Source organism: Lathyrus oleraceus, chromosome 1 (assembly GCF_024323335.1).
Source record: "Lathyrus oleraceus cultivar Zhongwan6 chromosome 1, CAAS_Psat_ZW6_1.0, whole genome shotgun sequence".
Classification (NCBI taxonomy): Eukaryota; Viridiplantae; Streptophyta; class Magnoliopsida; order Fabales; family Fabaceae; genus Lathyrus; species Lathyrus oleraceus.
In genome coordinates this window covers 335,463,692-335,535,780 of record NC_066579.1, presented here as the reverse complement: position 1 = coordinate 335,535,780, position 72,089 = coordinate 335,463,692, and the positions used below count along the sequence as shown (strand labels likewise).

Genomic DNA, 72,089 nt, shown 5'->3' with positions numbered 1-72,089 from the left:
CATTCTCAACGAACTCGTTTCTCAAACACACTTAGATACTTGGAGTAATTTGTGAGTATTTGTACAACGATTGAACACCCGGAAATCCTATACACTAAGACCCCTATTTATGCTAAGTCGAAAATAACCGCTACCAACGGTCTTTTCTCCAGAAAATGACACGTTTTGCTTGCATACCTTCACTTCTCCATAGCTTTACACGCATCATTTTAGATAAATGGATAAGGGCAAAAGACAGTTATCATCCTTATTCAAAATTTAAAACCTTTCGTAGGACGCAACCTCGGTATTTCTTCCGTCGAAGTTGCAGTCTAAACTCATAAATATTTCTAAGTCCTAAAACCAGTATTTCCCTCTTATACAAAGGAAATCTTTGACTAAGATCTCCCAAAATACTTTCTGTCAAAGTCAAAACATCTTAAAAATATTTCTTTTGCCCATCATACTTAATCCAACATTGGCGTCGAAATATCAACTAACACTATGCTAGTTGCAGTCGCGAGGAACTTGAGTTCGAACACATCAAGTTCAATCCTAAAGGTTCTATTCTGAGACATATAAGCCTTCAAAATTAACATGTTACTCGAGTCTGTCACTCTCATCATTCTATATTCGAGCAATAGTTTGTAATTCCTGATCATCTTACCTATATTTAGCATATTACTCTTCATGCCAGGTATGTACAACATATTGGAAATTACAAAGTGCTTACCATCCTTTCTCATGATCAGAACATCATCGATACCTTTAGAAGATACGGTATTGTCATTTAAAAACTTTACCTTGTTCTTCAACGAGGGACTGATGTTGATAAACCAAGCTTTTCTTTCACTCATGTGTGACGAACAACCTGAGTCAAGATACCACTGATCTTTGAATCTTTCTTCTTCTTTTGTTGTGACCATTAGCATCATTTTGTCTTCTTCTGCAAGCTTTGCATCATTTTATTGATCTTTCTTGCCTCCTCGACATTGACTTGCATAATGGTCATACTTTTGACAATTATAACATTGAATATGACTTTTATCAGGTTTTCTTCCATCGCATACTCCTCTACCTGCACCACCACCTATGTGACTGCCTTGGTTAGAAGATTGTCTCTGATTTAATGAACTACCTTCTTGATGGTTTCCTCTGTCTCTGCCTTCATTCTATTTTCCTTTGCCTTTCTTTTGTCATATGAGCCTGCAGAGTCACGTCATTATTCGACTTGCTTGCAGTTCTTTCAGTCATTCTTTGTTTCTGAGATTCAAGTGTCCCTTGAAGCTCTTTTTTTGTCATACTTGACAAATCATTCAATACTTCTATGGCTACTACCACATGATCAAACTTTGGATGTAACGATCTTAAATCTTTGACACTGCATATTTTAATATCAACACTTCTCCACATGTTTTGATTTGATTCACCGCTTTCGTTACTCTAGTGAAGAAATCAGTCACATTTTCATTGTCTTTCATCTGAAGCAATTCATACATTCTTTTGTGAGTTTGTAACCTCACTTCCTTCACTTTCTCGATCACATTTTCATTGTCTTCCAAATGATTTCTTCAAGATGTCCCATGCTTCCTTCACTGAGTCTACATCACTAACTTTCTCAAAGTTGTCTAGATCAAAACATTTATGGATTATAAATAGAGCTTTATAACCTTTCTTCTTCAAATCTTTATGTGTTGCCTTTTGTTCGTCTGTAGCATTCTCTCCAATTGGTGTTACTTCATCCTTCACAAGATCCCAAAGGTCTTAACAACAAAAAACAACTTTCATCTGTTTACATCAATTCTCATCATTCTTATTAAAGATTGGAAGATTCGCTGTAAAATTCTTTTTCGGATGATTCATTATGATTTAATGTGTTTCAAAGATCACACAACCAGTGCTCTAGATATCAGATGTTGGAAAAACTCCAATCTTAAAGTTAACATAATCAATTTTGATGAACAAGAATCAATTTTTCTGATTGATCACGCCTCTTGTTCTTCACCATTTACTTAGGTAAAACAATCACTCTTTGGTTGTAAGATGATTATACACTACACAAAGAATTGAAAGAAGAAAACAAGACAATTGGAATGATAGAAAAGAGAAATTCTGGAAAAAGAATAAGAAGATTGTATTGTTGTGCAAACTGCACTCAAAGTGTTTGTTACAGTGTATTAATCACAATTGTGATTCTTGAAACTACACAATGCTACTACAAAACTTATTTTAAATGAAATAGAGTTCCTTTGTATTTAGAGATGAGATTACTTGCACACCAAGTGATCTCTAACTAACTAACAAAACAAAATAAATGTTAAGTTTGACTCTCTTAAGGTTAACTCCTTCGACAACTAAATGTTTCGACTACATGCTTTGTCAAGCTCTATTTGACTTTCTGTCAAATACAGTTAATACAGACTTTGTTCGACTCATGTCGCACTATAATTGACACAAAGAATTGCATATTTAACAAACATTTTACCGACACTCTCATTGTGGCCGATACCAAAAGAGTATCGATACCAATATCGATGACCGCAATTAGTGTTGAACACCTCTATCGATTAAAATCGCAAAAACCTTTATGGGACCTCCGAACTTTTTCCGCCTACAAAGAGTGCTTTTTTAGTTTAGAACAACACCGATAGTACTGTAGGAAAGCTTTATTTTTAAATTATGATCCGCAAAAACAATTGTTGGCATGTTAGATCCCATGATATTTTCACTTTGCATTCCTTTAGAAGCTCAGAGTAGTAGCCTCAAAAGTATCTCATGTCCAACACAACCACCGCAAAAAATCAATCCCTGTGGCCAAAACATCAACAATTCTTGAGATCTTTGATACTCCAATTGCGAGCACACAAACAACAAGTGTCTGCGATTTACAGCAGTTTTAAAAACCACATCTCAGCCATCACTGCAAATTAAAATCATGTTTGGCAAACACAGTTAATCTCAAGACTCGGAATACACAACCCAACTAGTACCACCCGCAGTCTTCACTCCTTTCTCTTTCATTTCCCTTATCATTCTATCAGCCTCCTCCTGTCTCCCAACACTAGCATAAATCTTAGCCAACAGAACATAATTCGCAGCATTATCCGGCTCAATCTCAGCCAAAGCTCTGGCGGCAATCTCAGCCAACCCCAACTCTCCATAATTCCTACAAGCACCGAGTAGAGCACCCCATGCCTTAGCAGTCACCTTCACAGGCATCCCTTTAATAACCTCATAAGCTTCATACAATCTCCCTGCCCTACTCAAAACATCAACCAAACAAGAATAATGCTCGCTATTCGGCTCAACGCCATAATCCCTATGCATCCTCATAAAACAACCCAACGCCTCATCATCCAACCCAGCATGACTGCAAGCTTTCAAAACACCAAGAAAAGCAATCCCATCCGGCTTCACACCCGAAACCTCCATTTCTCGAAAAATCTCCAATGCTTCCCTAGCTTCACCATGCAATGCACAAGCAGATATTAAACTACTCCAAACAACTACGTCTTTATCGCATACCCTCATCCCCGAAAAAACTAATCGCGAATTCATTAAACAACCGCATCTACCGTAAGCTTCAATCAACCCACTACTCATTTGAGGATCCGAATCAATATCATTCCTTATCCCATAACCATGTATCTCTTTAATCAAGTTCAAAGCCGCGGTCAAAACAGACGCGCGAAGAAGAGCGAGAAGTGTGATCAAACTCGGCTTCAGTTTCAACTCAATCATCTTTCGGTAGAACTTCACGGCTTGAAACGAAGCATTGTTTTGATTCGACAATGATAAGGCGGCGATAATTGGGTTGAAAGTGGATTCATTTGGAGGCACATTCATGATGTTAAAGAGTTTAATAGCAGATGAAATATGTTGTGAACGGGAGTATAGTGCGATAATGGAGTTCCAAACGATGACATTTGGTTGAGGAGTTTCGTCGAACAGTTTACGTGCGGAGTTGAGGGAGAGACAGTGGCCGTAGAAGTTGATGAGGGAGGAGGAGAGGAAGTGGTTGGAGGTGAGGAACGAGGTTTTGATGAGGTGAGAGTGGATGGAGGTGGCGAGGAGAGGGAGGTGGAGGGTGGTGCAGGATTTGAGGACGAGGGTGAAGACGTGTGGGTCGAGGGAGATGGGTAAGGTGGTGTGCATGTGGTGGAAGATTGATAGAGCTTGTTTGTGGCGGGATTGGTTTACGTGGGATGTTATGAGTTTTGTCATGGAGAGGAGGCGTTGGTGGTTGGATGAATAGAAGGAGGAGGAAGAAGAGGATGCCATCACTTGGACTTGGACAAAGATGTCTGAGACTAGTTTTGTACTTATTTTGATAGAGGCTCACAATTTGAAGGAATGGCTAATAGATTTAGTGAAATACATATTGTTAAATGAGTATATCATGTTAGGGTATGCTATGCGGTTTGGGGGTGATGGTTCATAATCACGAGGGACCAATTGTTTCCTTAGTTTAGTTTTAGGGAAGGCAATTTGATTCATCTTTCATGGGCACCCGTAAAATTATCTAAGACGGGAGTAAGGTAAAAATCCGCAAAAATGGGTATGGACATGGACTCAGGTAATTATCCACGAAAATAAGCGGATACGAGTTCGGGTATAGGCACCTTGGTACCCACCCCGCCACATACCCGCACAATATATATTTATGTATTTTTATTTATATTTGCATATTTTAATTTATATTATTATAGAAAAATGTATGTCAATCAATTTTAAAAAGTATATCAATGTTAAAGCATTATATATTTAATATAATTGTTTGTTCATTTTAACAATAAATTGTTTGAAAACTTTTTAATGTTTTTAAAAATATAAAACTATATGATATTTAATAATTGATCTATTTATTTTTAATAAGAATGCGGGTAACGGGTACGGGTATGGGTACTTAGATACCCATAGGGCACGGGTACGGGTACTAACTTTGACGCCCAATCGGAAATGAGCTCGGGTACGAATTTTTTTTTAAATTGCGGGTATGGGGATGGGTACTATAGTACCCTGTCCAAACCCTACCCAATGTCATCCCTACTTAATTTAAAAGGTTGAGATGGAATTAAAAAAAGTAATGAATATGATAAAAAATTATTTTTAATTAGGTGACAAAGATGATTAGGATATTTTAATATTTTTTAACTAAATTAATACTTAATAATATTTTTAACTAAATTAATATTTAATAATATTTTTGACAGAGACAAAAATGATGAAAGCTAGTGAGATAGTGAAAAGAATAATTGATGCATGGAATGTGATATAAATTCTTCTAACGGAAGAATTATATATCGATGTTCTTATACATTTCAGAAAGGTGTGTGAGGAATATTTAAATTTGTTGAAACATGTTGAAAGTACAATTTTGGACCAGGTGAAGGAGAAGATTATTTGTACTTGCATCGATCAGGTTAGACACCTTGGAAATACAATAACTAACTAAGTTGAGTTTGTCCATGCTACAATGAAAAATTGGTTAGAAAATTGTAAGGTTGATTTGTGTAGAGATTGGTGACAGCATCACAGTGTTGGAACACAGATTCAAAGACAACAATCTATTTTGAATATGTTGACAAACTTTTTCTGGATTCTCCAACTCCAAAATCTCAAAAAAAAATGGGTATTTCTCAAAGAAGTTCGTATTAGAAAACCACCTCCTTCACCGCCTTTACCAAAAATTCAATTCATCGACGAGATGTCAACTTTTATGCACAAATTCATTGGAGGGGGTGTCAATGTTGAGGGCGACGGTAAATACGATTTTCGAGTTGTTTGTGCTTTGCTCGGTAAAGGAGATGAGGATCATCCATTTTTCCGTATTCCACTTATCAAATAGTTGAAGGCCCATAAAGAATCATACACAATTATACGGAAAAAAAGAAAAGCAATTCATGAATCTCTTGTTCCTTGCATTAGTGGACCGATATCGGAGAAAAAACAAACATGCTTCCCTAAAATGAGTCATCTTATAACAAGTGTGTATGATAGGGTGTGTATTGATCTGATAAGATTAGGTTTCTCAAAAATATTTTTCCATTACGCATTGCACCACTTCAAAATCCAAAAGATCATATTATGTGTATTGGATGACTTTAAAAAACGCGACACTTTATTTGAGTTTATTATAAATCAGGATGTCTTATACCACCGACATCACCAGAGTGGACAACTCATTTAACAAAGGAAGCTGAAACTTGCCCGCATCATTTTTTAAATAGATGCAAGAATTCACCAAGTTGAGGAAGAGTGAATGAGAAACAAATAAACCATAGTCAAAGGCGGTATCACCCATAGATTTAGACGGTGATGCATATTTCGATTCATTTTAATTTTTATTCAACGATGAATTTATATGGTTAAACATATTTTGCAAGTAATCTTGAATTAATATTAATATGTCAAATATATATTTTTTCAAAGTTTTAAATACATGTTTAAAGTATCCAAAATATTTCTCCATTTTTCATTCTAAAACAGGTTTTGTTTCTGATATGTGTTGGGTGGTTCTAAAAAATGTATCTCTGAAGTATCAGAATATGGTGGTGCCGAAAATGTATATCCGCAACATCCTCTAATACAAGATAGAATTTACAAGGTTCATAAGGGCCTAGAACTTGTATAAATACGGGACTCTCATCTCATGTTTTATACCAAATCACACTACACGATAATGGATATCAAATCACATGTGCATATGATCACTTCAACGCGCGCGAAGCTCTCTATTAAATTTAAGTTCAATGAATATACCCATCTTATAGATCTGAAATTCATACTCATGAATCTCGTACAATATTTCGACAATTGAAAAATTGTAAAGTTTGAATAACATTTACTCTCAATTGACAATAAATAGAAGATTCAGTTCAACAAACCTTAGCTAAATTAGAAGCACAATTTAAGACAGCCATGTCACTAGACATAGTGTATGTTATGCTTCTTATTATTCTGTCACTCCGGGAAACATTCAAGAATGACTAGCATCAACATTTCTTCTACACAAGTTCTCTTTTTATTTCCAAACCACCTCTAAATTTTTATTCAATTTATCTTATGGGTCATGCAAGTAAAAAGAACAATATTCCATCATAACTTAAATATAAGCAAAAAGAAGTTACATATATCCATACCACATTTTGACAGAAACATGTAATTTTTTGTTTGTATTTAAGTATGGAGTATCATAGTGAAACAATTTCTTTATGCATATTAATTTATCAAAATAATACAAAGCACTAACATGATATCCATATATATTCAATGACAAGAAAATATGAATTTATTTAGAGTTTTCTGCATTTGTTTGGGTGTTGTTGTCTCCGGGAGACGCCGTAAAACTACGTCTTTCCTCAGTGGTTGCAGTGATGACTGGCATCCACACATCAGCTGTACAGCTTAACAGAGACCGCACCTGAGGATCAGCAGCCATGGTGGATGATATCATCTCATCAACATCGTCCAATTTTGCTGATAATCTATCCAACTCCTTAGCTATTTCCAACTGTGAATGCAAAACAAATAGTTAAAAATAGAAAGGAAGAGAATGCTATTTCATTCCATGAGATAGATGTAGAGAACTGTTTATTAAGTCATGGCTAAACTATAGCGAAACCCACCTCGTCAAGCTGTTTCGTCGACTTTGAAGGAACTTTTGTGACCTCTAATCCAAGAGTTTCAATTTTAGAACGCAGCTCAACTTCTTCTTGATTTGTAAGTGATTCTACCTACAGAGTTTACCATTAGATATGCGTGAATATATACAGCAATAATTGGCAATAGATATGGTAAAATCCAGAGAAACTGCATTTGTAGTTGTTCGATATTTTCTGTCTGAATGCCTAAATTTGATTTATTTACAGAATCAAGGGCATCAAGATAAACAAAGTGGTTAAATCTTTTCCTGTTGACAAGAACAGTGGAAGTGTGGAACCTGGAAATAAGAAAGATTATATAAAGCATGTAATCTAGAATTATAGTTAAATGAAATAATGGGTAGAATGCTAGGCATGTCTTCTTCTCAGCTGGAAAACATTAATCCGGCTCTACCTTAGGCCTTTAACATAAGAAACTCAGTTAACTCTACAGCAGTGGTGTCCATGGCAGATGGTGGTCCATGGTGGAGAGCCAAAACCCCTCCATACTGGGCGCTAGGATTATGGTAGGAAAACCCGCAATATCGGCCAATATTTACCATTGTGGCGAGTCCGAAAACTGCCACGTATACCTAGCATAGCGCCGCAGTTACGGATATTTGATAACACAACACTGCTCTACAGAAAACAATTTGAGCAATTTACAGTACGGATTCTTAATGGAGAATCCAAAATCCCCCCTAGTTTCAACGGAGAAGATGTGGATTTTTTATTATATGCAAGAAGATAGATAAAGGTTTCGGTTAGAAAAGAAGACTAATGAAGGATAACTGATAATAAGGCATAAAGATAGGCTACTAAAAAAACATTTTGTCAAAGTCATTGATTGAATATGCAGAGAGTCGAAACTAATCTGTCAATCCGAATCGAACAAACACTGCACCAAGACGGGAAAACAAAATAACGCCGGAATAAGATGACGACGAACACGATTCGCACTAAGACAACGAAATCACAAAGAAAAAAAACTAAATATATGTGAAATCAGTTATTTGAATGAAACTGAAAGAAAAAGAATTTAGATGGGTGATTTTGGATCAAAAATTAACCCTAAAACCACCTATCTTTAGTGGATGAAGAAAAAGAGAAAATTAGGATTGAATACAGAAGGGAGGCGGCTGCTTGCTAAATAAAAAAATTTCATAAAACATATAAAGTGAATTCTAGTTCTACTAGAAAACAAAACATTCATTGTTGTTGTACGATATTCTCATACATCTCCAAACTTTATAAAAACAGGACTCATATTAATCAATCAATAAAAAAAGTTAAGAGAAAGATATGCATACTCTATTGTGGTCCTAAAGTAATAATAACTAAAAGATTAACAACAACTTCATGATAAAGCATGCAACGATCTAATGCAAAAACATGTAAAATGATATTGCAAGGTGTAGAAAACTGTATTTGACCTTTAGAAAGTATTATACTGCATGATAGCACAGGGAAGAACTATAGTGATTCACTACATAGCCAAATTATTGGATATTAGAAATGGAGCCATTTCAAATACAAAGGAATGCTGCTAACAAAGGAGGGGTAAACAAAGAAAAAGTTCTCTACAGGGAAAAGATAAATGCACAACGAAAACTTATAATGGCATCTTACCACTAGTTGGCTCGTAACTCACATCAATACATGCCAAGTTTTTGTTTCTAATTTTTTCTTATGGGGCCATGCAAAGGATTGACATCTTCAACCTTTCACCGAGAGAGAGCGTTAGCAATTGATTGTCCAAATATTCATCTTACCGCCTTAATTTATCTTACAAATGTATACCACTAATAACTTGTCCATAATTGATTCTAACTGAAGCTAAGATTTGTAGCTTTTAAATTCAAACGTGAATTTTACCCTAAATTTGTTTCAGCTCACTTTTAACTAAATGTATCTAAATATAAATCACTCTACATTCAACTTATTTTTAACTAGAATCAATTCTACAAAATCAATTCACTCAGAATCAATTCCATCATTATTGTTCTATTTTGTTATACAGCTTTCTAATTCCTAACAGATTCAGGTCTGCTTGAAATCGAAATAAGACTCACATATCTCTAACTAAGATAGTTATAACCGTGTAATTTCAATTTCAAACAAAAAAAAAGCATCAATTACACAGGAAAATTACAATTTACAATCCAGTGTCAAAAAAACAAAACTGAATTTAATCATGAAATCATAACAACACAATTGCAACACGAAAACAGTTAATATAATTCAAATACAGATCTCGGAATAACAATTAACAACATGATTAAAAATTAAAATCAGAAACAAGATAATCAAAATTGAACACGAGATTCAGAAAACAAGAATCGAGAAAGTGAAATTAACCTCGAGAAGGAGATTGGAGAGGAGCTGAAAGAGCTGAGCGTCGGGTTTCCCTTCTTCTGCCATGGGGTTTCTGCAATCGCCTTCAATGAATATTTATTTATTATTTCCAAAATGCAACGACGCTGATGAGGCACTTCGTGTTCCCCTGTTACGTCCGATGAAGATTTAACAGTTCAGAATTTAAAGTATATTTTCAATATTTTTATATTTACGCGACAACTTTAAAATCTGAACCCTGTAATACAGATTAAGCCAAGATGTGTATAATCAATCGTAAGGTTGAGACTGCACGTGATTTGGATCTCTTCTATGTTGGCTTTTGCTACGACTTCTAATATAGGGGGCATTTTGTTTTGACTTTTTTTTTTAATGATTTTTATAAGATAATATTATTTTAATATAAAAAAGTTTTATAAAAAAAAATTTAATAAAAGTTTTAAATAAAAATTTGCTTTGAATAGTTATTTTTAAATTGTTATTTTCAGTATTTCTTATATCAAAATTTTAAAAAATCATTTAATTTTGAAACTAATTCAAATAGTTTTTCATAAAAATCATTTTTGAAATAGAACTTTTTAAAAAACATTTTGATTTTGACTATACTTTGATCTTCAATAATGTAGGTTTATGTTATAGTATATCAAAATTAGTCTTTTAATTTATAAAAACTAAATTTAGAAAAATTTGTAATATTTTTAAAAAATAAAATCTATTTTTAAAAATACAAAAAAATATCATTTTTTAAAGCTAAAACAAACGGCCCCTATGAGAATCTATTTTAATTAATCATCTCAACATAACTTAATATAATCCATATATGCGAATACTCATCTAAATCTGTTTTGAATTTAACAAAAAAAAATATTTATTTTAATTGGGTTTGAGTTTGATTTTAGATATTTTCCGATTCCAAAATATGAAAATGGATTGGATTTCAGAAACACTAATATTCATCCGAATTCGTGTCGTTTGTTTCATTTTTGTATTATATTATTTTGTTTTGATAATTTAGAATTTTAAATATGTAGTTAATATTTTGATATTTTGATTTATATATTTTATTATGATAATGTTTTGATATTTTGATTCATATATTTTATTATGATAATGTAATTTGATTTTGAAAAAAAAATATTTTTATTATAATAATTGATTTTAATCGATGTCTGATGGATAGAGCTGTTAAAATGGGCTACCCGATCCTTAACAGGTTGGTCCGGGCGGATCTTGAACTTTTCAGGGTGGGTCAAAAAAGATCTATTGTAATATGGGCTCGAAAATTATCTTTTATAAATACTATAATGTGTTTTTAAATACAACACATGTTTTAATTGTATAAAATAATACTCGAATATTTAACATAAGAAAAATTAATAGAATATCAGAAAAAAAATGTTGATTATAATAATGAATAAAATTTTAAAAGAGAAAAATTTAGTAAAATAGAGATAAAATTTAGTTAGGTTTGAAGAATCAACGTGTTATTTTGGAATAAGACAATAAATATTAATATAACTTTTTAAAAATTTATAACTATACGAGTTTAAGAGGCTACCCACGGTCCATACGGGCTATCCCTAATGGATATCGATTTTTTTATAGTCGGGCTAAAAAAGCCCTGAAAAATATAAACTTTAATTTTAAGGTTCAAACCCTATGATTTTTCGGGCCCGGCGTGCGGGTCCATATGGACTATTCCATTTCGACAGTTCTGTCAGTGGGACAAGATACTCAAACTCAACTCAAATCCGTTTGGGACGAGTTTGCGTTCTAATTTTTCATTTCCGTTGACAATCAAGCGAAAAATGGAGATTAATTGGAGATTCGAAATTGAGTTTGAGAAGATGAAAATCATCCACGATTCGCCGATTGTCATGGCTAATTCAAGATATATATATATATATATATATATATATATATATATATATATATATATATATATATATATATATATATATATATATATATTGCAAGCATAATAACATTTTGTCTTGTTTTAAGTAATTTCGTATTGTTATAAACTATTCTATTTATTATCTCTTGTGTTTGTTAATTTTTTTTGTTAGCATTTCAGAACTCTGTTTATGCGAGGAAAGTTACCGAAAAACTAGAAAGAGAAAACAACTCAGAAACTGAATAGAAAAACTAGAAAGAGAAAACAACTAGCCAAGCAAAGAAACCACCGTGAATAAACTTCTAATTCTACTTCTTCAACAACTCGTCTTATTGAAGAAGCTATGGGTGAACCAATTTCTATAAGATGGTCTTGTGTCAACAACCCAAGAATAAATACCCATATTGTTAGACTCGCACAAAATGCGAGAAACCCATAAATGAAGACCGGATTGCTACAAATCTTGTCTGTGAATCCTTTTATCGAACTTGACCATGAAGATCCATATACTCACCTTACCAAGTTCTATGAGATTGTCGATACACTTGGAGCTCCAGAAGCAGAAGAAGAACAGATGTTCATGAGATTGTTTCCTCATTTATTGATTGGGAAAGCAAAAGAGTGGTATCTTGATCAACAAACTCAGACTATGACATATTGGAATGTACTTGAGGAAAAATGTCTTGATATGTTCTTTCCACACAACAAATTTATGGAGGCCAAAACCAAAATTGATGTATTTTCTCAAGGTTCAAGTGACTCTCTTTGTGAAGCATGGAAGCGTTATAAGTCAATGTTAAGAAGATGTCATAACCATGATTTTGATGATCTTACTCAATTTAATATCTTCCGCAGTGGACTTCAACCGCAATCAAAACTTATTTTGTATGCAACTGTAGATGGTTAGTGGACTTCAACCGCAATCCAAACTTATTTTGTATGCAACTGCAGATGGCTCTTTAATGTCTAAAAGTGAAGAAGATGTAGTAGCTATTATTGATCGAATGACATTCAATGATCACCAATTTTAACATGATAAAGGTCCTTTACAAAAGAAAGTTGGAATTATAGAATTGGGAACAAATTATGTAATCTTGGCACAAAAGAAATTTTTATCTCAACAAGTGGGGGAACTTACAAAGCAGATGTCAAAGCTTCCACAACAACTCAAGGAGATTCATGAAGTCTCAGACAAACATCAACAAGTATCATACTGTGAACTTTGCAATGGAGATCATCCCACGGGTTATTATCCTCTGGCACATGAAAAGGTGGATTATATGAGAAATCAAAATCAATATCAACAGAGGCAAGCACCGTATGAAAATAATGTTGGTTATCAACAAAGAGGAAATAGTGCATAATATGGCCAAGGTTGGAGACAAGAATCAGAACCTTCCCATAGACCAAATCCATATCATGATTATAATCTGAATCATCAGTCACAAGATAGAAACTCAAAGATAGAAGATACTATGAACTAGTTTATGCAAATTTCCATGGAAAATCAAAAGAGCATCGATGTGGGCATCAAAAATCTTGAGACCCGAGTTGTTCAAATAGCTAAGCAATTAGTTGATCAACAAAACATAATATTTTCTATAAATACTCAAGATAATCCGAAGGAACATTGTAAATACATCTAACTCAGAGGGGTAGAGAAATTGGAAAAGGCATTGGTGATGATCTTGAACAGGAGAAAGTTGTGATAGAAAGAGAAAAAGATGAGATTGAAGTAGAAAAAAAAAAAGGGAGAATTAGTTGAAAATGAAAAAATTGAAAAAGATGAGTTAGAAAAGAAAAAGAGAGAGGAAAAGAAGAGAAAAGCTCAAAAATATCAAGATGAGAAAGGGAAAATGAAGAGTCATCCAGAACAACACCTACCTTATCCACATGCTCATACCAAAAAAGACAATGCAAGGTTTCTGGATATACTTAGTCGCTTGTATATAAATATTCCACTTTCCAAAGCTCTTGAATAAATTACAACTTATGCTAAGTTTATGAAGGACATTCTCACGAAGAAATGGAGGTATACGGATCAGGAGACCATCAATCTTGATGCTAGTTGTAGTTCCATCATTCAAAGAACTATCCCAAGGAAAGAACTATATCCTAGGAGAGTTACATTACCTGTCACCATAGGTGAAGCTACGCAAAATATACTCGAGCGTATCGCAAGCTCAAAGATACAACAGAGTCTCCATCGAACTTTATTTATTCCCGAAGGAAAGGGAAAACATTGATAAAACTCGGGGGAAAGAGAAATGGGTAAGGAAGTCGGTTATGCAAGGGGAAAGTATTAGCACTCCTAACATCCATGGTACTCCATGGGAGTCATTTTGAATGTTCTTTGCAAGAATAGGTGCTATTATTTGATGGTTACTCGCGAAAAAGGAAAACGGGGGTTAATAGATAATTTTGTTCGCCAAGGATTTGGGCCCTCGTGCCTACGTATCGTCATTCGTGCAACGAGGAAATCAGAGCTCCGTAGTTCGTGGAACTAGGACAAATGTGTTAGTTGTTTTTAGTGGAGAGTATCAATGTTCGTGTTCTACTATCAATTGGCTTATATGCTCGAGCATGGGAGCTTTAAGCGTCTGGATGTTTGCGGTAGAGTGGATGAACTCGGATCGCACTTTAGCAGTTAAACATTGTTTGCTCGCACATGGAGGCTTAAGAGTCGTTCACGGTAGAAAAAAAGTAACGTGTCCTTTCTGAAAAGGTTTTAAACTGAAAATAAAGCCCAAAGGCAAGACTGAGTTTGCTTTTATTCTGAAAAGAGAGTCATGATTTGAATTGTACTAAAGTCTATGAATGGAGATGAATACAGTGAGCAACTGAGTCATGATTTGAATCGTACTAAAGTCTATAACGAAAAAGTTGCGCTAACATGATTATAGTTAAGGATCATACAAACAATCAAATTTAATCAACTCTATCCTATAAGAAACAAACGAATTAAGCAAACGAAAGTAATCGAATTAAGCAAACGAGTTTATAGGAAGAATTGAAAAGAAATTGAAATTAAACTGAAATTAATAAAAACCTCAAAGTGGAATTCGAATACAACATATCAGCTCTTTGGGAATTAGCTCTCCATGAAATCTTCTAAGCAATATTGTCTCATCAAAATTAAGAATTAGGATTTCTATAGTAGTGAAAGACCTAATATAATAAAAGGTAAATTCGGGCCCTTATAGGATCCGATCCGAAAATTACAAAAACTAGTCCAAACTAACTATTTTAATTAAGTTTGGAACTTCAACGAATTATTCTACCATTCTTCACTTAGAGTCAACTTTTGACTTCAACATGAAACTCTTAGCTTATCCTCCCAGCTTTCCAACGTATATTAGAACGCATCAATCTGATCCTCGTAGCTCAAGTTATGATATGCATAGTAACAAAGTATGAAATAACTATTTATGATGAAAATAAAGTACGAAAATAAAATAAAACCAAAAATAAACTTAAATATAAAAATACACTAAAATAGTAAAAATAATAGAATAAACTATAGAGTTGTCTAAGTACAATAGTAGAAGAAGGTGCATCAAAATACACTGATCAGTTATATATTGGTCCTCTATGAAACTCTTAGCTTATCCTCTACGAATTGTTCTGTTACACAAAAAGGTCATTATCGTTAAAAATTTAAAAAAAACATTAACTTGGCTACGTGGCATGACAGGTTAGTAAGTTGAGTCATCATATATATTTTAAAAAAATATATTTTATTTAAACTGAAGAACTTTTATTTTAGGAGGTTAAAACTAGGGGTGGTAAAAGGGGTTGTGACCCACCGGGTCGGCCCGCACACCCGCCAAATAATTGCAGGTTGGATTGAGATTTTGTGTCCGCCTACCCGCTCAGTCTGCCCCGCTTTAAGCTTGCCAAAAAAAAGGGTGGGTTCGCCCGTCAGCCCGTCAACCTAGTTATCAAACACTAAAAATATAGTATTTATATATTTATCCGTGAATATGTACAATATTTTTTAGTGATACTTGTTGATGATTCTATTTTATATTTTTATTAGTGAATATATACACACAAAAAATTAAGTAAAATTTGTTAAAAAGATGCTTTATAAAAAATTATTCTAAAAAATAAGTGAAAAGTCTAATTGAAATGTAAAAATAAACATATTAATCTATTAAAAAAAATGCGGGTAAGACCGTCGTCCGCTAACCTGCCACCTTGGTGGGCGAGTTAGATTTTTAAGTCCAACTTCATTTGGCGGGCTTGCCCGTCCCGCCCCTTTTTTGGCGGGCTTAAGGTGTGGCGGGGCGGACGGCCCGTTTTGTCACCCCTAGTTAAACCCCCTTGCAAAATATTAATAATTTATAAAAAAAAATATGAAACACTTACATGAATGAACAATGTATAGATCAAACAAATATGTGCAACAACATTTACAATAACATGGACCAGAAGTGATGACTACTACTCCATCATCAATCATTACAATAACATCTACAATGTAGCCTTTTCCTGCACTGTGCCACTCAACAAAAGCCTACTTCACAAGCTTCATGAACCTTGTCTGCTCCATTACATGTGCAGATCCATCCAAAAATAAGAAATGGAATGAACATACAAATGTGCATAAGATGAATGTCAAGATTTCAATTAAAATAATTTGTAGATTTTTTTTTTTGTAATTGTACATATGTTATATGATTCAACTAATCAATTGAAACAATCACCAATATATTTGACAAACAATACCATTAATAACTGCATTTTCTGCATTAATACCATTAAACACTGCATTAATACCATTAAACACTACCACTTTAACAAATGCATAATTGCACAAATTAGGAAATGATTCACATAATAAGATCCATAACTGAATAGAATATTTGAACTAATCCCCTTATTATAATTTGAAAGAAGACATAAAAAATTAATGTGTTGGTGTTATTTGCTCTACAAGGAAAAATAGACCCCTTTCACAGTAACTGAAAAATTGTATATCAGAAAGAAAATCAATGCATGACAAATAACCAAAAAATAGAATAAATGGTGCAAGAAGCTGAATAAAACAATTAAATAAATATAGAACAATAATTTATAATAGATATAAGAAATCATTGAGAGCAAGTGGTCCTTGTAGAAAATCTCTTCTCTTCTTCTGTGTCAATGTTACCTAGCCATTACATAACTCTCTCTCGTTAAGTTGCCTCAAGATGCTATCTTTTTGGTTCTTCTCTCCCGATCCCGATCCCTAATTTAAAAATATAATGTAAATAGATTACTAATAATTAATGAAAAGCTTTAAGCTAGAACCTAACTCATCTATTGGTCACAAATAGGAACAAAAGATAACCCTCAATAAGGAGAGGAAATCGATTGAAATGAGAATGGAATGAGAGAAACGGAAAAATAGAAGTTTGTGATTTGAAATTGAGGCTTAGAGACCGAGATTCTCAGTCATAAATGAGGCTGGCCACCAGAGGTTTCTTGTTAGAGATGTCATGGATGACATGGGTTTAAGGATCTCATGATAGAGGGTAGGGGAATGAAATTTCGAACTGAAGAGATACTGAGCGCGTGAGGTTCAGTGTTAGGGCTATCATCGAAGCCATCATATATGCATCTAAATAGATCCGAAAGAAATGGAATTGATGATACCTGAAGCCACCGCCTATACATCTAAAAAGATTTGACAGGAATGGAATTGATGTTATAAGAAGCAGGAATAACATATCCAAATGCATCAAATTGAAGACTATTTTGCATATTATTTGGTTGGTTGATATTTGTTTTTTGTTGATATATCATATTATGCACTCTCGTTATTCAGAGAAAGAAGGTGGTGGCTAGGGTTTTGAAAAGGGATAAGAGAAAGAGAGAAATGATATAAAAATATAATAGTAAAAAAAAAGTCACATAGACAAAAATAAATCCAACTAGATTATCATATAGGTAAGGGTTGATATTTTTTTAGAAAATTTAGTAGAAATGACTAATTAGATTAACTAAATCATTTTTAAAGGACTAACATGTAAATTTTTTTAATTAAAAAATTAAAGTAACACATTAAATTAAGTTAGGAGATTAAAAAAATAATTAATATTACTATTAATTGACTTTAACTTTGCACTAATTCTTCACTCACACAAAAAAGAATAACATTATGCTACTTTAAAGTAGGGAGGGGATGAGGCAGTAGGAAAAGCTACATACGTATGCCAAAAAATAGGGAAAAAAGAAGATGAAAAGAGAATCTAATCCAATCCACGTTATCACATTTATAAAAGATATCAACACTACTTAAAGGACCTCAAAAGTTAGGCAACCATTTTTTTGACGGCCATATGTAGATATAATGTCACGCCCAAAACAAAATTAAATTAAATTCAAATATGACAATGATGGTGATAGTGTATTGCTTTCAATAAGATAGTGATAAGTGGTTAAATTTGGCCTCTAGTTTTTTTATCTTTATAATTTGGACAATTGAACAACCACTACAATCCAATATACCTTTGCTTTAATCTTAATTAACATTTTTTTTGTTTTCTTCACGGGATTATCGGAAGTAAAAGTTGCCAAGTTTAAGGAACTTATGTTGATGCTATAAAATTGAATTTATCATTTTTTAATAAGTTCTCTTAAAAACTAAATCAATTTTATTTATTGTCATGCCATTTTATTATACTTTTGAATTAGATATATTATATGACAGCTCTGATTAAACTTAGAAGTACAAATATTTCAAACCAATTAACAGACTCAGATCAAATTAGTTTTTTTTTTAAATAGAAAAAATGTAAGATTATTTATAAGTATATTTAATTAAGACTAGACTTCAGATCATAAAATAAAATAAGTATTATTATTATTATTATATTGTATATTATACTTGATTTAAAATACAAAAATAAAATTTAATTATCTTGAATAACTTATAAATATTGAATGAAAACATTTTATAAACAATATTATAAGTTGTTTTTATAAATTATTTTCATTTTTTTTAAAGAAATAGTCTCACAAAGTTTATGCTATTAGATAAATTCAAAGAAGTCAATGTAAACAAATTTTAGATACATTGATCTTTTAATTTTTTTAGTCTATATAAATATTAATTTAGTTACTTATTTAAATATGTTTAAATAAAATAGGTTTTTAAATAGGTTGACATATCAACCAGACATCTAAAAAGATCAGACTCGAGCCTAAAAATAAGCATATGCAAGCTACATATCTGAATCGGGTTTAAAGATCATTGTTACTAAAAATAAGCTCTTCTATCAAAATTGAATCTCAATCTTCAGTATAGGACCTAGTCGACCACGTTAAATGATATTAATTGGCATTCCAAAGAGATGGGTTAATATCATTATAAAAGAAGAAGAACGTAAAAGGAGGATTAATTTACAATTTTCACTTATAAGATTGTGTGTGACTCTTACTAACTTAACATTAGTAGGTTATCAATTAGTGTAGTCGGCGTGTACATATGACACCCACTATAGGCTCTGTAAAACTAATTTAAGTGTCACATTCTCATTCCAGCAGCAACCCTGTAACACCCTTCTACCCAAACGACATATTTAAATAGATTATCAGAGTACAACATGTAGAAGAGTTTACATTTCATAAAAACATAACACTCATTTCATCACAACATAAATCATATTATTTGTTTTATTAAAACTTCGCAGCGGACAACAACATAATTATTTATTTATAATGTGCCAACATGATCTCAACAAATCATTCATCACAAACAACGTAAATAACAATAATATGGCTATCGAATCCCATAATCCCCGGTGTCACATGACCAGAGCATTGACTCGACTCTGTAGAATGACTCTACTCTTATTCTTCGAACCTCAACAATAGCTACTCCACATTATCTGCACATTGCTCATCATAGATGAACAGAAACACATGCAGAAGGGGTGAGAATTACATTATTAAATAATAATATAACGACAGAAATATAAACATAAATATATATTTCCCATAGGCACACACAACTCATCATCATCATCAAAATTAACAAACTCATGAACATCAACAAAGCAACACATCAAATGCAATGCACAAACCCATGCATGACTCAACACGACTCGGTATACCCATTTTGTGATCAACTACAGGATCACCACTCCCAGATTCATCACCATAGAATCCGAGTCCCCCGTAAGGAACCAAGCCTCTCAACAAGCCCGGAGTCAACAACATCATTGGAACTCATGTCCGTTCATCACTAGGCATCGGCCTTTCATGAATGCATGCACATCAAACATGCATCATAATCATCATAGCAACAACAACATCATTGGTCATGTTATCATCATCATTAATATCATGACATACAACTCAACAAAACAACAACAACATCATAACGATATCACATCGTCACATAACATATTCATAATTAAACACATAAGTTCAACGTAGCATCATCATAACACCTCATACAATTCATATAATCACTATTAATGGTTTATAGTACAACTACAGCGACTTACTAAGAGTCTCGCAACTCAACGTACTCCAAACCCACCAGCATTAGCTTCTGCATTTCGCCAGTTCGCGCCGCCAACATAGGGACGCGCCGCGAACTCTCCAATACAACACAGTTCGCGCCGCGAACGAAGGATCGCGTCGCGAATAACTTATTTCGCTTCAGTACGCGCCGCGAAGCAGGGTTCGCGTCGCGAATAATGAGTTACAGAACTCCTCTAAATCCTGCCCAGTTCGCGCCGCGAACTAGGCTTCGCGCCGCGAATCGCGCGCGACAGAACCCCTCTGCTGCAGAATTCAGCGCAGCTTTGCTTCTCTACTCGCCATAAACCGTACCCCACAGCTAACCAACCAAAATCGACATTTAACAGACATATATACACAACATACTTCGACTACAGTACATATAACGCAACAGGATTCACAAATCGGAGGGTTTTCCCTCAAAACCCCAACTTTCTCAATCTCCCTAAAATCCCCAAAATCCATCAACAATCACACAGATAACACGAAATTGCTCGCATATTATCGTTTCATAATGGTTCAGACCCCTTACCTCTTTGGATTGAAGGAAGCTCCGAGCAATCTTTGGCCTTTTCCTCTTCCTTCTCTTTCTCTGCAGCTTTTCCCTTTCTCTCTGATTCTGAGACACAATACGTGAAAACAACCTAAGTTTCACTTGGACTCTTTTATCCCCTTTCCACTTTTGCCCTTCCACTCTTCATATTCCCTTTATTTATTTATTTAATTATTATTAAAATAAATAACATCTTATAATAATAATAAAATATTCCAATAATCCAACTTTATTTAATTAAATTAATAAAATAATATTAACTCAATTAAATAATTCCCTTATTTTAATCGGGGTGTTACAACTCTCCCCCACTAAAAGAGTTTTCGTCCTCGAAAATATACCTCAAGCGAATAGAGCCGGATACGATTCCTTCATCTGATCTTCACGCTCCCAAGTCAAGCTCTCACCAGCTGGACCTCCCCAAACAACTTTCACTAGAGCAATCTTCTTACCTCTCAGGGTCTTCTCTTCTCGGTCATCTATCCGAATTGGCAACACCTCAACGGTCAAATTATCCCTCACCTGGATATCATCCAACTGAACAACATGCGAAGGATCCGCAATATATTTTCTCAACTGAGATACATGAAACACATCATGTAGATTAGAAAGCGACAGCGGTAAAGCTATCCGATACGCCACTTCCCCAACCCTCTTCAAAATCTGATACGGACCCACAAACCTCGGAGTAAGCTTTTTAGACTTTAAAGCTCTACCCACACCTGTCGTCGGAGTAACTCTCAAGAACACGTGATCTCCCTCTTGGAACTCAAGTGCCTTTCTCCTATTATCATGATAACTCTTCTGACGACTCTGAGAAACCTTCATTTTCTCCTGAATCATCTTAATCCTTTCAGTCGTCTGCTGCACAATCTCAGGTCCGAGTACAACACTCTCACCTGATTCGTACCAACACAATGGAGTCCTACACCTCCTACCATACAATGCTTCATATGGAGCCATACCGATACTAGCATGAAAACTATTATTATAAGTAAACTCCACCAACGACAAATAACTATCCCAAGAACCACTCTGCTCCAACACACAAGCTCTCAACAAATCCTCCAAGGATTGGATAGTTCTTTCAGTCTGACCATCAGTCTGAGGATGATAAGCTGAACTCAACCTCAACTTAGTCCCCAACGCTTTCTGTAAACTTTCCCAAAATCTAGAAGTAAATCTGGGATCTCTATCAGACACAATACTGGATGGAATACCATGCAGCCTCACTATCTCCTCAATATACAACTCTGCCAACTTCTCTAAAGAGTGATTAATCTTCATCGGCAAGAAATGCGCCGACTTAGTCAATCGATCCACAATCACCCAAATAGAATCATTACCTTTCACCGTCCTCGGCAATCCCGTCACAAAATCCATGGAAATGCTATCCCACTTCCATTCAGGAATCTTCAAAGGTTGCATCATACCTGTCGGTTTCTGATGTTCAATCTTTGACTTCTGACAAGTCAAACAGGCATACACAAACTTAGCAACATCTCTTTTCATACCAGCCCACCAAAACAATTTCTTCAAATCTTGATACATTTTAGTTGCACCTGGATGGATACTCAATCCACTCCTATGGCCCTCTTCAAGAATACTCTTTTTTCAATTCAGACACCTCAGGAACACAAACTCTACCTTTAAATCGCAGGATGCCATTCTCATCAATCTCAAAATTACCACCATTACCCTGGTTAACCATAGTAATATGATCAACTAGAGCGACGTCAACTTGCTGACCATTCCGAATATCTTCCATAATTCCACTAGTCAACTTCAGCATGCCCAACTTTACACTATTGGCGGAAACTTCACAACCCAAACTCATATCACGGAACTGTTCAATCAACTCAAGCTCCCGAACCATCATCATAGACATATGTAGAGACTTTCTACTCAGCGCATCTGCAACTACATTAGCCTTACCGGGATGATAACTCAATTCAAAGTCGAAATCCTTCAGTAATTCTAACCACCTTCTCTGCCTCATATTTAACTCTTTCTGATCAAACAGATACTTCAGACTCTTGTGATCACTGAACACTTCGAATCTGGAACCATACAGATAATGCCTCCACATTTTCAACACAAATACAACAGCTGCAAGTTCTAGATCATGCGTAGGATAATTCCTCTCATGAACTTTCAACTGTCTAGAAGCATAAGCTACAACTTTACCGTTCTGCATCAAAACACCACCAAGACCCATCAAAGAAGCATCACAATAAACAACGAAGGACTCACCAGGATTAGGCAAGATCAACACTGGAGCACTGGTCAACCGCTTCTTCAACTCAACAAAACTCGCTTCACAAGCTGCATCCCACACATACACCTGACCCTTCTTAGTCAACTGCGTCAACGGCAATGCCAACTTAGAGAAGCCCTCAATAAATCTGCGATAGTAACCAGCTAACCCCAGAAAACTGCGTATCTCAGTAGCAGACTTTGGAGTCTCCCACTGTAATACAGCAACAACTTTAGCAGGATCAACAGAAATTCCACCACTCGAAATCACATGGCCAAGGAAACTCACTTCCTTCAACCAGAACTCACATTTAGATAACTTTGCATATAATTTCTTTTCTCTTAACACCTGCAAAACAACTCTCAGATGTCCTGCATGCTCTTCTTCCGTCTTAGAATATATCAATATATCATCTATGAACACCACAACAAAATTATCAAGGTACGGATGAAATATACGATTCATATATTCCATAAACACACCTGGAGCATTAGACACACCGAACGGCATCACAGTGTATTCATAATGACCATACCTCGTACGGAAAGCAGTCTTCGCAATATCATCTGACTTCACTCGGATCTGATGATAACCCGACCGCAAATCAATCTTACTGAAAACATGAGCTCCAACCAACTGATCCATCAAATCATCAATCCTCGGCAATGGATACCGATTCTTGATAGTCACCTTATTCAACTGCCGATAATCGACACACAACCTCATCGTACCTTCTTTCTTCTTCACTAACAATACTGGTGCACCCCAAGGAGAAACACTTGGACGCACAAACTTCTTCTCAAGCAATTCTTCAAGTTGCTTCTTCAATTCAACTAATTCAGTTGCCGACATTCTATAAGGAGACATCGACACTGGACTCGTACCTGGTACTAAGTCAATGGCAAATTCGACTTCACGTTCTGGAGGTAATTCACTTACATCCTCCGGAAACACATCCTGAAATTCACAGACAACAGGCAAATCTACACTCACCACTTTCCTATCCGCTTGCAGAGACGCAAATAAAGCGAATACCTGAGCTTCATCTTTCACAAATTCCCCCACCTGCCTAGCAGATAGAAATCTTGCCTCATCATTCTCGCCAACTTCAGAAAACCGCACCGTCTTACTATAGCAGTTGATAAACACGCCATAGAATTCTAGCCAATTCATTCCCAGAATAATATCGATTTGGTGCAAGGGTAAGCACACCAAATCAACCACGAACTCTCTCCCAAAGATCGTCAAATGACACCCTTTACAGACAACAGAAGTCCTCACAGAACCATTAGCAGGAGTATCTATCACCATACTTCCGCCTAGGGACGACATAATCACACCAATCCTGGTCGCACACTCATACGAAATAAACGAATGAGTAGCACCAGTGTCAACAATAGCAAGCAATTCAACATTATTAATCAAGCAAGTACCTTTAATCAGATTATCTTCTTTAGAAGCTTCAGTCCCACTCAGAGCAAACACCCTACCAGTAGTATGAGCCGCAGTAGCCGCCTTCTTCGGTTTCGAGCACTGCGAACTGATATGGCCTTTCTCGCCACAATTAAAACATGTCGGACCAGCATCCTTACATTCCGTAACTCTATGACCAGCCTGACCGCGTCGGAAACATCTCAGCACTTTCTTGGTACAGCTATCAGCACGGTGGCCTGGCTCGCCACACCTGAAACATTTACCAGCTATGGGAGATCCTCCCCCACTTGGCTTCTTCTCATCTACCACTTTCTGCTTACCTTTACCATTCGGAGATGCATAAGGACTACCACGATCCTTATTCTTCTTCTCACTAAGACTCTTGTAATGAGCAGTCCTAGCCTTGCTATCTTCATCGAATATCCTGCACTTATTAACCAGTGTAGGAAACCTACGAATCTCCTGGTAACCAATGCCTTGTTTGATCTCTGGACGCAACCCATTCTCAAACTTGACACACTTGGATTCCTCAGCATCAGCATTATTATAATGAGGACAATACTGCACCAGCTCCTCAAACTTCGAAGCGTAATCAGCAACAGACATGTTACCTTGCTTCAGTCCTAGAAATTCCATCTCCTTCTTACATCGCACATCAGCAGGAAAATATTTCTCCAGAAAGGCCGTCTTGAACCTTTCCCAAGTCATCTCAGCACCTGGTACTGCAATTCTCTGGCGAGTGTTATCCCACCAGTCTTCAGCCTCTTCAGATAACATATGCGTACCAAACTGCACCTTCTGTGCTTCAGTACACGTCATCACTCGGAAAATCTTCTCAATTTCCTTCAGCCAAATCTGAGCACCATCTGGGTCATAGCGCCCTTTGAATGTAGGAGGGTTATTCTTCAGAAACCTTCCCAAATTCTTAAACTCATCGACCGGCGGATTCTGCTGCGCCTGCATAGCCTGCGCCATAGCAGTCAAAGCCTCAGCAATCGCACGGTCATTTTCTCCAGCCATACTCTGCACAACACAACCACAACCGTTAAATATCGACAGTGTCATTCACACTAATCGACCAACAGGGAAAACCTCACATTACGACTCGACTGGACTGACCATGCTCTGATACCACTAATGTAACACCCTTCTACCCAAACGACATATTTAAATAGATTATCAGAGTACAACATGTAGAAGAGTTTACATTTCATAAAAACATAACACTCATTTCATCACAACATAAATCATATTATTTGTTTTATTAAAACTTCGCAGCGGACAACAACATAATTATTTATTTATAATGTGCCAACATGATCTCAACAAATCATTCATCACAAACAACGTAAATAACAATAATATGGCTATCGAATCCCATAATCCCCGGTGTCACATGACCAGAGCATTGACTCGACTCTGTAGAATGACTCTACTCTTATTCTTCGAACCTCAACAATAGCTACTCCACATTATCTGCACATTGCTCATCATAGATGAACAGAAACACATGCAGAAGGGGTGAGAATTACATTATTAAATAATAATATAACGACAGAAATATAAACATAAATATATATTTCCCATAGGCACACACAACTCATCATCATCATCAAAATTAACAAACTCATGAACATCAACAAAGCAACACATCAAATGCAATGCACAAACCCATGCATGACTCAACACGACTCGGTATACCCATTTTGTGATCAACTACAGGATCACCACTCCCAGATTCATCACCATAGAATCCGAGTCCCCCGTAAGGAACCAAGCCTCTCAACAAGCCCGGAGTCAACAACATCATTGGAACTCATGTCCGTTCATCACTAGGCATCGGCCTTTCATGAATGCATGCACATCAAACATGCATCATAATCATCATAGCAACAACAACATCATTGGTCATGTTATCATCATCATTAATATCATGACATACAACTCAACAAAACAACAACAACATCATAACGATATCACATCGTCACATAACATATTCATAATTAAACACATAAGTTCAACGTAGCATCATCATAACACCTCATACAATTCATATAATCACTATTAATGGTTTATAGTACAACTACAGCGACTTACTAAGAGTCTCGCAACTCAACGTACTCCAAACCCACCAGCATTAGCTTCTGCATTTCGCCAGTTCGCGCCGCCAACATAGGGACGCGCCGCGAACTCTCCAATACAACACAGTTCGCGCCGCGAACGAAGGATCGCGTCGCGAATAACTTATTTCGCTTCAGTACGCGCCGCGAAGCAGGGTTCGCGTCGCGAATAATGAGTTACAGAACTCCTCTAAATCCTGCCCAGTTCGCGCCGCGAACTAGGCTTCGCGCCGCGAATCGCGCGCGACAGAACCCCTCTGCTGCAGAATTCAGCGCAGCTTTGCTTCTCTACTCGCCATAAACCGTACCCCACAGCTAACCAACCAAAATCGACATTTAACAGACATATATACACAACATACTTCGACTACAGTACATATAACGCAACAGGATTCACAAATCGGAGGGTTTTCCCTCAAAACCCCAACTTTCTCAATCTCCCTAAAATCCCCAAAATCCATCAACAATCACACAGATAACACGAAATTGCTCGCATATTATCGTTTCATAATGGTTCAGACCCCTTACCTCTTTGGATTGAAGGAAGCTCCGAGCAATCTTTGGCCTTTTCCTCTTCCTTCTCTTTCTCTGCAGCTTTTCCCTTTCTCTCTGATTCTGAGACACAATACGTGAAAACAACCTAAGTTTCACTTGGACTCTTTTATCCCCTTTCCACTTTTGCCCTTCCACTCTTCATATTCCCTTTATTTATTTATTTAATTATTATTAAAATAAATAACATCTTATAATAATAATAAAATATTCCAATAATCCAACTTTATTTAATTAAATTAATAAAATAATATTAACTCAATTAAATAATTCCCTTATTTTAATCGGGGTGTTACAAACCCAACCTTGTTTCATGATGACAAGGGTTGTCGCCAATATCAATAATCATCGCCAATACCTCATTAGAATGAGACACTACAAGATAATGTGTGGGATCTACAATAGCAATACACAGCCTGCAATTGACGAACAAGAATATCTAGTGGACCTTTGAACCCTTGTCGGCGGAAAGTTGGGACGTGCATGTCCCATGTAACTTTAACTCGCATTCCTTAGTGATTTTCGACGACAAGAGCGACCCTCAAGAACACATTATTACTATTAATACCCAAATGACCATTATTTGAGCCATTAATTCCCTAAAATGCAAACTAATTGCAGGAAGAACGAAGGAGGCAACCCTTGTAACAACCCAATTTTAGTAATTAATTATTATATTATTATTACTATATTTTATTTTATTTATTTGGAGTGTTAATTAATTAATTGGTTGTTAAGTAGTATAATAATTGATTATATTAATTAATTTGGTATGTTAATTAATTATTTAGTTGATATGAGTTATCATGAATAATTGAATTAATTAACTTGGTGTGCATATTGTGATAGTTTAATTTAATTGAACTAATTAGAGATATTTAAATATTAGGTCTTATTGGGCCTATTAATTAAATTAGAAGTATCATGATTTAAGCCCAAATAGAATACTAGTATATAAAAGGGAGGAGAGTGAGAATTAGGATTCACTTGATCATTTGACAACAATAGAGAAAGAGAAGAGGAAAAGCAATGAGAAGAGGGGAAGAACAAGAGAAGAGCTAGGGTTTCCAGAAAATCAAAGAGGTAAGGGGGGAATCCTTATTATTATGGGTTAGTATGATTGAGTCAATGGGTAGATGTATGTTTAGGTTAAAATCCCTAATTTTGTATGGTTGTTTGGAATTGTTAGGTTTTGATGAGTATGCTTGATTGTGGTGATTGATTGTGTTAAAACTGCAAATTAACGTTATATATTTAGAGTATTGTGCGAGTTATAATTTTCTGAACGTTTGACTTTTTACGGAATTGAAATCGGAGGTCCAAAAGTCCTCCAACGATGAAAACCGCGGAAAATTCTGCATTCTGTCCATCGCAATCGCGAGCCTTTTTTATGTTTTTCGGTCGGAATCGTTTTGGTCATGACTTTTGATCTGTAAGTCCAAATCGAGTGTCGTTCGAAGAGTTGGATATCTGAAACAGAAGGCTATAACTTTGTTTCAGGGATAAAATTATTTTGGAGATTTTTTCATTGACGTTTTTGGGTTGAAGAAGATGAAAATTATGTTAGAAAATTTAGAAAACAACAACGTTTTAGTAACGCCTTCGTGCACGGTTTTATTCATAACTTTCAACTCGTGAATCATTTTGGGTTGGGGTTTAAAGAATTAGAAAGATGACTCTAATAAATATTATGTGAATGGTGTATTTGTTATGAATGTTAAGATGGTAGAGATGATCTTAATTGCATATTATGTGAATGGTGTATTTGTTATGAATGTTAAGATGGTAGAGATGATCTTAATTGCATATTATGTGAATGGTGTATTTGTTATGAATTTGTATATGTACCATTGGTGGATAATTCATAGAGTCGAATTATGGTGATATATGGAATGTTAAGATGGTAGAGATGATCTTAATTGCATATTATGTGAATGGTGTATTTGTTATGAATGTTAATATGGTAGAGATGATCTTAATTGCATATTATGTGAATGGTGTATTTGTTATGAATGTGTATATGTACCATTGGTGGATAATTCATAGAGTTGAATTATGGTGATATGTGGAATGTTAAGATGGTAGAGATGATCTTAATTGCATATGTTGTTGGTATTTGTACATTCATTCATGGCATGGTCGGCTTCATGGTGGAAGCGGTGAAACTGTGGGTTCACATGGTAACACACGTTGATCCTTAATTGGAAATAGGTGTGGTAGATGTAGCACACGTTGATCCTTAATTGGAAATAGGCGTGGTAGATAGACGGTGATCCTTAATTGGAAATAGACGTAGCACACGTTGATCCTTAATTGGAAATAGGCGTGGTAGGTAGACGGCGATCCTTAATTGGAAATAGACGTAGCACACATTGATCCTTAATTGGAATTAGGCGTGGTAGATGTAGCACACGTTGATCCTTAATTGGAAATAGGCGTGGTAGTGTCTTTGATCTTGTCCGAATCGGAAGCGTGGCTTGGATTCTAGATATTGAATCGGAAAGCGGTGAAACGTTGGGTTCACATTATGGTACCACATGTATAGAGTCACATGTCATGCATTGAGTCTTATTAGAGTTATGTGGAAATTGAATATGTGCATTGATGTGATTGTGATGTGTGTATGAGTTATGGTAATTGAATTTGATGATGTTTGAATACATAACTTGCAAAATACGTGATTATGTGATAATTGTAGTTATGTGTATATTTGGGAATATAGTATTGGATTTTAATATTATACTCCTTGCGTGTTGATGGATGTTTGGAACATGTGAAATAAATATTGATTAGTATTATTTACATGGTTATACGAAGTGTGATGAATTCCTTTAATTGTTGATTTAATCATTGTGCTTGATTATACTTCTTCATAATGATTTGAATTCTCACCCTTTCTGTTTGAATGTTACCTTTACATGGATATCGTGCAGATACTCAGGAGTAGTATCGCTGAAGTAAGTGGACGGTAGCTCACCCGAGATTTAGCTGAAGTGTTTCCGTGTTTCAGTTTAGAGACTAAGTACTGAGTCAATGCTCTGGTCATGTAACACTGAGTAGATTCGTAGTATTGAACTCATATCTGATTTGGATACGTATTATGTTATTACTTGTGAACATGTTTAATTGAAGAGATTATTGAGAGATGATCATGGTATGGGACATGGATCATTTTATGAAATGCATGAGTATTCATTATTTTCCGTTGCGAACGCATATTCTTGAATATTCATGAGAAGTGAAATGTGTTATTTTGAATGACCAGGTGTATGGTATATTGATGAGGAATGATGTTTGGTTTTTGAAAGCTCTTAGTTTTTGAAAACGTCGATGTGACGCCCTTTTGTTCATATGCGTGCTTATTTACTCTGATTATATATTAAGTATTTTGGGGTAGAAAAAGGGGTGTTACATTAGTGGTGTCAGAGCATGGTCGACCAGTTGGTCAATAGTCGTTAGGGTTTTCCAATCCTGTTGTATTTGATTTATGTATCTGACACGATCTATACTGTTCGTCTGGTTGTTCGGGTTGTTTAGGACGATGTTTGTCTGGTTGTCTGCTCTGTTACATAAGTGGTATCAGAGTAGGTCGGTCCGTCCGGCCAGGTTGTTTAATTATGTTTGTTCCCTAGTATGCGACACATGTGTGAGAACACTGTCGATGCTTGTTTTATTCTACATTGCAGGTTGGGAATGAAATAAGTGGGGGAAAAGCGTCTGCTTCTCTTGGATGTTCCAATTGTATCGAGCTTGGACATTAGGTTGTTGCATGCAGGAGTGCAGTGTTGGCTAGTTAACCTGTTTTGAGAATGTTGTGTTTTTCCTGAACCCGAAGAGAGGTCGGATTCGAAGATGGTGTTGGTTAGAAGTTAATCGGGTGTAAATCAACTGTTTTGAGAAGACAATTATTTCCCTGGGGTTGGTGCTAAGGAAGATTGGTTGTGTCTGCTAAGTAAGTTGATGAATCGGTGCAAGATGGTGCCAAGTTGTTTATGTTGTTGGCAACTTTGGATATTCATGAGAAGAGGACGATTGGAGAATTGCCAATAGTTTGTGAGTTTGGGAGGTGTTCTGATGCAAAAAGGGCAAGTGGTAGGTTATGCTTCAAGGCAACTTAAAGTTCATGAAAGGAATTATCCGACGCATGATTTAGAGTTGGCCGCCGTTGTGTTTGTGTTGAAGCTTTGGAGACATTATTTGTTTGGATCGCGATTTGACGTGTTTAGTGATCACAAGAGTTTGAAGTACTTGTTCGATCAGAAAGAATTGAATATGAGGCAAAGGAGATGGTTGGAATTCTTGAAAGATTATGATTTTGGTTTGAATTATCATCCTGGAAAGGCGAATGTTGTAGCTGATGCATTGAGTAGGAAGTCATTGTACATGTCTTTGTTGATGATTCGAGAGTTTGAATTGTTGGAGCAATTTAGAGATTTGAGTTTGGTTTGTGAAGCGGCGCCTTCGTGTGTTAAGCTTGGGATGTTGAAGCTTACGTGTGGCATTCTTGACGAGATTAGAGAAGGCCAGAAGTCAGATTTGAAATTAGTCGATGTTATGACATTGATTAACCAAGGTAAAGGTGGTGACTTTAGGATTGATGAGAATGGTATCATGAGGTGTCGTGATCGAGTTTGTGTTCCGGATGTTGCGGATTTGAGAAAAAGAATTCTTGAGGAAGGGCATAGAAGTGGTCTGAGCATTCATCCTGGTGCTACTAAAATGTATCAAGACTTGAGGAAGATGTTTTGGTGGCAAGGTATGAAGAAGGATGTAGCAGAATTTGTGTATTCATGTTTGACTTGTCAAAAGTCAAAGATTGAACATCAAAAGTCGTCTGGTTTGATGGAACCGTTATCTATTCCCGAGTGGAAGTGGGATAGTATCTCTATGGATTTTGTTTCGGGTTTGCCAAGAACATCGAGTAATTGTGATGTGATTTGGGTCGTTGTGGACAGGTTGACGAGATGTGCTCATTTTATTCCGATGAGAATGGATTATTCGATGGACAGACTTGCTAAGTTGTACATCGAGAGGATTGTGTGTTTGCATGGTATTCCGTCGAGCATTGTTTTAGATAGAGATCCGAGGTTCACTTCGAGATTTTGGGAAGGTTTGCAAAGTGCTTTGGGTACGAAGTTGCGTTTGAGTTCGGCATATCATCCGCAAACTGATGGTCAAACGGAGAGGACTATTCAATCACTTGAAGATCTTTTAAGGTCTTGTGTTTTGGAACAAGGAGGAAATTGGGATAGTTTCTTGCCTTTGATCGAGTTTACGTATAACAACAGTTTCCATTCGAGTATTGGAGTGACACCTTTTGAGGCTCTTTATGGTAGAACGTGTAGAACTCCTTTATGTTGGTATGAATCGGGAGAGAGTGTTGTGGTTGGACCCGAGTTGATTCAAGAGACTACGGATAAGATTAAGATAATTCAAGAGAAGATGAAGGCTTCTCAGAGTCGTCAAAAGAGTTATCATGATAAGAGGAGGAAAGCTCTTGAGTTTGAGAAAGATGAGCAAGCGTTTCTTCGAGTTACGCCAATAACGGGTGTTGGTAGAGCTTTGAAGTCGCGTAAGTTGACGCCGCGTTTCATTGGTCCTTATCAGATTTCCGATAGGATAGGTGAAGTGGCATATCGGATTGCATTACCACCATCACTTTTTAATCTTCATGATGTGTTCCATGTGTCTCAATTGAGGAGGTACATTGCGGACCCATCGCATACTGTTCCATTAGATGATGTGCAAGTGCGGGATAATTTGACGGTTGATACATCACTTATGCGAATTAAAGATCGAGAAGTGAAGAAGCTTCGTGGTAAGGAGATTGCTTTGGTGAAAGTAATATGGGGCGGAGTCGCCAATGGAAATATTACTTGGGAACTCGAGGATAAGATGAAGGAATCGTATCCGAAGTTGTTCGTTTGAGGTATTTTCGAGGACGAAAATCTTTTAAGTGGGGGAGAGTTGTAACAACCCAATTTTAGTAATTAATTATTATATTATTATTACTATATTTTATTTTATTTATTTGGAGTGTTAATTAATTAATTGGTTGTTAAGTAGTATAATAATTGATTATATTAATTAATTTGGTGTGTTAATTAATTATTTAGTTGATATGAGTTATCATGAATAATTGAATTAATTAACTTGGTGTGCATATTGTGTTAGTTTAATTTAATTGAACTAATTAGAGATATTTAAATATTAGGTCTTATTGGGCCTATTAATTAAATTAGAAGTATCATGATTTAAGCCCAAATAGAATACTAGTATATAAAAGGGAGGAGAGTGAGAATTAGGATTCACTTGATCATTTGATAACAATAGAGAAAGCGAAGAGGAAAAGTAAGGAGAAGAGGGGAAGAACAAGAGAAGAGCTAGGGTTTCTAGAAAATCAAAGAGGTAAGGGGGAATCATTATTATTATGGGTTAGTTTGATTGGGTCAATGGGTAGATGTATGTTTAGGTTAAAATCCCTAATTTTGTATGGTTGTTTGGAATTGTTAGGTTTTGATGAGTATGCTTGATTGTGGTGATTGATTGTGTTAAAATTGCAAATTAACATTATATATTTAAAGTATTGTGCAACTTATAATTTTCTGAACGTTTGGCTTTTTACGGAATTGAAATCGGAGGTCCGAAGGTCCTCCAACGATGAAAACCGCAGAAAATTCTGCATTCTGTCCGTCGCAATCGCGAGCCTTTTTTTATGTTTTTCGGTCGGAATCGTTTTGGTCATAACTTTTGATCCGTAAGTCCAAATTGAGTGCCGTTCGAAGCGTTGGATACCTGAAACAGAAGGATATAACTTTGTTTCAGGAATAAAATAATTTTGGAAATTATTTCATGGACGTTTTTAGGGTTGAAGAAGATGAAAATTATGTTGGAAAATTTGGAAAACAACAACGTTTTAGTAACGCCTTCGTGCACGGTTTTATTCATAACTTTCAACTCGTGAATCATTTTGGGTTGGGGTTTAAAGCATTAGAAAGATGACTCTAATAGATATTATATGAATGGTGTATTTGTTATGAATGTTAAGATGGTAGAGATGATCTTAATTGCATATTATGTGAATGGTGTATTTGTTATGAATGTTAAGATGGTAGAGATGATCTTAATTGCATATTATGTGAATGGTGTATTTGTTATGAATGTGTATATGTATCATTGATGGATAATTCATAGAGTCGAATTATGGTGATATATGGAATGTTAAGATGGTAGAGATGATCTTAATTGCATATTATATGAATGGTGTATTTGTTATGAATGTTAAGATGGTAGAGATGATCTTAATTGCATATTATGTGAATGGTGTATTTGTTATGAATATGTATATGTACCATTGGTGGATAATTCATAGAGTTGAATTATGGTGATATGTGGAATGTTAAGATGGTAGAGATGATCTTAATTGCATATGTTGTTGGTATTTGTACATTCATTCATGGCATGGTCGGCTTCATGGTGGAAGCGATGAAACTGTGGGTTCACATGGTAGCACACGTTGATCCTTAATTGGAAATAGGCGTGGTAGATGTAGCACACGTTGATCCTTAATTGGAAATAGGCGTGGTAGATAGACTGTGATCCTTAATTGGAAATAGACGTAGCACACGTTGATCCTTAATTGGAAATAGGCGTGGTAGATAGACGGTGATCCTTAATTGGAAATAGACGTAGCACACGTTGATCCTTAATTGGAAATAGGCATGGTAGATGTAGCACACGTTGATCCTTAATTGGAAATAGGCGTGGTAGTGGCTTTGATCTTGTCCGGATCGGAAGCGTGGCTTGGATTCTAGATATTGAATCGGAAAGCGGTGAAACATTGGGTTCACATTATGGTACCACATGCATAGAGTCACATGTCATGCATTGAGTCACATTAGAGTTATGTGGAAATTGAATATGTGCATTGATGTGATTGTAATGTGTGTATGAGTTATGGTAATTGAATTTGATGATGTTTGAATACATAACTTGCAAAATACGTGATTATGTGATAATTGTAGTTATGTGTATATTTGGGAATATAGTATTGGATTTTAATATTATACTCCTTGCATGTTGATGGATGTTTGGAACATGTGAAATAAATATTGATTAGTATTATTTACATGATTATACGAAGTGTGATGAATTCCTTTAATTGTTGATTTAATCATTGTGCTTGATTATACTTCTTCATAATGATTTGAATTCTCACCCTTTATGTTTGAATGTTACCTTTACATGGGTATCGTGCAGATACTCAGGAGTAGTATCGCTGAAGTAAGTGGATGGTAGCTCACCCGAGATTTAGCTGGAGAGTTTCCGTGTTTCAGTTTAGAGACTAAGTAGTGAGTCAATGCTCTGGTCATGTAACACTGGGTAGATTCGTAGTATTGAACTCATATCTGATTCGGATACATATTATGTTATTACTTGTGAACATGTTTAATCGAAGAGATTATTGAGAGATGATCATGGTATGGGACATGGATCATTTTATGAAATGCATGAGTATTCATTATTTTCCGCTGCGAACGCATATTCTTGAATATTCATGAGAAGTGAAATGTGTTATTTTGAATGACCAGGTGTATGGTATATTGATGAGGAATGATGATTGGTTTTTGAAAGCTCTTAGTTTTTGAAAACGTCGATGTGACGCCCTTTTGTTCATATGCGTGCTTATTTACTTTGATTATATGTTAAGTATTTTGGGGTAGAAAAAGGGGTGTTACAACCCTCATTTGGTACATGAGCCTCCCTAGGCTCTATATTACCAACTACCGAGACATGACGAGGAAAATTATACACCAATTTTCAACCAGCAAGCATAGAAAGGTGTTCATCACAAGCGTCTTTAATATCCTCCAAGGATATTTCGAGTTCCGAGTCATTATGAGAATACTTGGCATGCTTCAATGATGAAACCATCAAGTCCTCTCATCCCAACCAAGAGATGTTTGTAGGGGACTTCCATAATGGCCTCAAAGCGGGACACTTCAACGAGTTTTTGGGGCAAAAATCGCCTTCCTTAATAAAGGAGATCATGGTGAGGGTGGAATGTTACATAAAAGGGAAAAAAATCCAAGAAGATAACGGGGAATACAATAAGTAAAGGATGGGAAAATAAGAGGTTGACGGGCGAATAAGGCACAAAAATGCGATACTTGTTCGTGATATAACAACCTTCAATCCCACCCCAAATTCCTTGGAACGCTTCACTCCATTATACACGTGTCACGAGCGGATTCTTCAAGATGCCTACCATATGAATGTCACCCCAAAGTCATGGATTTTGATGAAACTTATGACCCCTATAGTTCGATTAGAAGCCATAAGTATGCTTCTAGCTTTCTCATGCATCATTGATTTAAAAAAAAATGGAGGTAAATTATGCATTCTTGAATGGTTACATCCAGGAGAAAATATTTGTTGATCAACATTTGGGATTTGTAAACTCTTTTTTTCTTGATCATGTTTTCAAACTGAAAAAGGCTTTATACGACCTAAAATAAGCTCCTAGAGCTTAGTACGACCATTTGAGCAAGTTTCTGCTTGAAAATTATTTCCAAAGTGGAAAGGTTGAGAAAACCCTTTTCATAAAAAAAATGAGCATGACATCTTATTAGTTCAAATTTATGTAAATGATATCATATTCGGTGCTACTAATAAATCCTTGTGTAAGGAACTTTCTGAGATTATACATAATGAGTTTGAGATGTTAAAGATAGGGGAGCTTCGATACTTCATAGGCATTCAAATCCATCAATCTAAAAGAGGTACATTTGTTGATTAAGAAAAGTATTGTAAATAATTACTCAAAAGATTCAAGATGAACAAAGCAAAGGCTATATCCACTCCAATGAGTATGTCGTGTTGATTGGATAAAGACGAGAGATGAAGGTTTGTCAAAGAAAACATGTACCAAGGTATGATAAGGTATCTCACTTATCTCACTGCATATCAACCTAATATCATGTTTGTTTTGTGTCTTTGTGCCCATTTTCAAGCAAACCCCAAATGAATGTATCTCGCTATGGTAAAATGCATCATGAGATATATCACTAACACGCTAATAATAGGTTTTTATGGTACCCCAAATGGAAGAATTATGTCTTAATTGGGTACAGTGTCTCTGATTTTATTGGGTGCAAATTGGATCAAAAAAGTATCAGTGGTATGTGTCACTTACTTGGTAACTCACTTGTATCTTAGAATAGCAAGAAACAAGCAAGTGTACCACTATCCACAACTAAGGCACAATATATCGTTTCGAGTAGCTGGTATGCGCAAATTATCTTGATGAAACATCAACTAAGTGATTACATAGTTTATCTTAGAGTTATTTCGATAAAATGTGACAACACTAGTATCATAAACCTCACAAAAATTCTGATACTTCACTCTTGAACGAAACACATTGAGGTTAGACATCATTTAGGTAGAGATAATTTCGAAAATAAGACTTGCGTAATTGTGTATTCATATAATCAACTGACATAAATTTGTATTAAACCTCTTCTTCATAAGAACTAAGAAACAAATTATTTTTCATAAGAATTGAATTAGGAATATTAAATCAATTATGCATAGATTGAAATATTCTAGATGCTTTTTCTCTTTATTCTTCTTTCCTTTCTCTATGTATTTTATATGATCTATGTGCTTGCTTTATGTTATCTTCCATGTCTTTGATTATGCCAAAGAGGAAAAAGTATACTCTTAACTAGAGTAGGATAATACTCTCTAAATTTTTTAGAGGGAGTTTAACCATTCTAATCATTAATCTATGTTATTCTATTTGTCTACCTCACTGAGTGATGCATTGTCATCATCAAAAAGAGGAAGAATGTGGATTATGTGTTTGCATGCATATTTATCAATAAATGATATTAGTGGCAGGTGATTCTGGTGGAATAATTGTGAGCAATTTTTTCATGTTATCATCTACCATATATGGAATGGCCTCCTCAAATAATGAAGAATCTTAGGTCACACATGCAAAACAAAAGATGTTAGTGAAATAACTTACTGCATGATCTGCAATCTCTTGAGGATCTGTAATGACATTGCCTCTGTGTTTTAGCATTGTGATCATATTTATGGAATTTTTTATTTTTTCCATTCTATGGAAGAAAGTTGTATTTATTTACCCTTCAACATGTCATATGACTCTTGATTTTTCATGCCATAAAAGCTCTTTTTATCTAAAGCTTTCTCTAACTCCTCTTGAGCAAGTTTCTCTTTAAATTAAAGTTATGCATTTCTCCATTCATTTTGGATTTGATTTTGAATGTTACTTAGTGTATAAATAGAAGTCTTAAGCAAATTGTGCACATCTCCAAAAACTTTTATGCTCTGAACCCTAAGTTTGATCTTTAGAATTTGAAATTTTTTGTTCAATATATACATGGGACAACCTCATATGGGAATATTCCAGCTACTTGTAATGAAATTTTTGCAACTATCATGAAGATTCCACATCTTATGGAACTTGAAATGGTACAAAAATCTATTATGACTGAAATAGGTCTCAAATAAATTTGGGAATAATCTAACTTTATCTTCGGGAGAGTAGTTATAGAGATTGTAAGACAATTGATGTGCACACTTTGGGAGCAAAACACTCCATATAATATTCTTTTAAACAGGTTGTCTCCAGATCTACCATTTTACCTAGTGGAGAATTCTCATTTGGGTTTAAGGTTAACATAGTTATTCTCATCAACCCTCAATAAAAAGTCTTGTATTTATATTTTATTTGGGTTATGTAAACATCTATGTTCATGGGATCATACAATTCATCTCAAGCCCACTCTACTCAAACCATAATACAAAAATAACTCATATATCATAAGAAGGTACACAATCGCTGATCTCTAATTTCACTTTACTCATATGAAATTTTGAACTGATTTGGACATTAGAGTACTAACTATGTAGGCCCATTGTTGAAAAGTATATCTTCGGCAAATATTTTTGTATCGTATCCACAGAGATTGGTTGATATTACCGCCGTTCTATAATCTGAATGTTATAAGTTTAGAAAGTAACAGGGTTGTTTTGTTTGGAAAAATATCTTGTGAGTGAATGTCACTAAAACAGTTAAAAATGGTTTTAATCAAATATAAAAGCTTGGCAAGATTGGAGTTCACTATTTCAAATGTTTATGATTCCTTATGATAAATAAATAGATTCAAGATTATTGATGATGTTCAAATATCCTCTCAAAGTCATTTATGTCTAAATGATATCGTGATAATCACTATATTGATCCTTAGACGATCTCTCCACCTAACTATCAATATAGCAATATTTAATGTTTAATACCAAAGAAGAGTAATGAATAAATCTATCTCTACAACTTATTCACTACTTGAAAATCTGTTTTATGTCTAAACTCAAGTAATCTCTCTCGACAACTACTCAAATCTGGTTTTCAACTTAGAGCAAAAACAGTATTCAATATATCAACAATCTTTATCATAAATATAAATCAATGTGAATACATAAACAGATGAGAATAGCTACTACCTCCAATCTTGACAAAGGGGAGTTTAGCTCCTCATCATCATTGTTACAAAGCAGAAAGTTCAAATAGAAAAACTCTGTTTTTTTCTCTCTTACAAAAACTCTCAAGAACAATGTGTGAATGATAATAGTCTATTTCTCCATGCCCTAGATTAATGTATTTTGTCTCTAATAAAAAAGGTTGACATTTCCCTAATTGGACATTGTCATCTAAAGCAGAAAAGCAATTCCCAGGCAGACATCAAAATGGCAATAAACTTTTCCTGCAGAACAGCACTTTTGACCCTCAGTCAGCTTGCTGGATTCGCAGCCTTCGCGGCGCGAAGGAAGTTCGCGGCGCGAACTGTTACTTCTCCAGCTTCCTTGTTTGGCAAGCTTCCTCCAAAATGTAGTGTTGCAATCCAAGGCCTTTCTTATCCACAATTCTACACAACTAACAAAAAATGTGAAATAACTATTCAAAACAAAATAAATTAAACCTAATTGCATTTATACAAAATAGTGAGAATAAAAGTGTGTAATTACATCAAAATATAGTAAAAGGGACCAATAAAATGGTATAAAAAGTAGTACTAATTGGTCCCTAACAACTCTCCCCAACTTAGCATTTTGTTTGTCCCTAAACAAAAGTTTCCACCCTTACAACCAAAGTCATGACACAAAAGATTTAAACAAGAATTTATCAAGGACATTCAAATGGTTCAAAAGTGTTTGGCATCTTCTCAATTCACCTATCTCAATTCTAGACAAAACATGAATAAGGGAAATGGTAAAGTGCAAAAATCATTCCAAGGAATTCAAAGCCATATATGTCAAATTTGAATCAAGCTTACACACACATCATGATAATGATGAATAACATGAAGGGTTACTTTCACTCATCCAAGCAATTAAATCAACAACAACTCAAATCATGCGGTTATCACAACAAGTACCAAATCATGTGAAAAATTGAGAATCAAGAGGTCTTTCAAAGGTTGTAATGTGGCTTAGGTTACAAGAAAGGATATGATTAAGAGAATTTACAAAGTTGCCTATTCTAAGGGAGCATTTCCCAAACATTCAACTCTACACAATTTCCTTTTCCTTGGTCCCTATCTTTTTCTTTTTCTTTTTCTTTTCAACTCCACACAACCATGAGCATTTTCTTTGCTTTTCATTTTCTAATCTTTTTTTTTATGCTCTATGGTTTCAAGGGTATTTTCTTTTTCTTGTTTCTTTTCAAATTTTTACCCTTTCATAACAATTTACTTTTCCAAGTTTCTAATCAACTTTTCACTTTACTCTCCCCAACTTAGATTCCAAAACCAAATTTATTCAATAATGCTCCCTACTTAGACATAAGCAAAAGGCAAAATTTTCAACAACTCGATTTAAGGTTTCAATTGACACGAAAGAAATTAGGATTCATTTATTCCACAATTTTCAATGGATTTTTCAATGATCAATAAAATGAATCCTAAATAAAGCTCAAAGGGGGTTAACTAAGGATTATTCCTCACAAGGTTAGTTGATTCAAACTTTTTGGTCAAGTGGTTTTTCTCACAAACAATGCCTATATCATTTTCAAAAAAATTTACACACAAATAGCTTGATGCATGATTTAGCATGATAAGAATGAGTTAAAATAATGCTCGGTTTCCCGCTTTTTAGTGTACAATGGAAAGCTTCCTCACAATTGGTTAAGTCCTACTTTGATTCAAAGATGACATACATTTCAATGAGTTTATGAAATGGAATTAGCACAACCCATCAAACTACTCATGTTAAGTCTAGAAAGCGATAAAGTGTACCTTGAAATGCCGACACTAATTCTTATCATCACCACTCGAAGTGTCCTATGCTTCTCTCTTTGCGATCATTTCTCGGTTGCTTAAAGCTTAACTTAAGAATAAGAACAATTAAACAAAAATGTTGGTAAAACACAATTTAATCAAAACACACTTAAATCTCAACTAGCATTCATGCAATTGTCAAAATACTAACAAAAATAAAGTGCCAAAATAAAGTTATGGTGAACTAGAGCCACCCAAAAGTACATTACAAATTCCCAAAAACAAAACAGAATTAGTAAAAACAAACTCAAAAATAACACAACTCTCAAATCTCCACATTCTCAATCCTCCTCCTCTTCGTCACCACCTACGTTTCCAAGAACATCCTCCATCTCCTCATTTGGGTCTGCACTACCTCCTGCACCCCCCATAAAATTTGGCCTGCCCTCAGGCCAATTAGCATAAGCTGCATAGTCAGCTTGCGAAGGAAAAGTTCGGGCCTCTTGTCGCATTACGCGAAAAAACCGGCGGGAAAACAAGAACAACAGAGCCGCCACCGTGCGTTATTTATCCCAAAAGAGGGAAAGGAAACGCTCAGAGTAAACCTGGAAAAGACATGGTCTCGCGACCAAAGAGAAAGGGTACGGGAGTCGGTTACGCAAGGGGAAGGTATTAGCACCCCTCACGTCCGTCGTACTCGACGGGATCCACGCTCTAAGAAAGAAAAGGTTGCTAAAACAAACACCACACACACACACACTGGCTGAAAGAGACACAGGAAAACAAACAAGACTGAAACTGACTCGGCAGGATATCGCATCCTGGGCCTACTTAGTCTATCAGGCATAGACATCAGAGTCAAAGTAGTTCGAACTGGGGAAACGACACGTGCTCGCTAGGATGTCGCATCCTATGCATACGTATCTCCTTTGGACGAAGGAGAATCAGAGCATTCGTAGCTCGGCTGACACACACACAAACAAACACAGGCAAAGGCAAACGTGGAGCCCGAATGCCAATCACTGGACTTACATCAGCATCCAAACCAACACACGCACACTGGAACCCAGATGCCACTCGATGGACTTATACCGGCTTCCACGCACACAACAAGAACAAACAGACAACAAATTGCTAAGGAGTCGGGAACTCGAGCCTAGCAATCGTCAAACAACACACACAAAAAGAAAAAAGAAGGTGCCCGGAGAGACCTCGCACGGTCTCCTGCCTACATACCTCGTCTGGAACGAGGATCAGGGCGATGTAGTTCCCCTACAGAGGGGAGAAAGACTAGCCTAACCAGATAACAGAGGGAGACACAACTAGGGAGACTACGACTCGAGCCTAGATGTTATCATGCAAATCATCCCTAAGTTAAGGTTTCTAGCTAACTTGCACAGGAAGCAAGCCTATCGTAACCCTGACTTGCACAGGAAGCAAGCCAAACTAAACCTAACTTGCACAGGAAGCAAGCTAAACTAAACCTAACTTGCACAGGAAGCAAGTCAAACAAACACACAAGCACAAGTAGCACACACTATATGCAAACAATGGGCTCAATCAAGGTTAGGTTTTAGTCGAGGGGTCATATCAACCTCAACAAACAAACCACTGGAACTGGGTAATGTTAGCTCTTAACCTTGCCATTGAGGGGCTAAGGTGAAGCAGATGAAAGGTGAGTGAAGATAGGACTTCACAGCTCTTATCCCTGGCCTGGGAGAGCTTAAGACAAGAATGTGTGGGTTCAGAAAGTGGGAACCCTTCTACACATTTAAAACTGACTCAACTGTACAATTGTACAAGATCTTGGGTTTGTATCTGCAATGCATCAACACAGTGGTGTGAGCAAAACAGATGACACACAGAATAGCAGGGGATAGGTTGCATATCCCTTGGGTTCTGCCAATTGCCTCTTCACTTAGGAGGTCTTTGACTCTATACAAGGACAAATGTAAACAGTCACAAACATTGCCTCTTAAGGAGGACTTCAGACAGTTGCCTGGCCAAGTAACAGGCCAGGTCTTCCAGACTACATGAAGATTTAGAAGTATACCTCAATGCAAATTGCTTATACAAGCAAAGCAAAGCAAAAGTTCACAAGGAACTGAGCAACTAAAAGCACCAAATCTGAAGTGCAGTGTTGATTCAGTGCTTCCTTGGTTGTTTTGTGACGAAACAGTTGAAGCTTCAGGTTTGCTTTGATGAATGGTCAAAAGATTTCAACTCAAGAAGGCTCAAAACAGCTCTAAACAACATCTGCCATGGAAGAGCTCTATGAAAACAGAGTTGTGTTTCTTGCTTGCAGTGGGAAAGCCAAGCTGGAAAATGCTTCAAAGTGATGGTATATGATGAACAAAATCAACAACAACCCCGCTCCTTCGAGGGTTTCAGCAGAACTTTTGAAGAATGGTGAAAATGGTTTTTGAGAGCAAGTGTTTTTCTTTTGTTTTCAGTAGCTGCTAGGGCTTTGGAATGACAGAAAATGAGTTCTTATACCTCTGTTTAAGGTTGCATAAACAAGGTGCTAATCATGTTTTGGTTTAATGAGCAATTTGCTAATTTACCACTTTTGTCCATATGGTGAGGTGTAATGGCTATAGCACGAAAATTGGGCCTTCCACAAGTCACAAACAACATTTCTGAACATATTTGCAAGGCCAAAGTGGTTAAAAGTGGTTAAATCAAAAGTTCAATTTTTCACCTCACTTAAAATTAATTCAAGTAGGTTCAAAAATGCCATTTTGATCCATGAGGTTTTGGTGCATGAGGGTTACATATTTGGAAAGATGGGGTCAAATGTGACTTGTTGGAAAAAACCTCACCAAATTTGGCCAAATGGTTTGAGAGATATGGCCTTTTGAAGTTCAAGAATTTTTTAGAATGATTTGATCATAACTTGCCAACCATACATGGGAATTGAGTGTTCTTGGACTTTTTGGAAATGGGAGAACAAGATCTTCAACTTTCATGTTGGGCAAAAATTCATTTGAAGCTTTTATCATGATGTAAGTTTGAGGATCAAGACTTTCCATTTTTGGCAAATTCCAATTACAGGTCAACTTTCTATTTTTAGAAATTTCTTGTCTGGCTTCAAATTCTTCCATGATGGTGTTTGACATGTTATATGAGGCCTATATGGACATGAAGGAACCCTCTCAAACCAATTCCCACCCTGAAATCCATAAAATCAAGCCCAGTTGACCAAGGTTGACTTTTTAGGGTTTCTGGCAAACTGTGCATTGACTGATGACTTTTGAGCATCCAAACTTTGACCAAAACACTTCCAAGGGACCCCTAGGTAATGTGAACATGTTGGACCAACCCTAGGGCCTTGGCTCAATGGAGATTGTACTTGTTTGCTTGACTGACTGGTCTCCTGACCAGTTTGACCTAAATCTTCTGAATGACCTTGCACTTGGGCAAAAGGGACAATGCAATGTTATGCAGTGGACCATGTTATGCTATGACCTAATATGAGAATGTATGTACAATGATAGGTGCAAATTTGAGGTGCTACAGCTGCCCCTATTCAATCAGCTGGGAACCCGAATGGATGAGAGCAACGGCTGTCAGACTTTCAGGGTACACAGGGATTGAATACCAAAGAACCGTAGAAATTTGCACTCTGCTGGAAAAATAATTAACAACGCCTGTCATAATCGGCAAAGGAACAGTCTTGAAACAAGAATCCGTCTGGAACGGAAAAAGTCGGCCTGATCACCGAAATAGTAACGTCGACCTGGATACCAAAATAAATGGTAACGCAGGGATAACCATGGCCTGAACACCACACATCCGCTGGGGATTATTATCTCTCCTTTTCATGCTTTTCTTGAACCCCGAGATTTTTCTTTTGCGCAAATGATCCCCGATCGCTGCAGTTGAACCTCAACATCTTGTTTTGCCAAAATAATGAACCCCATTCTCCAATTCGAACCCCAATCGCCTGACGATAACTCGCGATCGCCATTGTGAACCCCGTTCTCCAGAAAAAGCCGCAACATCTCCCTTTCTCCATTTGAACCCCGCTCTCCAGAAAATGCCTCAACATCTCCCTTTCTCCATTTGAACCCCGTTCCCAGAAAATGCCTCAACATCTCCCTTTCTCCATTTGAACCCCGTTCCCAGAAAATGCCTCAACATTTCCTTTTCTCCGTTTGAACCCCGCTCTCCAATTTCTCGTGATAATTCCGCTGGCAACGTCGGAAATAACACCAACACCACTCTGAGGGCGACATATCAGAGGGTATACCTTCACAAAAGGAAGGTAACATGTGCGTCTCTTCCCTGGAAGACACCTATAACGACCTCCATTGGCCTCAACCAAAGTCTAAGGTGACACATGAACAGAAGATAATCCTGAGGACCTCATCCCGGATACAATCTTCAACTCCAATCTCCATTTGAACCCCAGAAAATGCCGCAACATCTCCTTTTCTCCAGTTAAACCTCGATCTCCAAAAAAAATGTCTCAACATTTCCTTTTCTCCAGTTAAACCCCGTAATCGCGCTGATCGCGTAACGTCCTTTGATTCCATTTCCTTCTCCGCTTGACAGAAAAAATTTCCTCCAATATCGCACTACTGGGGAACATTGCTGATCTGACGTCATGATGCTAGACTCCTCAAAGTAACATCTTCCAATCGCTGTCTCGCACGACAGAAAACTCCTCCAGTATCGCACTACTGAGGAACACCTCTGATTCAAAATCAAGATACTAAACTCCGCGGAGCAACACCTTCACTTCTGATAAAACCACCTCTCAAACGGTAACCACGGCTTCAGCATAGCTTATGCGTGCAATATGATGCATGATTGACTTTTCTGCGTAATGCTCCATAATTATGGAAATGCTACGCGATTTATTATACAATATGCTATGCTTATTCTTCATGATGAATGCATAAAAAATGTCCCCCTCAAGGGACTCTCCTGGGGAGCTCGAGACACTCTGCTGAGGAACTCGTCAATACTCCGATTCCACCCTACTGGGGAATGACGCTGCTGTTGGGAAAAGGTAACCCTTGCTGGGGAAAGCCTCCTTTGCACCCAATCCGCTTGGGGAATTGCTGGGGGATAGGAACCACCAACACTCAGTGGGGATACCACAATCTTTGACTTGCGGGGGATATCAATCCCGACTCTGCTTGGAGAACCCTCACAGATACCTGCGACTTCACTGGGGAAATGCTCACAGATACTCCGCTAGGAAACAGCAACCTCCAGGCCTGGCAACTGGGGAAGCATCGATCTAAAACATGCTGGGGATAACCATCCTGACCCTGCCAGGGGAAGCGAATGCTACTTCGCTGGGGACAACCCATGCAATCCACAGGTAGAATCAACTCAGCTGGGGATGCAGATATCAGTCTGCTACGGAAACTCGTCCAATCCACTGGTAGGATGAGCACTGCTGGAGATATATTTCATTGAAACCCGCTCCACTCGGGGATAGCAACCTTCGGGCCTGCTGCTGAGGAAACATCGTTTTAAACCTGCCTGGGATAACCATCCTGACTCGACTAGGGGACCCACAGACCTTGGATCCGTTGGGGAGTTAGCTCTCACGACTCTGTTTGGAGACTACGCTGGGGAAATGAGAAAAGTTGGTACAGAACACCCGTCGACTTGTCGAACCATAGTATCCGCCTCCTAATCTCGTATCAGCTTTCCACTTTTGAGAATTCCCAGACTCGTCTGGACCTTTTCTGCTCCATCATCTTGTATTCCCAATCGCTCCGCACTCGACAAAGATCGAACTCCTGGGACTTATACAGAAATTTCAATTCCCCGACTTTGAAGAGTCTTCTTGATTAATTTCAAAGGCCCTCGGACGTCCTTCGCCGTCTCTTCACCGTTCCTCCAACTCGCCTGTCCCTGATTGGACTCTGCGGGGATTTTCCACAGACTTTCCAGTCTTCCGACTTTGAAGAGTCTTTTTGATTATCATTCAAGGATCGTCGCACGTCTCAACGTCTCTTCGTCATCCCTTCATATTCATTTGTCCCTGACCGGACTCCACGGGGATTTGTCTTGTCAAAAGCTTCCACATCACAACCTGCAAGTGAGCGAAAATATCTAACAGCACCTGCAAAAGGAAATCGTCAGATAAAACCGTGCCCCAGGCGTGTCAAGATTTCAACACTTGGGTCCCTCAACCTTCCGAATAAGATTTCAAGCTCTCAATCTTATAAACATGCATTGGAAGGGACCTGTATGTCTCAAAATGCAAGATTCTTTATCAAAAAGAATTGGATGTTTTTGCAATCAAAGCGGTAATGAAAAACAAAAACAAAATTATTTGACTGAATATGCATTTTATTGATTGAAAAAAGTGTGGCTCAAATGAGCAATACAAAGGAAGCAATTCCTGAAAAGAGGTAATTGCGCACAAAAGGAAAAATCTATCCTAATGGCAATGTGAAACCCGTGATCTCATCGAGTTCCAACTCAGTTACACCCCATATATCCTCAGACTCTCCATGCTTTCTGCCTTCTGAACAAGACGTTTCTGATTGATCCCCACCGGGTATTATCCATGATGCTTTAACCAAAGCGCAAACGATCATGCTAGACGCAGCTGTTCGTTTCAATCCCTCTTTTTCCTGGACCGCCCTTTCGGGTTTTCAGTCCACCGGGATACCCTTTTTTGCCCAAGCCGCCTTTCCAGGTTTTCGACTTGCCGGGTGTACAATTTTTCCTTTTATCCCTAATTTTTGCCCGAATCTTTCTTTCTGTTTTTGGTTCGCCGGGATGCCCATTTTTGCCTGAACTGTTTTATTCTTTTCGTCCAGCGGGTCTCTTTACACGAAGTATTTTTTAACTGCGTCCGCATTCACAGGGGATGGAAAATCCTCGCCATCCATGGTCATTAGCAACAAGGCTCCGCCAGAGAAGACCTTCTTGACCACGAATGGACCTTCATAATTCGGTGTCCATTTTCCCCTTCGATCGTTTTGAGGAGGAAGGATCCTTTTCAGCACCATATCACCTACATGATATACCCGAGGTCGCACCTTTTTGTCAAAAGCACGCTTCATCCTTTGCTGGTATAACTGCCCATGACAGATGGCCGCCAGCCTCTTTTCCTCAATTAGCCTCAACTCCTCGTATCGGGTTCTTACCCATTCAGCCTCTTGCAATTTCACGTCCATCAGGACTCTCAAAGAGGGAATCTGAACCTCAATAGGTAATACAGCCTCCATCCCATACACCAATGAGAAAGGAGTTGCCCCAGTAGATGTACGCACCGACGTTCGATACCCGTGCAATGCAAACGGCAACATCTCATGCCAGTCTTTATAGGTTACCACCATTTTCTGCACAATCTTCTTGATATTCTTGTTGGCTGCCTCAACCGCCCCATTCATCTTCGGACGATAAGGAGAAGAATTATGATGCTCGATCTTGAATTCCCGACACAGTTCTGCCATAATCTTATTGTTCAAATTAGAACCATTATCAGTAATAATTCTCTCGGGAACCCCATATCTGCAAATGATGTCTCTCTTGAGAAACCTGGCCACAACCTGCTTCGTCACGTTCGTAGAAGAGGCTGCTTCAACCCACTTGGTGAAGTAATCAATAGCCACTAATATGAACCGATGCCCATTCGAAGCTGTAGGCTCAATCTTTCCGATCATATCAATGCCCCACATAGCAAACGGCCAGGGAGACGACATTAAGCTCAAAGGATTCGGAGGCACGTGCACCTTATCAGCATAAATCTGGCATTTATGACACTTCCGCACGAAATTAAAACATTGGGCCTCCATTGTCATCCAATAATAACCTGCCCTCAGCAGCTTCCTTACCATTGCATTCCCACTGGCATGGGTACCGAACGATCCTTCATGAACCTCTTTCATCAATTGGCTTGCTTCTTTATCATCAACACATCTTAGCAAGACCCAATCAAAGTTCCTCTTATACAAAACCCCATCCTTATTCAGGTAGAACACCATGGCTAACCTCCGCAGAGTCTTTCGGTCCTTTTTAGATGCTCCCTCGGGATACTCTTGAGTCTCCAGATAGCGCTTGATATCGTAATACCACGGCTTCTCATCATCAGGCGCTGTATCAACAGCAAACACATAAGCCGGCCTATCCAAACGTCCAACCTCAACACTGGGGAACTGATTCCACCACTGCACCTTAATCAAGGCGGCTAGAGTAGCCAAAGCATCTGCCAAAGGATTCTCCTCTCTAGGCACATGATGCATCTTCACCTTGGTGAAAAACGTCAACAATCTCCTCGTATAATCTCGGTACGGCACTAAATGAGATTGATGCGTATACCACTTCCCGTTAACCTGATTTATCACCAGAGCTGAATCTCCATATATGATAAGGTTCTTGATCCTCAAATCAATCGCCTCCTCAATTCCCAATATACAAGCTTCCTATTCAGCCACGTTGTTGGTGCACTCAAATGTTAGCCGGGCAGCAAAAGGAATATGGGATCCTTTCGGCGTAACTAAAACAGCACCAACACCGCTTCCATTCACGTTAACGGCCCCATCAAACATCAAAATCCATTCGGATTCAGGGTCAGGCCCCTCCTCCGGGATTGGTTCCTCGCAATCTTTCGATTTGAGAAACATGATGTCCTCATCAGGGAATTCAAACTTCATCGGTTGATAATCATCAATGGGTTGCTGAGCGAGGTAATCAGACAATACACTCCCCTTGATAGCCTTCTGAGAGGTATATTATATATCATATTCAGTCAAAATCATTTGCCATCTCGCAACCCGTCCGGTCAATGCTGGCTTTTCGAAAATGTACTTGATTGGATCCATCTTGGAAATCAATAAAGTGGTATGAACCAGCATGTACTGCCTTAGTCGGCGAGCAGCCCAGACCAAAGCACAACAAGTTTTCTCGAGCAGTGAATATCTTGTTTCACAGTCGGTAAACTTTTTGCTAAGGTAGTATATGGCATGCTCTTTTCGACCAGACTCGTCATGCTGCCCCAATACACACTCCATAGACCCCTCAAGGACCGTCAAGTACAGAATTAACGGTCTTCCCTCCACAGGAGGCATCAGAATCGGAGGCTCCTGCAAATATTCTTTTATTTTTTCAAATGCCGCTTGGCAATCATCATTCCACCTGACCGTTTGATCTTTTTTCAACAACTTGAATATCGGTTCGCACGTGGCTGTTAGATGAGATATGAACCGTGAAATGTAGTTCAATCTACCTAAGAAACCACGAACCTCCTTCTCCGTTCTCGGTTCAGGCATTTCTCTTATTGCTTTTACTTTTGCAAGATCAACCTCGATTCCTTTCTCACTTACAATAAACCCCAACAATTTACCGGACCGCACTCCGAACGTGCACTTGTTCGGATTCAACCTCAGTCTAAACTGTCTCAGCCGGTCGAACAACTTGGCCAAATCTACCAAATGCCCCTCTTCTGTCTGGGACTTTGCTATCATGTCATCAACATAGCATTCGATTTCATGATGAATCATATCATGAAACAAAGTCACCATGGCCCTCTGATAAGTAGCACCGGTGTTCTTGAGACCGAATGGCATCACCTTGTAACAGAAGGTACCCCACGGTGTGATGAACGTTGTTTTCTCCATATCATCTGGCGACATTTTAATTTGATTATAGCCAGAAAAGCCATCCATGAAGGAAAACACCGAGAATTGAGTTGTATTATCTACCAACACATCGATGTGAGGTAGCGGAAAATCATCCTTCGGACTAGCTCTGTTCAGATCTCGGTAGTCCACACACATTCTCACCTTCCCATCCTTCTTCGGAACTGGCACAATATTTGCAACCCACGGCGGATAATTAGTGACAGCAAGGAAACCAGCATCCCACTGCTTCTGCACTTCTTCTTTGATTTTCATCGCCATGTCAGGTCGAGTTCTGCGCAATTTCTGCTTCACTGGAGGACAATCTGCTCTCAACGGTAGCTTGTGCACAACAATATCGGTATCCAACCCTGGCATATCTTGATAAGACCAGGCAAAGATGTCGACATACTCTTTCAACAGTGCTACCATTCTGCTCTTGACACTTTCCTCCAAAGCAGCCCCGATTTTCACTTCTTTTTTGACCTCGTCGGTACCCAAGTTCACAACCTCAATCTGCTCTTCATGCGGCTGAATCACCTTCTCCTCTTGTTTCAACAACCTGGCTAATTCCCCTGGCAGTTCACAATCTTCTTCGCCTTCTTCTTCAGCATGATAGATTGGATTGTCGAAGTCATACGAGGGTGTAACAGGATTGTTATCAATGAGATCCAGAGAAGAATCACATCTGCATGAATGTTGATTCATGCATTGCTTTAGAACCGGTGTGAGACAAATGGAAAAAGAAAAATGAAAACATTGCCATTTTTATTTTATTTTTATTTTTAAACTGCAAAAATAAATAAAAAACAGGGAACACCGTTTTTAATTGAAAAACATCCTTTTATTAATGATGCGAACTTGCAAAATTAAACATGAGGTGGCCCTTACAATGGACCATTACGTGTCGGGCAACGCGTATGGCTTTCATGCACATAAAATCAAAACAAGAAAAATATTACTCTTCCAGTAGAGTGACCCGGATGATCTTTTCAGCCTTCCAGTTTTGGATTCCCATCCCTGGTGCGCACGGCTTTATCCACCGGTCAATGTCGCAGTCGCTATCAGCTTCCTCACTCATCATGCAGATGTGATCCGGATCCAGCATTCCGGCGCTTGTGAAGGTTACTGACGTACGGCGTCCTCTGCCTTGTCCTGAGCCTCGGCCCGGCTGGTAACCCACTCCGAAGCGATCTTTCTTTGCGGAGATATCCATCATCCTGCCCCAACCAGGAGCCTCTCCATTCTTTACCACCTCGGCGGCCTGTTTGTACGAAGCAATGGACGGTTTCTCCTCCTCTTTGGCAAACAGAGCATTCTCCACCTTAACGGTTTCGAAAGCTTGACTTGGCGTCTCCCAGATTTCGCCATCCATCTCCACATATTTGAATGAGGACAGGTGGCTGACAAAGATATCCTCCTCTCCGCAGACAGTGACGACCTGTCCCTCCCAAATGTATTTCAACTTTTGGTGTAAAGTCGAGGTCACTGCGCCAGCAGCATGGATCCATGGTCGACCCAACAGGCAACTATATGCCGGCTGGATATCCATGACGTAAAAAGTCGACTTGAACACCTCTGGACCTATCTTCACAGGAAGTTCAACCTCTCCAAACACGGCCCGCTTCGACCCATCGAATGCTCGCACTATTAAATCAGTCGGAGTCAGAATCAGCCCATCACAATTCAACTTTGCCAGAGCCTTCTTCGACAACACATTCAAAGAGGAGCCGGTATCAACCAACACATGCGAAAGCACGGCTCCTTTACATTCCATCGCTATGTGTAACGCCCGATTGTGATTTCTCCCATCCACAGTCAAGTCCATGTCTGTAAAACCCAACCCATGGCTGGCATGCATGTTAGACACGACCGTCTCCAACTGGTTAATGGTAATCTCTTGAGGAACATAGGCTTTCCTCAAAATCTTCAACAAAGCCTCCCTGTGACCCTCAGAGCTTAACAGCAAGGACAAAATGGATATTTTGGAAGGAGTCTGTTGCAGATGGTCAACCAATTTGTACTCAGACTTCTTGATGATTCTCAAGAATTCCTCTGCATCATCATCAAGTTTTTCTTCCGACCCAAGCGGCGCCGGTGTCACCACTGGAGTACTATCACTCACCACTGCTTTCCCTTTTGCCCTGGCTAAAGCCTCGGCCTTTTCTTTTTTCTCTTTTTCTCCTTCTTCTCTCCTTAAGGCATCCGGAGCAAACAGTCTGCCACTGCGAGTGAAACCGCTAGGACCGGCATTATCCACCTTCGAAACGGTGGTTTCATCCGTAGTCTGATCCTCTACCCTCTCACCATTGCAGTATACCTCTCCACCATAATGCCATGGTACGGCATCCTCTTTGTCATACGGAATGGGTCCAGGTACCGTGATGGTAACTGGAGCCGCCTCCGCCAGGGTAGACAAATCTACCGGGTCAAAATAAATTGTTATGGTGGAGACCTCTTCTTTTCCCATATCAACCTTCTCAACCAAAATACTCCCATCGTCCATCAAACTCTGGACAGTCTTCCTTAAGAGTTCACACCCATCAGGGGCACCAACGCACTCAGCACATTGCTCATCACATCCTGGATAAACCCCATTCTTCAACAACTGCCTCTTGACCTCAGCCAGAGGAGTCTTCAACTGATTAACACTTGACAACCCAACTCTGCCCTCCTCAGAGATAGCATTCACCCCCCTTTGACCATGCGCGGGCATGGGATTAGCATTCACGTTGGGAGATGGTGCAAAGTTGATAGCTTTCGAATCCACCAAGTCTTGAATTGTGTGCTTAAAAGCTTTACAGTTCTCTATATTATGTCCAGGAGCACCCGAATGGAATTCACACTTTGCATTTTCATCATAGCTGGCTGGCCTTTGATCAGGTCTCAAAGGTGCCAGAGTCCTTGTCTGTACCAACCCCAGATCCATCAGCTTTTTGAACAGGAAAGAATAAGTCACAGGCGGCCTGTCAAACTGCCTATCAACTGCTCTCCCCCACACCTGATAACCAGCCCTTTGAGGCCTCTGCTGAAATGGTTGTCTTTGTTGTTGAGGTTGTTGTTGTTGTTGTTGCTGTGCAGGCTGATGCTCAGCAGGAATGGTTACCGCAGCAGTATGCTGGAAGTAACGATCCCTACTGGGTCCTCTTTGTGCGTATACTGCACTGGTATCACCCTCCTTCTTCCTCTGTCCATTCCCAAAGGGCTTCTTTGACCCAGACGACGAAGCTACACCCTGAATCTTCCCGAGCTTCAACCAGCTCTCAATTCTCTCCCCAGCCACAACTATATCTGAAAAGTTGGTCACCGGACAACCAACCATCCTCTCAGCATACGCCCCCTGCAAAGTCCCCATAAAGAGATCAGACATCTCTCTGTCAACTAGTGGAGGTTGCACTCTGGCAGCCAACTCCCTCCACCTCTGAGCGTATTCTTTAAACCCTTCGTTATTCTTTTGAGACATACCCTGCAGCTGGGTACGACTCGGGGCCATATCAGCATTGAACTGATACTGCTTAAAGAATGCGTCCCCCAGATCTTGCCAATTCTTGATATCAGAAGATTTCAGCTTGGTATACCATTCCAAAGATCCTCCAGACAGACTGTCCTGGAAGAAGTACATCCACAGCTTTTGGTCCATGGTGTAAGCTGAGATCTTGCGGACAAAAGCCTGCAGATGAGTCTCGGGGCAGGAACTCCCATTATAGCGATCAAACGCGGGCGCTTTAAACTTTTGCGGGATCACAATCCCCTCCACTAGCCCCATGTTTGACATGTTTACCACCCCAGGAGTGGCATAGCTCTCCAGAGCTCTGATCTTTTCAGCCAGCAGCTGAATCTCTTTGTTCTGTGGCGGAGCACTGTACTGACCAAAAGGTTCATTATGCATCGAGAACTGGTCTGCTTCCCTGTCTTCCTCTCTGTCATCCTCAACCCCGAAGAATGGAGGAAACAGACTATCCTTCAAATTCTGCCCCGGTTGACCACCAGCAGCACCGAAACCCTCAGCGGCGTTGTTTACCATACCCACCGTTGCTCTCTTTCCACCATCTCTAGAACCACCCAGCCCCTGGTTGGAGACACCATCCAAGTTTACACCACTGTTTGCTGCTGAAGCCCGCTCGAGCTTCTCAACTTTATCCGCTAGAGCCTTCTGACCAACTGCAAAGCCTTGCATGATGTTGATCAGCTCAGTCATCTTGTCTTTTAGCTCGAGGATATCAGTGTTTGGAAGATCCATCAGTCGAGGAGTGTTGCGCCTCGTGAAGTATCTGTGAGGTCGGGTTGAGCGCAAAGGTACAACTCTGCGAGCACGAGCAATGATTCCTGAAACAATCAAGTACGTTAGCAACAGATACCTGCAAAACAGCGAACAGGTTAATATGCATGAATGCAACGTCTGTCCATATGAGGAAGATTCTGTCCTTTGATTCTGGTTTCATCGAGACAGATAATATTTCACCAATAACATTTTGACATTCAGATGTCTCTCAACCAGATTCTCAATCAATAATACTCCCCATATGGCTAGACATAGGTTCGATGCAGATGAATGCAAAATGAGAATGATGCAGATGAATGAATGCAATGCATTGCCATCCTCCAAGCCATCTAATCATCTGTTACTCTGAATCACAACCCTGATCTCTGAACCAATCACAACCATCTGAAGTCTGATTAACCATAAATCCGACTCAAGGGTTCCGAAATAAACGGAACTGAAAGATACACCATCATCATCATCACCAACCAATCTCTGATCAGATACCCATAACCTCTGAATCGGCCCGGGGAATCCTGAAATAAACGGATCCCCACTGATAACTCGGACAGCACTCCGGCGTCTCGGCAATAAATGACCATAAATCCGACTTATAAATATGACTCTGATCCACGGAACAAAAAATCACCATCTGAGTCACCATCTGAACATACCTCTGTAAGAATCACCCTCCCCTCACAGGTAAATTCTAATCAGGTCATCCTAAGGCGGATAATAGTCTCGACAATCGGGCAGAGATACTCAATGGGTTTGCCCTTTCGGGTGTGCCATTGTAGCTCTCCTGAGATCGTCTAAACCAAAGATCCGGGAAATGATCGGTCACCAGAGTCAATAGCCCAAAAGAGATAATCCAACCTAAGCGGAATAACTCCACCCGGCAAGACTCTCTCAAATGAACCTCGTCCGGCTGTGGTGACATGTCTCCGCATCATGTCGTACAACATGTGAAGAGACATGAGACCACGCTAATCCTAGGTGTGTACTCAGGCCTGGGTATTGGGCCTCACTCAGAACACCCACCCCAAACAGAGGAACCACCTGCACAGAGGACGGCAACATGATAGTATGATGCATGCAAATATTTATGCAAATATATACACCGTCAGAATAATAAATGCAATAAACAAAGCAAACAAACAACCTAAACTAATCCTAGAACGCTAGGAAAGACTCGCTTAGGGAAGATGGACCAGCACAGGTCTACATCCGCATTTCCCCAGCAAAGTCGCCAGCTGTCGCATTACGCGAAAAAACCGGCGGGAAAACGAAAACAACAGAGCCGCCACCGTGCGTTATTTATCCCAAAAGAGGGAAAGGAAACGCTCAGAGTAAACCTGGAAAAGACATGGTCTCGCGACCAAAGAGAAAGGGTACGGGAGTCGGTTACGCAAGGGGAAGGTATTAGCACCCCTCACGTCCGTCGTACTCGACGGGATCCACGCTCTAAGAAAGAAAAGGTTGCTAAAACAAACACCACACACACAAACACTGGCTGAAAGAGACACAGGAAAACAAACAAGACTGAAACTGACTCGGCAGGATATCGCATCCTGGGCCTACTTAGTCTATCAGGCATAGACATCAGAGTCAAAGTAGTTCGAACTGGGGAAACGACACGTGCTCGCTAGGATGTCGCATCCTATGCATACGTATCTCCTTTGGACGAAGGAGAATCAGAGCATTCGTAGCTCGGCTGACACGCACACAAACAAACACAGGCAAAGGCAAACGTGGAGCCCGAATGCCAATCACTGGACTTACATCAGCATCCAAACCAACACACGCACACTGGAACCCAGATGCCACTCGATGGACTTATACCGGCTTCCACGCACACAACAAGAACAAACAGACAACAAATTGCTAAGGAGTCGGGAACTCGAGCCTAACAATCGTCAAACAACACACACAAAAAGAAAAAAGAAGGTGCCCGGAGAGACCTCGCACGGTCTCCTGCCTACATACCTCGTCTGGAACGAGGATCAGGGCGATGTAGTTCCCCTACAGAGGGGAGAAAGACTAGCCTAACCAGATAACAGAGGGAGACACAACTAGGGAGACTACGACTTGAGCCTAGATGTTATCATGCAAATCATCCCTAAGTTAAGGTTTCTAGCTAACTTGCACAGGAAGCAAGCCTATCGTAACCCTGACTTGCACAGGAAGCAAGCCAAACTAAACCTAACTTGCACAGGAAGCAAGCTAAACTAAACCTAACTTGCACAGGAAGCAAGTCAAACAAACACACAAGCACAAGTAGCACACACTATATGCAAACAATGGGCTCAATCAAGGTTAGGTTTTAGTCGAGGGGTCATATCAACCTCAACAAACAAACCACTGGAACTGGGTAATGTTAGCTCTTAACCTTGCCATTGAGGGGCTAAGGTGAAGCAGATGAAAGGTGAGTGAAGATAGGACTTCACAGCTCTTATCCCTGGCCTGGGAGAGCTTAAGACAAGAATGTGTGGGTTCAGAAAGTGGGAACCCTTCTACACATTTAAAACTGACTCAACTGTACAATTGTACAAGATCTTGGGTTTGTATCTGCAATGCATCAACACAGTGGTGTGAGCAAAACAGATGACACACAGAATAGCAGGGGATAGGTTGCATATCCCTTGGGTTCTGCCAATTGCCTCTTCACTTAGGAGGTCTTTGACTCTATACAAGGACAAATGTAAACAGTCACAAACATTGCCTCTTAAGGAGGACTTCAGACAGTTGCCTGGCCAAGTAACAGGCCAGGTCTTCCAGACTACATGAAGATTTAGAAGTATACCTCAATGCAAATTGCTTATACAAGCAAAGCAAAGCAAAAGTTCACAAGGAACTGAGCAACTAAAAGCACCAAATCTGAAGTGCAGTGTTGATTCAGTGCTTCCTTGGTTGTTTTGTGACGAAACAGTTGAAGCTTCAGGTTTGCTTTGATGAATGGTCAAAAGATTTCAACTCAAGAAGGCTCAAAACAGCTCTAAACAACATCTGCCATAGAAGAGCTCTATGAAAACAGAGTTGTGTTTCTTGCTTGCAGTGGGAAAGCCAAGCTGGAAAATGCTTCAAAGTGATGGTATATGATGAACAAAATCAACAACAACCCCGCTCCTTCGAGGGTTTCAGCAGAACTTTTGAAGAATGGTGAAAATGGTTTTTGAGAGCAAGTGTTTTTCTTTTGTTTTCAGTAGCTGCTAGGGCTTTGGAATGACAGAAAATGAGTTCTTATACCTCTGTTTAAGGTTGCATAAACAAGGTGCTAATCATGTTTTGGTTTAATGAGCAATTTGCTAATTTACCACTTTTGTCCATATGGTGAGGTGTAATGGCTATAGCACGAAAATTGGGCCTTCCACAAGTCACAAACAACATTTCTGAACATATTTGCAAGGCCAAAGTGGTTAAAAGTGGTTAAATCAAAAGTTCAATTTTTCACCTCACTTAAAATTAATTCAAGTAGGTTCAAAAATGCCATTTTGATCCATGAGGTTTTGGTGCATGAGGGTTACATATTTGGAAAGATGGGGTCAAATGTGACTTGTTGGAAAAAACCTCACCAAATTTGGCCAAATGGTTTGAGAGATATGGCCTTTTGAAGTTCAAGAATTTTTGAGAATGATTTGATCATAACTTGCCAACCATACATGGGAATTGAGTGTTCTTGGACTTTTTGGAAATGGGAGAACAAGATCTTCAACTTTCATGTTGGGCAAAAATTCATTTGAAGCTTTTATCATGATGTAAGTTTGAGGATCAAGACTTTCCATTTTTGGCAAATTCCAATTACAGGTCAACTTTCTATTTTTAGAAATTTCTTGTCTGGCTTCAAATTCTTCCATGATGGTGTTTGACATGTTATATGAGGCCTATATGGACATGAAGGAACCCTCTCAAACCAATTCCCACCCTGAAATCCATAAAATCAAGCCCAGTTGACCAAGGTTGACTTTTTAGGGTTTCTGGCAAACTGTGCATTGACTGATGACTTTTGAGCATCCAAACTTTGACCAAAACACTTCCAAGGGACCCCTAGGTAATGTGAACATGTTGGACCAACCCTAGGGCCTTGGCTCAATGGAGATTGTACTTGTTTGCTTGACTGACTGGTCTCCTGACCAGTTTGACCTAAATCTTCTGAATGACCTTGCACTTGGGCAAAAGGGACAATGCAATGTTATGCAGTGGACCATGTTATGCTATGACCTAATATGAGAATGTATGTACAATGATAGGTGCAAATTTGAGGTGCTACACCTCTGGTGCCAGAAACGTGTTTTGGAACTGCTGCTGCATGGCATCGAAAAGAAATGATTGAGACCTCCTGGAGGCCTCAAAGTTCTCGCAGCAGTAGTTGGCAAACGCCATCTGATCAAAACCTGGGGTAGTGTGAGGTTGAGGTTGAGGTCAGGGTCTGGCTCGGGCTCTGGATGAAGAAGTACCGGGTGCATCAGTCTTATCATTTGGGTTATGCAGGAACCTGTTCAGGTATGAGTCATTGATCACGCTGGTGATCGAGAAGTGTACTTCCTCAAGGATGGGAACATTTGCCTTACGGCACAGTCCCATGATAAGGCCTGGATAAGCTAGCACACCAGCTTTGCCCCCGAAATTGGTTCCGCTTAACACTATCTTTCTCAATTCGCCTGCAATGAGGGCTGCAACATCCACAGACTTTCCGACCATGATGCAGTACAATAGACACCCTACGTCCATAGGAATTGTGGTGGTGTGGCTTCTTGGTCGGATATTAGACAACAGTAGCACCAGAAAAGCCCTAGCTTCCAAATTGAAATTTTCCCTTTTCCACAATTTCGGATGTCCTTGATCATTCAGTTCATAAGATTTTCCGCTGAAACATAGGGTAGCATTGACCGCTTCCAGATTCCACCTGTTAGCTGCCTCCATGGTACTGTACTCACAACGCTCACCCTCTCCGAGAGTTAAGGGATTACCCAGATAAGAATTAATGTCATCCCTTCCAAAGGAAACGATCTTGCCCCTTACCCTGGATCGGTAAATGAAAGCCGTACCCTCCTCGCGATGCATAGCATTCGCATAAAATTCTCGAACAATGTCGTAGTTGATTGCGGCTTCCAGTTCGCATAACTTCATTCACTTTCGTTGCTCAAAAGCCGCAACCACGCTATGATACACCCCGGTTGGAGCTAGCCGAATAAACCTCTCAGGCAAAATGGTTCTCTTGACGAGGCTCTCAAATCGTGCCTCGTGTTCATCACTAATGAACTTCCTGAATGAACGTGCTTGAGGAGGTGTCATGGTTTTAGTTCTTTTGGACATCTGCAATCAACACCAGAACAACCACAGAACAAATATGAACAGCATTAGCAACAATTAACACAAAAAAAAATATGGTGCTGGAATTCACAGTTCGTGGCGCGAAGGCAAGTTCGCGGCGCGAACTCTGCGAATTCAGGAAATCCCCAAAGCTTCCTAGGGTTCCACCATTGGGGAGTAATTTACTCCCAATCAGTCAAAATTCTCAACTCTACCCTAATCCTATTCTAAATCAAACATGCAAAACGATTTCAAGCGGTATTCAACAGAAAAATTTGACTTCTAACCAACCCTAATGAAAATCCTAAAGAGGGATTGGAAAAGAGAAATTTAAGAGCAAATACCTTATGAATCGCTAGCGCTTGCCAAAAGATGAAGATTTTGAACAATTGAAACGCAAGAATCTTAAGATTTGGTGGGATTTTGAGAGTGGGGTGAAAGCGCGACAAAGTGGTTTGAAATGAGGAATGTTTGAAATGAAAAAGAAATGACCTAAACAGAATTTAAGTGATTCTGTCATGCAAAGTTCGCGGGGCGAACAGTGTTCGCGGCGCGAACAGCAGAAAACAGAACCACTTAAAAATTTTTCATTCAGTTCGCGGCGCGAATAGGAGGTCGCGGCGCGAACTGCAAAAAACAGAACCCACTCAAATTTATTCATTCAGTTCGCGGCGCGAACTCTGCGAATTCAGGAAATCCCCAAAGCTTCCTAGGGTTCCACCATTGGGGAGTAATCTACTCCCAATCAGTCAAAATTCTCAACTCTACCCTAATCCTATTCTAAATCAAACATGCAAAACGATTTCAAGCGGTATTCAACAGAAAAATTTGACTTCTAACCAACCCTAATGAAAATCCTAAAGAGGGATTGGAAAAGAGAAATTTAAGAGCAAATACCTTATGAATCGCTAGCGCTTGCCAAAAGATGAAGATTTTGAACAATTGAAATGCAAGAATCTTAAGATTTGGTGGGATTTTGAGAGTGGGGTGAAAGCGCGGCAAAGTGGTTTGAAATGAGGAATGTTTGAAATGAAAAAGAAATGACCTAAACAGAATTTAAGTGATTCTGTCACGCAAAGTTCGCGGCGCGAACAGCAGAAAACAGAACCACTTAAAATTTTTTCATTCAATTCGCGGCGCGAACAGGAGGTCGCGGCGCGAACTGCAAAAAACAGAACCCACTCAAATTTATTCATTCAGTTCGCGGCGCGAACTCTGCGAATTCAGGAAATCCCCAAAGCTTCCTAGGGTTCCACCATTGGGGAGTAATCTACTCCCAATCAGTCAAAATTCTCAACTCTACCCTAATCCTATTCTAAATCAAACATGCAAAACGATTTCAAGCGGTATTCAACAGAAAAATTTGACTTCTAACCAACCCTAATGAAAATCCTAAAAAGGGATTGGAAAAGAGAAATTTAAGAGCAAATACCTTATGAATCGCTAGCGCTTGCCAAAAGATGAAGATTTTGAACAATTGAAACGTAAGAATCTTAAGATTTGGTGGGATTTTGAGAGTGGGGTGAAAGCGCGGCAAAGTGGTTTGAAATGAGGAATGTTTGAAATGAAAAAGAAATGACCTAAACAGAATTTAAGTGATTCTGTCACGCAAAGTTCGCGGGGCGAACAGTGTTCGCGGCGCGAACAGCAGAAAACAGAACCACTTAAAAAAAATTCATTCAGTTCGCGGCGCGAACTGCAAAAAACAGAACCCACTCAAATTTATTCATTCAGTTCGCGGCGCGAACAGGAGGTCGCGGCGCGAACTGCAAAAAACAGAACTTAAAAATTCTAAAACTTTAACAGAGCTAAAAATCACAGAACATAGAAAATTAAAATTCAAACTAACAACGTTGGGTTGCCTCCCAACCAGCGCTTTGTTTAACGTCGTTAAGAGCTCGACGGTACCTCGATTAGCCTGATCCAGATAATGACAGGACACACACATCACGGTTTATGTCACCGCTATGATAGACTTTCAGTCTTTGACCATTGACAGTCCAGCTTTCTTGAGACTTTGGGTCCTCTATCACAATGGCTCCATAATTTCGTACTTCCTTGACAACAAATGGTCCTGACCATTTTGACTTCAACTTACCCGGAAACAACTTCAACCTTGAGTTAAAAAGCAGTACCATCTGTCCAACATGAAACTCCTTATGGCGAACCTTTCCATCATGATATGCTTTTATCTTTTCCTTGTACAGCTTATTAGAATGGTATGCATCGTTCCTTAGTTCCTCCAATTCATGGAGTTGACCTTTCCTTCTTTCTCCAGCTAGAGTGGAGTCGAAGTTCAAGAACTTAAGAGCCCATAATGCTCTATGCTCCATTTCAACTGGAAGATGACAAGTCTTCCCATACACCAGTTGAAACGGAGTCAGCCCAATCGGTGCTCTGTAGGCAGTGCGATACGCCCACAAAGCTTCATCTAGTTTTAAGGACCAATCTTTTCTTGAATTCGAGACTGTTTTCTCAAGGATCCGTTTGACTTCCCGGTTTGAAACCTCAGTTTGACCGTTCGCTTGTGGGTGGTAGGGAGTGGTCACCTTGTGCTTTACACCATAATGTTGCAGAACTTTTTCTAAGGGTGTATTGCAAAAGTGTGAGCCTCCATCACTTACCAACACTCTAGGCACACCAAAACGTGAAAATATGTTCTTCTTTAAAAATTTAATCACAGTTTTGGCATCGGCCTTAGGTGAGGCAATTGCTTCCACCCACTTCGAAACATAATCGACAGCTACTAGTATGTACTCATTTGAGAAAGAAGAGGGGAATGGGCCAACGAAGTCAATACCCCAACAATAAAAAACTTCCACTTCTAGCATGTTGGTTAGAGGCATTTCATCCCGTTTTCCTATTCCTCCACTCCGTTGGCAAGTATCACAACTCTTCGCATGTTCGTGCGCATCTTTGAATAAAGATGACCAATAAAAACCCGATTGGAGTACTTTAGTAGCTGTTCTCAAACCACTATAGTGACCTCCATACGGAGAGTTGTGACAGTGCCAAAGAATGTCTCTTGACTCCTCAATTGTTACACACCTTCTCAAAATATTGTCTGCTCCTACTTTAAACAGATAGGGATCATCCCAAACATAATATTTTGCATCTGCTAAGAATTTCCTTCTTTGATTGCAAGTGAGGTCTTCCGGTGTTAAACCAGTTGCTTTGTAATTAGCAAAATCAGCAAACCAAGGCCTCACTTGAATCGCATAAATTTTTTCATCTGGAAATTCTTCTCTCACCTCTTCTTCTTTGTTTGTAATTTCTACATTGACCAAACGAGACAAATGATCTGCCACCAAGTTCTCGGAACCTTTTTTATCCCGAATTTCTAGATCAAACTCTTGTAATAAAAGGATCCAACGAATAAGTCTTTGTTTTGAATCCGGCTTGGTAAGTAGATATTTTATCGCTGAGTGGTCAGTGTAGATTACAACTTTTGAACCAATCAAGTAAGCTCTAAATTTTTCCAATGCATATACTATGGCTAGTAATTCCTTTTCAGTTGTTGCATAATTAACTTGTGCATCATTCAACACCTTACTAGCATAGTGTATGGCATGGAAAACTTTATCGCTTCTTTGTCCTAACACCGCACCAACTGCATAATCGCTAGCATCACACATGAGCTCAAAATCAAGGTTCCAGTTTGGTGCTACGATTATTGGTGCAGTGACCAACTTTTCTTTCAAATCTAAGAAAGCTTTAAGACATGACTCATCAAAAAGAAAAGGCGTACCTTTGTTGAGCAAATTGCTCAATGGCTTTGCGATCTTTGAAAAATCTTGTATGAATCTCCGGTAGAAACCAGCATGTCCTAGAAAGCTTCTTATCCCTTTAATGTTAGTCGGAGGTGGCAGTTTCTCAATAACCTCCACCTTGGCCTTGTCCACCTCTAGCCCTTTGTCGCATCGCGCGAAAAACCGGCGGGAAAAGAAAGAAACAACAGAGCCGCCACCGTGCGTTATTTATCCCAAAAAAGGGAAAGGAAACGCTCAGAGTAAACCTAGGAAAAGAACATGGTCTCGCGACCAAAGAGGATGGGTTCGGGAGTCGGTTATGCGAAGGGAAGGTGTTAGGCACCCTACGCATCCGTAGTATTCTACGGGATCCACGCACACTAGAAAGGAAAATGGTTGCTAATACTGCTCAAAACACTCACACAACACTGGCTGAAAAGAAAACGAGAGACTGACTGAAACTGAACTCGGCAGGATGTCGCATCCTGGGCCTACTTAGTCTATCAGACATAGACATCAGAGTCGAAGTAGTTCGGACTAGGAAACGACACATGCTCGCTAGGATATCGCATCCTATGCATACGTATCTTTTCGGACGAGAGAAGAATCAGAGCATTCGTAGCTCGGCTGACACGCACACAAACACACAAAACACAGGCAAACGTGGAGCCTGAATGCCAATCGATGGACTTACATCAGCATCCGAACCTAAACACACGCAAAGAGGCAAACGTGGAGCCCAAATGCCAATCACTGGACTTACATTGACATCCGAACCTAAACGCACACAACGGATAGATAGGGAGTCTGGGACTCAGCCTACAACTGTCAAACACAAGCAAACAGACAGCAAATGCTAAGGAGTACGGGGACTCGAGCCTAGCAAAGGTCAGACAACACACACAAAAAGAAAAAAAAGAGGCGCCCGGAGAGATCAGCTCAATCTCCTGCCTACATACTTCATCTGGTATGAAGATCAGGGCGATGTAGTTCCCCTACGCAGGAACAAGGATCTAGCCTAACCAGATAACAGAGGGAGACACAACACTAGGGAGACTACGACTCGAGCCTAGATGTTGTCATGCAAAGTCAACCCTAAGTTAAGGTTTCTAGCTAAATGGCACAAGGGCCGACCTATCCTAGACAAGGCTTGCACAGGAAGCAAGGGTCTCGATTGCAACTAGGGCAAGAGAAAGGGGATATCTCAATCACAACAAGGGTGAGAGAAGAGAGTTAGTGTTAGTGGTTAGTCAAACTCGGCAAGACATCGCGTCTCGTGCCTACGTATCTCATCTGAACATGAGAATCAGAGTTGCCGTAGTTCGGCAGGCAGGGAAAAAGGGCTCGATCGCAACGAGGGCGAGAGAAAGGAAAAGGCTCGATCGCAACGAGGGCGAGAGAAAGGGAAAGGCTCGATCGCAACGAGGGCGAGAGAAAGGGAAAGGCTCGATCGCAACGAGGGCGAGAGAAAGGATCGCAACGAGGGCGAGAGAAAGGATCGCAACGAGGGCGAAAGCAAGCAAGGATTAGCTGTTAGTCGTTAGTCAAACTCGGCAAGACGTCGCGTCTCGTGCCTACGTATCTCATCTGAACATGAGAATCAGAGTTGCCGTAGTTCGGCCGAACAGCTCTAAACGTGGCTCACACAAGGGTTAAGCCACACATACTTGACTTGCACAGGAAGCAAGTCAAGCACAACCTACCTTGCACAAGGGCAAGTCTAAGCTAAACCTAAAGAGGCAAAGCAAACAAGCAATCACAGGAAGCACACTCTATATGCGTACAAGAGGCTCAAGCAAAAAGGTTAGGCACTAGGGCCAACTGGAATAGGGTAAGTGTTGCTCTTAACCTTGCCATTGAGAGGCTAAGGTGAAGCAGATGAAAAGGAGATGAGGGGTGTGCCTCATTGCTTCTATCCCTAATCAGGGAGAGCATCAAATAATAGAAAGTGGGGGAGTTCAGAAAGATGGAACTCTTTCCCCATTATTGACTCGATAGATCTTGGGTTTTTATCTCGATGCTTCAACCATGTAATGGGAGCAAAGAGAGGACACACTGAATAGTGGGGGATAGATTGCTTATCCCTACCTTCCACCAATTGCCTTACTTGAAGGACTTTTCCTGCTTGGGACAATTTTAAACAAACACAGGCATTGCCTCTTAAGGAGGACTTCAGACAGTTTGCCCGGTCAAATAACAGACCGGGTCTCCAGACTACATGAAGAAGAAAGGTTTATACCTCAAAGCAATTGCTAAATAGCAAAGCAAGCAAGTTCAGAGAACTTAAGCAACTAAAGTACCTGAAAAAGTCAAACCAATTAGTAAACAGCTCAACAATCAAAATCAAAGGGAAATGAACCAATAGTCAACCACAGAGGGACCAATGTGCAAAGCACAAAGACTCAAGTTACATGAGTCAACCTACAAAACAAGGGTTAGCACATGATAAACAATTCAACTCAATCAAATTTGAATGATCTTTGAGGCATTGGTGCTCAACCTGAAACAATAGCTCAATTGTAAGCACAGAAGACCACTAGGACTAGCCTAGGGTCAAGGATGGAAGAAAAAGTCAAAGCAGCAAGTAAAAGTCAACCAAAGTCAAGGTCAAACATTTGAGAAGCTATCACAATTGGGCCCACATTCAAATCATGCATTATTATCATTTCATGAACATTTGAAGTCAAAGTAAGGCAAAGGAAGGCACACAAAAGTCAACAGAATGACTTGCATCAAAAGTCAACCCAAGCATTTTCAAAAAATCATCAAATAAATCATACTCAATCCTAACATCTAACATGGTATACATGTAAAATTTCATGGCATTTGGATGAGAGGAAGGCAGTTAATGAAAATCAAGAAGTCAACACAATTTCAAACATGCACAATGAAGGTCAACAAACATGGGTCAACTTCAAAAAATCATATCAAATTGAAAACAGATGAGAAATGAATGAGATTAACACCAATGCAAAGCTCAAGATGTCTAGCTATCACATATGAAATTTCATGATCATACAATATGGTATGAGGATTTCCCAAATGATTTGGCAACATGTAGCACAAAAAGTCAACCATGGACTAGGCAGGGAAGAAAATTCACAATCAAATGGAAAACAGCACAATCAATTCCAATAAAAATCACACATGAACTAGACATGTAAGGGAGGGCTCATGCAAAATTTGGGGTCATTTGGAGGCCAGGAAGTATATGAACAAAAATCAAGAAAATGCACATCATTCATATAGCACCAAATGTAACACATAACTTCAGAAAATCATAACTCTCAATCCACAAATGATAAATGCACAAACTTTATATGGAAATGAAGGTCATTGTGTCTAGTTTCACCACAAAAAGTTTCAAGCTCAAAGGATATGACATGAGTATTTCACAATTGAAATGGCACAATGTATCATTTATGCATACATGTTGGGAAAATAATTATCATTAAAAATCCAGCCAATGGAAAATTAATTAAAATTCACAATAAAATAGAGGACACATTCATGAACATGATGGAAAAAATTGCATGATTTTTGGAGTTGAAATGAATTAAAAAAGAATTGTTGAAGTTGATGAACATTTGGATGAAATATGAGCAAATAAGCATAGCATATGGTCAAATAAAGTCAACAGGATGGCATTTTGGTAAATAGCGCAGTCACTTATTGAAGTGCTGCGTTTTGGGCTTGCAAAACGAAATGTTTTGATTGGCTCTCAGCCAATAAAACAGTAACGTGGCCAATGATCTCAAATTTTATGAGTTTTCAAAACCCTAGGGTTTAAGCATGGCAAAGGTATCATGTTCAATGTCATCAATCGATCAAAACCAACAACAAATGAACAGCAACATGTAACAATGATCATACAACAAACCAGCATCCATGACCAAATACAACAAACACAGAACATGTGGATTTTCTGGGAAAGTTCAAAACAGCAGCAGAGCATATTCCCTTCAATGTTCATCATCAAACCATAAGCAATAACATCAACAAACAAGTGTGGCCATGGAACATCAACATTAAGCAGCATCAACCAACAACAAGACAAGCATACTCATGGGAAAAAATCTGGGGAGAGTTCTGTTCTATGGTTTTAGAAACAACAGCACACAAACATCATCATCATGTAATCATCATCAATCAACATTTCAAGAGTATGGTAACAGCATGGCATCAATGCGCAAACGACAACCAAACAGCAGCACACCACATATTTCACATGGATTTTATAGGCATATTTATGAGGTTCAAAACAGTAGCAAGCAATTAATTTCGATGAAATCCAACAACAGCACATAAACAGCAGGGCATAGCACAGTATCAAGTTCATGTTCATAAAACCAGCTTCAAGCAAAATTAACACAACAGCACGGCATTTAAGTAAAGTCCATACAGCAACCTAACAACAACATACCAAATGCAATTCATGAGGGTTTTCTGGACAGAGTGCTTGGTTCAAATAACAGCAGCAACAACATCATACAACAGCACATAAACAGCATGGAAGAAAATCCTCATGATTCAAACATCAGCATAGCATTATCAATCAAAATGAGCACTAACTCAAAACACCAACATCAAAACATCATTAGCCAACAACAAACATAAGCATAATCATGGGAGAATTATGGGCATGGTTATGTTTGTTCAGCAGCAGCATAAAGTCATCATTATCATCAAGAACTCAAAAAAACGAAATGTCCAGAAATAAGAAGTAAGCATGGCATTGTGATCCTCAGGCATCATGCACACATAATCCACTGTTCATTTTCATCAAAGCATATAAACCAGCTAGATTCGAACAAAAAACATATGAACCCTAAACTTCAAATCAGCATATTTCCAGAAATACACAACCAATTTAAGCAAACTATGGTTCAAAATGATCAGCACACGAAGATCCACATGATACATAGCATGGTTTAGGCAAATAAGAAAGTCGAAAATCTTACTTGATTCGAAGAACTCGATGATGCAGTGTTGTTTTGGTTGATTCGAGTGCAGACAGGTGCTTCAAATGCTTGGAGATGATGAAATTTTAAGGGAAACGAGCTCAGCAAGGCTTTGAAGCTTCCACAACTCAAACTGCCATTGGAGATGCTTGGAGAAAACAGGGTCTGAAGATGAAGTTCCAGCCAATATTTTATACTTGGAACCAACTTATAGTGATGATGGATGATGAAAGATGCAAGGGCTGCTTGAGTTTTCGAAATGGTTTGTGCAGAAATCTTGCTTTGGCTAAAATGCAAGATGAGAGTGAGAGTGTTTTTGTGATGGTAGGCTGCAAAAACTAGGGTTGGATTTTACAGAATGAAGCTTAAATATGGTCTGTTTATCATTACTAAACCATGTGCTAAGTTGGTTTAGTGTTAATGAACTCAATTGCATTTTTTTGCTAATTATGCATAAGTGGAGAAGGGAGGTACAAAGCTGGTCGATTTGGGCTGGGCACAGGCTGTCAAAGACCTTTGCAAATGCTGTTTTATGTTGCTGAAGGATTGCTGTCCTTGTTGTACTCTCTTATGCTCCCATTTGCAAAACTAACAAATTATGCACTTTTGCCAAAATTATGGTATGGTAATGGTATGGACATGAATTTGGGATTGGAGCAAGTTTCAAACATGATATGAAAGCAATCTCAATTGGCAAAATAGTGAAAAAAGTCTTAATTCAAAAAGTCAAAGTTTGGTCAAACTTTGATTTTAAAAGGAAAAGGTCAAAAAATGCCATTTTGATTGGTAGGGTTTTGATGAATGAAATTTATATTTTTGGAAAGAGGATGAAAAATGTGGTTTGTAGGAAAAAACCCCACCAAATTTGGCCTTATGGTTTGAGAGATATGCTCATTTGAAGTTCACAAATTGATGAAAATGAATTGATCATATCTTGACAACCACACATGGGATTTGAGAGTTCTTGGACTTTTTGAAAATGGGAAGACAAGATCTTCAACTTTCATGTTGGGCAAAAATTCATTTGAAGCTTGTATCATGATGCAAGTTTAAGATCAAGAAGTTTCCATTTTTGGCAGTTGAAATTACAGGTCCACTTTCTATTTCTGGAAAATTTCTGATTGGCTTGATTTTCTTCCATGATGAGGCTTGACATGATACATGAGACTTATACAAGCATTAATGAACTCCTTCAGATCAATTCTATCCATCAAATCACTGATTAAATCCACAGTTGACCAACTTTGACTTTTCTAGGGTTTTGGACTGACTGTGCACTTCTGATGAATTCCAAACCCTAATTCCTTGAGACCTTGACTTCAAATGATGCCCCAAGACATATGAACTCTTGATTATTGACCATGGTGCCCAAATTCCACAAGAATGGCCACCATCCACTGCTTTGACTGATTGTTGACTGTTTAGGGTTTTCTGCCTGCCTGTGCATTGACTGATGACCTCTGAGCCTTCAACCCTTGACTTGAACACTTCAAAAAGACCCCCAAGGCATGTGAACTTGATGGGCAAACCCTAGGGCCTTGATTCCTTGAGAAACATCTTTGCTTGATTGGTGGACTGATCTCCTGCTCAGTTTGACCTAATTCTTGCTTGCTTGCTCTTGAGGCAACTGGGGACAATGCAAATGCTATGCAATGGATCATGATATGCTATGACTTAATATGAGATGGTATGCACAATGATAGGTGCAAATTTGAGGTGCTACAGCTGCCCCTATTCAATCAGCTGGGAACCCGAATGGATGATAGCAGCGGCTGTCAGACTTTCAGGGTAAACAGGGATTGAATACAAAAGAACCGTAGAATTTGCACAATACAAGGATCTACCAATGGAAACGTCCACTGGGGTTTGATTCTTATTACTGGGTATTTTGTTTTTTGGGTTTTTGTTTTCAAAGAGTACGGCCACATCCAGACATCGCAACGACGATGAATGGGAAAAGAAAATCACAACTAGCTGCCGACGGACAACTAGGAAAAACTCAACGTTTATCGAAACCAACGGAGAGGTAACCAGACATTATGAATGACTGGAAGGGATACAACCATACGTCAACGGACGAAATGGGAAAAACTCAACGTTTACCAAGACCAACGGAGAGGTAAACAACTGGGGACGACCAGGAAAAACTCGACGTTTATCGAAACCAACGGAGAGGTAACCAGACATTAATGAATGACTGGAAGGAATACAACCATACGTCAATGGACGAAATGGGAAAAACTCAACGTTTACCAAGACCAACGGAGAGGTAAACAACTGGGGACGACCAGGAAAAACTCGACGTTTACAGACATCGAAGGATGATGTTTACAGACACCAAAAAGATCGACCAGACATTTACAGATGAATGGGAAGGCTCGACCAGACATCAACGGATGAATGGGAGAAAACTCGACGTTTACAGACATCGAAGGATGATGTTTACAGACACCAAAAAGATCGACCAGACATTTACAGATGAATGGGAATAAGAGAAAAACAACCAGACGTCAACGGACGACTGGGAAAAACTCAACGTTTATCGAAACCAACGGAGAGGTAAATCCACATGGGGAGGGTACAACTAGACGTCATA

General features: G+C 38.7%; 2 protein-coding genes and 1 pseudogene across 2 annotated transcripts; all 3 read right to left on the bottom strand.

Annotated features, from left to right (window-relative positions):
* Positions 1-2,774: 2,774 nt before the first annotated feature.
* LOC127134470 (putative pentatricopeptide repeat-containing protein At1g03510) lies at positions 2,775-4,260 on the bottom strand. The gene has a single exon (XM_051061805.1). The coding sequence runs from the start codon at positions 4,258-4,260 to the stop codon at positions 2,938-2,940; it is 1,323 nt and encodes a 440-aa protein (XP_050917762.1). The 3' UTR covers positions 2,775-2,937.
* Positions 4,261-7,058: 2,798 nt separating this feature from the next.
* LOC127134454 (uncharacterized) lies at positions 7,059-10,212 on the bottom strand. The gene is made up of 3 exons (XM_051061804.1): positions 9,981-10,212; positions 7,608-7,715; positions 7,059-7,492 (listed from the first exon to the last, which is right to left on the bottom strand). The coding sequence occupies exons 1-3, from the start codon at positions 10,041-10,043 to the stop codon at positions 7,271-7,273; spliced, it is 393 nt and encodes a 130-aa protein (XP_050917761.1). The 5' UTR covers positions 10,044-10,212; the 3' UTR covers positions 7,059-7,270.
* An 11,845-nt stretch (positions 10,213-22,057) lies between these two features.
* On the bottom strand, positions 22,058-60,600 carry LOC127105444 (uncharacterized; annotated as a pseudogene).
* Between the last annotated feature and the right edge of the window lie 11,489 nt (positions 60,601-72,089).

What these genes read in the sequence shown, in the direction of transcription:
- LOC127134470 (XM_051061805.1), bottom strand. Translation starts at nt 4,260, where the DNA reads ATGGCATCCTCTTCTTCCTCCTCCTTCTATTCATCCAACCACCAACGC.
- LOC127134454 (XM_051061804.1), bottom strand. Translation starts at nt 10,043, where the DNA reads ATGGCAGAAGAAGGGAAACCCGACGCTCAGCTCTTTCAGCTCCTCTCC. An exon ending in TCTCCAATCTCCTTCTCGAG is followed by an intron (nt 7,716 to 9,980) that starts GTTAATTTCACT and finishes TAAACTCTGTAG; the next exon opens with GTAGAATCACTTACAAATCA. An exon ending in CGACGAAACAGCTTGACGAG is followed by an intron (nt 7,493 to 7,607) that starts GTGGGTTTCGCT and finishes TTGCATTCACAG; the next exon opens with TTGGAAATAGCTAAGGAGTT.